The following is a 72,089-nucleotide window of genomic DNA, read 5'->3' as shown; positions in this document are numbered from 1 at the left end:
CGAAAAATAAATGTCATTTTAGTTTGAAGAGCAAAACCAAGTTTCGAATCAGGATTCTATCCCAATGATGATCCAAACAGAATATCAAGAACAATAAACTCTACTTTATATTAACACCTTGCATAAACCAGGCATATTGTTTCAAAATTTTCTCCAGAATCCGGCAAATATTCAGGCGAATTTCGAAACTATTCCATTAAGAAAAGCATAAGAAAATTATATTTTTCTTTTATCGAAAAAATGAGCCAATAAAGAATCAAATTTTGAGCTTTCAAAAATTCGTTCTTGTTTATTCTGACAAATTGATTTAAACAATTTTTTGACGTAAGAAACATAATTTAAATTTTTGTTTTATTTGGCTACTAAAGTGAAAAAATCTACGCAAAATGTGACCAACTGGCAAGCTTAGTTCAACTTTTCGGAGTCTTTTAGACTTTTTGGAGTCTAACTTTTATAATTCAATACTCGGGACAAAATTACTACAAGCTAGTGAAAATTGTTTTGAAAAACAGTCGTAAAATTTGAGACTGGGATGAGATTTTGATTGTTACTCTTGACCTATTTTAGAAGTTCATCAAAATTTGAATAATTATTCAAAATTTTAAGCTTAGCGAAAACATTTCGCTTGGGATTTTTAGCCCCTTATAGGGGGGGGGGGGGGGTCGTTTGGGGGTTCATACGGCCATGTAAACAGCAATTTTAGTCTGTAAATTTTCATTTTAATTTTTTTTAAGTAAGTCTAAAGAAGAAAATATTTTTATTTAATTTTTCATGTTCTTAACCTGCAGAATTAAAAATAGCAGTTCAGAAGTTACAGTTTTGTCGATTAATTCTTTAAATTTTTAATCTTTGACTTATAAACACTTAAATCTAGTGATTTTAGTCAGTAAGGTTCTTAAAAATTAATACAATATGGCCTGGACATTTCGTTCTCATGGTTAATACCTTTATTGATGATAGGTTCGTTATTTCCTGAGAATCATTTCTTTCGCTATCAGTGATCTTCGAATAGGTTCAACCTTAGAAGAAACAAAGGAATGCAATCTCTGGAAAGGTACCACTATATATCAACTAAAGAACCATTGAATGTAGGTACAATAAAATTGCTTATCGTACATCAGCCATTTATTGGAATGGCATCGTTCTTTTGTGCATTTCCTTCGCCAGGTCGTTACATAGATTATTTTCCAGTTCTGAGACGACTGCTCCGCAGAACTATACACATAGCTACTCAAGCCAGGCCATAAACTGCAAAATAACAACGTCGAATTCTTTCACTTGTTTCTCCTGAGGTCTGAGGTCTTGCGATCATTGACGTTTCTCTTCCTTGATTTGATCAGCTTCGTCGTGCCCGTACTCGTATACCCGATGTCTTTCCTAGAAAATACTTTCGACTGGGCTCTACCCAATGCCCATTCGCTCGTAAAGTTCTCGCAACTTTCTAAGAACGTTAAGGTACGCTAGGGATACCTTCTAAACGACCCAGAGATTTTTTACTCGATCAGGTTTTATGTCACAGCACTTTTACATCGTTTGCACAAACCAGCCCCAGCCAATACTTCGTGCAATTGCTGGGGAGCACACCGAGAGCAGGAAAACACTTCCCTAAACCCATCCACGGAGCCACAATCATTCGAGTTTCGATCAACTTTGAGGAGGACTCCCTTCCCCGTTCTTCTCGGACTCCGAGGTCCAGTTTGGCCTATTGCACAAAATTAGTATTCCTTTCAGCAGCGGCGCGGCCAAAGGAGCCCACCTTTTTCGGATACCCACCCCCACTTTCCAACAAACGGCAAAAGCAACAGCAGCAAAAAAAACCTACTTGACGCACTCGCAATCAAAAGCACGATAGAAGGAAAAAAAAATCAGCCCGCACAAACGCCTCAACTCGCCCTCAAAATTGAACAAAAAAAAACACACGCGCAACCAAAAACGCGAAAAAGCGCAACCGATCTGCACCTTACGGACGCTAGTCTGGAACTGATTCGACGACGATCGTGGGGACCCCCCGAACCACTCCGACTTGGACTCGGACTTTGGTTTGGTTTGGTTTGGGCCGTGCGCGAGACTTCTTTCGCGTATCTCGGTCCTCGGTCCTTCTCGGGGACGACGACGCGACGCGCAGCGCAAGGCGGATGGTTGGTTGGTTTGGTCGAACGGTTCAGTTCGGTGTGTTATGAAATTGGACTGCGGAGCGCGAAAAAAAAACCTGACACACTGCTTGTTCGACGAACGACTCCGCTCACAATCTAACTAGTGGGTAGGTAGACAGACATGCATATTGGCGTTCGGGGAGCTCGGGGGAAGTTGCATTTTGGCGACGAGGCAGAGTCTTCTGGCTGTTTCGGAGTCTTTTTACAGCCGGAGTTTGTAGCCTGTAGATCGTGTGTAAGTGAAGCTTTTGCGCGTGGATCAGCGGCGGATGGAGAGTGTACTGTGTATGCACCAGCTCAAATCCATCCACTACACACTAGAGCACGCGCGCAGAAGTAAATGAAAAACAAACTTGGTTTGTTGGGTGGAGGGTCCAGTGCTGTGCTGTGGGTAAGCTTGAGGTACTGCACCAATACTCAACTCCGCCATGCAGATATGCTTGAGGGGCCGTAAACATTAGGACGCGGTATTCCGAGGTCGGATTTGAAAAACAATAGATTGAACGGTATAGCCCACCGACTTGAAGACTTAAGTTAGAATTTTCTTATTTATTATTTGCCACATTTTATATTTTTTTTTTTGCCACGTCCTAGTAGTCAATGGGGAATAAGGAAGGAATGTTAGTTTGATACTCTTTAGGTTCAACTAGCAATTTCTTGCTCCTGCATAATCCAAAAATAATTTTGAAATAGTCAGAACCAGAAATAAGTTAGTGTCACCAGCTATGGAAACCGTCTGTACGTCTGCGAATCTATATTCAAGTATCCAAGGAAGGGGTTGTATTAGTAAGAGAAAGGTAAAGATCAGGATCCATTTTGGTAAATGGCCCCCTTCTCCCTTTATATCTCCCTACTGGAAAGAGGGAGGAGTCTCAAATATTCATAGAAATATTTTTCGTATCCAAATACCCTCCCATGCCAAATTTGGTTCCATTTGCTTTAATAGTTTTTGAGTTATGTAAAAAAATATGAAAGAGGACCCTCCCCCTTTATACTGGAAAGAGCGAGGGGTCTCAAATAATCATTGAAGTATTTTTCGTATCCAAATACCTACCCGTGCCAAATTTGGTTCCAATATCTTGATTAGTTTTCGAGTTATATGAAAAATTGTAAGATAGCCCCTCTCCCCCCTTCCTATCACCCCACTGAGAGGAGGGAGGGATACCTGATATTCATAGAAATATTCCTCGTTCCCAAATACCACCCCATGCCAAATTTGATACCATTTGCTTGATGGGTTCTCGAGTTATGCAAAAAATTGTCTTATGTTTGGGAGGCCCCTCCCCCCCTTCATGAGAGAGGGAGGGGTCTCAAACCATAATAGGAACCTTCCCCTACCTCCAATACCCCCACCTGCCAAGTTTCACGCAAATCGGTTCAGTAGTTTCCGAGTCTATAGGGAACAGACAGACAGACAGAAATTCATTTTTATATACAGACCCCGTTCGATTTTGGCAACACGCCCGTACATTTTGTGTTGCCAAAATCGAATGTTGCCAAAATCGAACGGTTTTTTTTCTCAACTTTTTTTTCAGTTATTTTTACAAAATAGTTGTTATTATTATCAAAAACGATATTCCTAGTCAATTTCCGATCATTTGAAGTCATTTCTAATTTTTTTCATCATGTTTTTGATGCATTTTGCCCTTTTCTTATTTGGTTTAGAATGTTTGTTTTCATTTGTTTTATTTGCAGTTTTCATCATTCTTCATCATTTTTCAGTTGTTTTGTATCATTTTCAGTCTTTTGGTTGAATTTGTTTTTTAACTTTTTAAATTTTTCATCTTTTTGTAATTTTTGAGTACTTTTAAATTTTTTAAAAAAACTTTTGTTTTTGTTGTTGTATTCTATCACCATTTCTGAACGTAAAAACGTATTTTTGGTTTTTATCTAAATTATATTGGTCCTGTTATAGAGAAAACTAAAAGGTCATGTCGTTTCTAAAAACCGTTCGATTTTGGCACATGTGCCAAAATCGGATGTTGCCAATATCGAATGTTGCCAAAATCGAATGTTGCCAAAAACGAACGGGGTCTGTATATAGATTGTGAAATCTGTACAAATGGACATTTTCCATTAAAAACAACAAATTAGAGAAACGAGAAAAAGGTTAGTTATGAAAAATTAAGTCATTGGCACAACAAAAATCGCTCAACTGTTAAAAAAAAATATTGCACCAATAATGAAGTTATTAAATTTAAAAAAATAAAGAACAAAACAATGAGCAAATCACACACACACACACACACACACACACACACACACGCACACACACACACACACACGCACACACACACACACACGCACACACACACACGCACACACACACACACACACACACACACACACACACACAAACACACACACACACACACACACACACACACACACACACACACACACACACACACACACACACACACACAAACACACACACACACACACACACACACACACACACACACACACACACACACACACACACACACACACACACACACACACACACACACACACACACACACACACACACACACACACACACACACACCATTTATCATCTGAAATTAACATTGTTAGTGAATTAATGAAATATGTACTTAGCTTTATAACCCACGGTGCCGACTCCTAGACACGTTTCCATCTTCAAAAAATCATTTCAGTACCTGTCACCAGGGGGATCACATTTTGCATACAATATTGCATTGAATAATATTCACTAACTTCGCAGAAGTAACGCCCGTTACAAACAGTCGGGGCTTTTCACACGTCTTCAAAACAGATCTTCTTAGCGTCGCCATTATTGCAGCAACATTTTCTTCAAGCCCAACATCACAAAATCACACAGGAACAGACTAAAGCTCACAATTTCTTTTGAAATTTCACTTGTTCCTACGAAAACTAATCACTATACTACCGAACAACCAGCCAAAGAACATTAATTCGATACATTACACCAGAAAAAAAGTAAAAATACGACACCGTATCGAAACAACCACTTGAACTTGGCAATGTTGCCAACCTCCTCCCACGATAATTAAAGTTCAATATATTATAACAAAACTGACAAAAATCTTGTTTAAATTTTTAAATTTTTTTGGCTTTATATAACAATCAAATTTCTTCATGCCATGTTTCAATAGCGTATTACCCTCAAACTGCACTGATTAGACACGTTGAATCTCCAACCATATCGCCAATCGGCTCTATGTGCATATTACCCAACATGCGCATTTAGGAACACTTCCCCCTATTGAGTATCTGAATAGAAAATGCCAAAAAAGAATCAATTTTCTTCGATCAATCACTGGTACCTGGTGGGGAGCCCATCCAGAGGATCTTATGAAACTGTACAGATCAACTATTCTTTCAGTGATGGAATCTGGTAGCTTATGTTTTCAGTCAGCTGCCAAACCTCACCTTATCAAACATGAGCGTATCTAATATCGTTGTCTGCGTATCGCTTTGGGATGTATGTCCTCAACGCATACTATGAGTCTTGAAGTTTTGACAGGAATACCTACTCCCTTTGAAAGAACGATTCAATTTACTATCACTCCGGATCATCATCAGGTGTGAGGTCATGAACCCATTAATGATTGTTAATTTCGAAAGGCAGGTAAACCCTTCTTCGTACTCTCCAACTCGAGTTTGCAGCCCTGACCACGATAATTCTTCTGTCCAGTTTGATTTGTCTATAAAGCAGGAAATCCGTGGAATCCCGGACACGCACCGTTCACTTTTGGTTAGACAAATTTTCGAAGCTACAGTACCGTTCATAATTGTATAGAAATTGGAAGCAAGCGCACTGTCACTTCGACTTTGAACTTCCATAACTTTTAACTCTGATGATATTTTTTGATCAAATTTTTTGCGTTAGATAAATCAACTATCACACTATTTTAACACAAAATTCGAGCTTTCTCGAGTTTGTGTTGCCTGAGAAACAGTAATTCTACGAAAATCGGACTTTTTGGACTTTCCCATTCTAACTGCAATATCTCTGAAAGTATGCTACATTTTTTATTGAAATTTTGCACAGTGATTGTTGAAATATGAAGCTAGCATGTCTGAAGTTTTCGAAAAGTTCTATCGAGAAAATCAAAAGTTACGCGAGGTGCAATATTTCAGGCATGAAAATGCGACTTCTATAGAATTTTGGACGAATGTTTCCATAGGAAAATCATATTCTCTGTTTAACAACCAGTAAATCTTTTTCAACCAAAAAATCAAAACAATATCGCGAGATTTTGATTTCAAAAAACAAATGGATCATTTATTCCATTTTATGTTTTCTTCATTGCTTTTGCCAGACATTTTTTGTCTGATTGGTGGAGGAAACGATATTGTTCTCATGAATCGTCCAAAATTCTATAAAAATCGCATTTCAAGTTTCATACCTGAAATATTGCACCTCGCGTAACTTTTGATCTCCTCGATAGAACTTTCCAAAATCTTCAGACATGCTAGCTTCATATTTCAACAATCACTATGCAAAATTTCAATAAAAAATGTAGCATAGTTTCAAAGATATTGCAGTTTGAATGAGAAAAGTCCGAAAAGTTCGGTTTTCGTAGAATTACTGTATTTTAGGCCAAACAAACTCCAGAAAGCTCGAATTTTGTGTTAAAATAGTGTGATAGTTGATTTATCTAACGCAAAAAATTTGATCAAAAAATATCATCAGAGTTAAAAGTTATGGAAGTTCAAAATTTAAGTGACATTGCGCTTGCTTCCAATTTCTATACAATTATGAACGGTACTGTAAATATAGAGACGTCGATGCTGAAAAAATGTTCTTTACCGATGGGTCCTTTATAGAGGAATCGAAGAGATTTGAAGTATTCAATGAAATGTATAGCGCCTCTTACAGCCTACGGTCACCATGCTCTGTGTATATAGCGGGGCCTTGGGCCTTGGATAGTATCGCCACACGACCTGTTGACCACTTTTTTACTATAGCTGATAATCTCAGCTCTGTTGTTTATTGTTTATTGTTTATTGTTTAAAAAAAGACCATCTGACGTAAGCGTCTTAATGGTTTACTTAAATCTAGGTCTATCTAAACTTACATTTTGAGATTTCTCGCTTCTTAACTGGTCACTTATGTTAGATTCGATCAAGCGTTTAAATGTTGCAGTTGAGACATTAAAGTCAAAGAGAGCATAATGGCGTAAGAAGCTAATTTTTGCGGAACGTAAAGGGTCGTTGCTGCCATAGCGTGTATTTCTCGATTCCAGTGAAAGCCAGTCACGGTTTCGCAGAGCTCTTTCTGGGGCATAAATGTTACAGCGGGAGAGTATCCAAGAACAGTCGATTTCGTTTCTGAGAATTTTCGCTACAAATAGTGATTGACCGATGGAATGGCGATCCGACAGCGTGTGAAGGCCAAGCAAAGCGCAACGTTGTGCATAAGGTGGCAGGTTTCGAGGATTATCCCACGGTAGCTTCAAATGGCCACCACACAAGATTTGCAGATTCTAGTATTGAACGGACCAGGCAACAATACAGAGCTCGTAGGCAAATAGGGTCTGTAAATTCTTTACTCAGACGTATGACAAATCCCAGCATTCGGTTAGCCTTTTCAAGTGTAGCACAGTAGTGACGCTTAAATGTCATATGACTATCCAAAACAACGCCAAGGTCCTTAATTTGATCAACACGATGTAGGAATTCGCCCTGGATATTGTAGTTGTACAAAAATGGAAGTTTCTTGCGCCCAAATGTTATGATACAGCACTTAGAGACGCTTAAGGCCAGTAAGTTAACAGCACACCAATTTACAACCGTATCGAGGAATCGCTGTAATATCTGACAATCTGCCAAGCTGTTAATGACCAAAAAAAAATTTCAAATCGTCCGCGTACATGAGTACTCCGCATCCAACAAGCAGCATGTTAATATCATTACAGAACAGGGTGAACAATAAAGGGCCCAAATTACTTCCTTGTGGTACCCCTGAAGTCGGAATGAAATCGGGAGATTCAGAAGATCCGATTTTTACAGCGAGACGACGATTAGTTAAGTAGCTTCTGATCCAGGCGCATAATCTCTCAGATAATCCCAGGCGTTTTAATTTTGAAAGTAAAATCAAGTGATTAACTGAATCAAATGCCGCAGTGATGTCCGTATAAATTGCGTCGACTTGTTTGCCACAATCCATATTGGATATGCAGAATGATGTAAATACTGCCAGGTTTGATGTAACCGAGCGTTTCGGGAAAAAACCGTGTTGATTGTCCGAAATCCAGTTCCGGCAAGCTGAAAACATTACATCGTTGACAATTCTCTCTAAGACCTTCGAGCAGGCAGCTAGCGATGTGACACCTCGATAATTGCGCACCTCTTGCTTATCACCTTTCTTAAAGATTGGGCTCATGAAGGATCTTTTCCAGGAGGCAGGAAACTGCTGTTGTTGTAAGGACTTATTGAAAATACAAGTAAGGGGCTTCACAAGTAAAGTGCAACACTTTTTTAACACACACGCAGGAATTCCATCCTGTCCAGCTGATGTAGAATATTTCAAATTTTTTATAGCATCGATTTTATAGCATGTTGAAGCGATACGCTCTATAAGACCAGGAAATCTCACACCTCATGCCAGATACGAGATATTTTGTTATGAAAAATCAACATCGTTTCTGTTTCTACAGTGGAACCGAATTTGCTTATAGTTTTGGTGCCAATCTAAAAATACTTCAAAGGAAATTTTTCCCTAAACAACTTTGTCGAAGACCGTAACACGGAGAACAGCGTTCGGGCTGGAGCTCAAACCGTGTGTAAGAATACCAACCGCAGTTTCAAATCAAAGTCGTAAGTGGACTAACATCCTTCAGGTGTCGCTACCAGTACAAATATTTTTCTTTTTTTTTCGACACGCTCAGAAATTAATACTCATCGCTCATCTCAAAGTAGGGCAGTATTATATACAACGCAGTTGCATAATTTTTTGTGTTCAAATTTTGGTTTTTTTTCAGATTACAACATGATTGCAAAAAAAATAGAAAATCTTATTTCAACCGTACTTTAAACGCTATCTGTCAGTATAAGCCCCATATTGAATAATAAATATAAACGCTGAATTTAAGGCTACATTTCGATTTTGGCATTTGCAGTTACCCGTACAAGTTTAAACTGGTTTTCTATAGAGGAATTTTAGTATCAGTAAACAGTTTTTCAGATCAGAAAATGTCAACATAAATAAGACAATTGAAAAATGGTGAAAATATTCATAAAAATTGAATTAATCCAAGGGAAAGACAAAAACTCACCCAACTACAAAGTTTTTCTTGTTTTGCCAAGCTCTTTTAAATCGTATATTACACATCCATGTACACACAAAAAAAACTCCTTTTTGAGAAAATAAAAAAAAAACTATTTACTTTTTTTACACGCTTACTTTTTTTAACTGACAAAATCGTGAATAACTGGACTAACATCCAGTAGATGGCGCAATTTTCGAGCAAATTTTAAGGGTATAAAAATGGACGACCGCACACAAAAGTATTTCACCCAAAAAAAATGGCAAAAACTCAAAATTTAAACTTTATTGGTTACTTTTATGTCAATGTTTATTTGATTCTTGAATAAATTTAGCACCATGTACCGATTTTTTTTTGCATCTGATTTGTTTGTAAGTTGTAGCAGCGGTCGAAACTTAATCAGCTAGACTAAGTCAAATCTATGAATAAAACTTTTTTAAGTAATTAAAAACGAAAAGAATTGAAATGAAGAACATCAATAGAGGGAGGTTAATTATTTTAAATTTCTATATATAGACCCTACAGACTCGAAAACTACTGATCCGATTTTCCTGAAACTTGGCAGATGGGTATACTGGAGGCCGGGGAAGTTTCCTATAATAGTTTGGGACTCCTCTCTCTCACTGGAAGGGGGAGGGGGTCTCTCAAATAATAGTAATAAGTCTTCATAACTCGAAAACTGATCATGCAAATGGAGCCTCGCACAATTCGAGTACTAATCAAGCAATCGGAACCAAATTTGGCATGCGAGGGATATGGGAAGGAAGAATATATTAATGATGGTTTAAGGCTCCTCCCTCTTTTCAGTGCGGAGATAGACAAGGGGGAGGGTCTTCCCATACAATTTTTTGAAAGGTTCGAGAACTAATCAAGTAAATGGAACCAAATTTGACATGGGTGGTTATTTGGGTACGTGAAAAGTTTCTATGATTATTTGGGACTCCACCTTCTTTGATTGGGAAGATACAAAGGGTAGGAGGGGGTCTTCCATACCATTTAATACATTGTTCGATAACTAATCATGAAAATGAATCTAAATTTCACATAGGAAGGTATAAGGCTACGAGTCAAGTTTGAGACCCATAACTTAATTGCTATGTAATTTGATTATAAGCTAATCTTAAACAATCAGTCTGTATGACAATACTCAAAGACTACAGAAATAAATAAAAATTTGTCCTTCCACTGGGAGGATAAGAAGAGGGAAGGGGTCTCCCGTTTATGCATTACTCGAGAACTAATCGAATAAAAAACCAAATTTATGACCAAAGTATGACTTCAAAAGCCAAAGTATGGCTTGGAAAGGTACTAGAGTACGAGATATGCTTTTACGATTGTTATAGATCCTTACGCATTACAGTGTGGAGAGGGTATGAAAGGAAGGGATTTCATATAAATTTTGTTGTATATTTATCAAACTTATCAATCATTGTGATTGAATTTTATTTTTATACATATGAAAGGGTTTTTGGGTACGAAAAAAAATGGGAATGATTATCAGAGACCCCGACTTCGTTCCAGCAGTGAGGGATGGAAAGAACACAAGGGCTGCCTTACTATATTTATTTATATAAATCGAGAACATATCAAACAATCGGACTATATTTTATAACATCAAATTATTGGGGTCAAATATGGCATGTGACATTTTTCAGACACTCAAGATATTTCAATGGAATAATTTTTGAGCCCTTCCTGTATTGATGCTGAATTTACATCAATTAATAAATTAATTAATTAATTTAAGAATTTATGAAGCTCATAAAAAGAGATTTGAAATTTCAAATCTTGGAAACACAATAGGATATCAAATTTCAGAAAGTTAGTTTAACTTTTCTTTGTATTGCAATTCGAGACTCCAGCTGCATCTCTCATTCGCGGTTACTTTGGATTTATTTTGTAATTTAATTTAAAATAATTCTCACAGAACAATTAAAATTTGAATGATTTTTTAGAAAATTTCCTTTATTTTTCAGAAGTGTAGCAAACCACACCAGGCCAGCTAGTGTTATATATATTTTCTCTTCAGCAGAAAATTTTCTTTGAACCCCAAAACTACAAGCAAACTCGGTTTCACAGAAAAAACGAAAGCGATCTTGATGTTTATGTTTAAATTCATTCCTTTATTCCTATAATAAAATAACTTTAACTTATTTGTTTTTTAGTTCAGGAACTTCAAGCTTGTGTATACCTACCTGAAAACCCAAAACATTTTTGCATACTGCAAACTTATCTGTGGCCAAAAACTGTTCATGGCGTCCCACAGCTGCCTGTCAACAATTGCTTGTTGTATGTACTAATAATTTAATTTTTTTTTCTTGACTGTTTTTGTCTCTCCTCAACTTTTTGTTTTTTTAAATAACTCATGACCCCCATAGAGAGGCCAATCGAAGTTCAGTGACATCAAATTCAGGTTTGTATGGATGAATTTAGTAAATGGAATCAAACGATGCACGCAAAACGCTAGGGTTTCGGTAAAGTTTCTTTTATTCAGGCATCCCAAAAACTAGCCTCGATTGGCCATTGACAACCGGGACGCCTGCTACTGATAGAAACATTACAATTGCTTAATGCATAAGCTTTCAATTTTTTTAGGAAATTCATATCATAAAACAAGAATCATCGATTTTAGAAGTCAGTAAGGCCGGAACAAATATCAATTCCTTCATAAATGAGTTCAGAATTAATTTATTTTAGAGCCATTCCTAATTTTTTAGATAACTGAAATGTCAAATCTGAATAAAAAACTATGTTCCCTTGATTATCATGACATTTCGATTAAACACATCCGTATTCCTTTTTTTATGTGTTCTAACCGTTCTAATAATCAAGATTTTTCGCTTAGAACAAAAAAAAACAGATCAAAACACAAACGCGACATTCGTTTCGACTGGAAAGCGGAATTAATTCTTGAGTTTTTTTTTGCCAAATCATAAATGTCAAGTGTGTCTTAGATCATCAATCGGACCGAGTGAGCTCAAGGCAGTTTATGCTGTCATTGGCAGGATTTTTTAAAACTTATTTTGATACTCGGTGAACCAGAATGATGCGTCATTCTCAGAATTTCCCCGTGATTACTCGAAACGAACTAAGACGTGAAACATCTCTATCCATCTGACAATTCTGTACCATCGAATGTGAGGTAGTTTTTTTTTCCTGTCACACACAATCTCGAGTAAATATGTGAGACATTCTCCTCGCGTCGTCAATGCGATTGAAAACTTTAAGTTTAATTTTCAGAGAGAATGTCACTGTAGAAGACCGGCTGCTGAAATGTTGAATGTGTGGCTCCTCGCTGCCTTCATAGTCCAATTCCATACGGCCGACGATCTCCTTCGCATTATGGAATTATGGCCGTTAAATGTCAGCTGACAAACTGGTCAGCAGAAACTGTTAACCTTGCCGCTATCTCAGATTACCGAATAATAATCGCGTTTTGCCATTCATCGGGGCCTGTATGCGGGGCTGTTGCGGGACATCACCGAGGGCACCGTTGAAAATTGTGCGTAATTTTTTGTTGCCTCAACTAAGGTAATGAAAATCATTGCGCTGAAAAAAGAATTTGACATTTCAAATATTGTTTAGTTTGTATTAAAAATTTTGGCATCTATACATATGAAACCCAACAAATAATTAATTTGTTTCAACCCTCCACACAACTTTATCATACGTTAAATTAAAGGGTGGTACGGTCAAAATTTGGTCAAGGGAAAACGCGTGTAAATCGGTGAAATCGTTTATTTAAAAAATCAAATTAAATTTCTTTTTCAAGTTTAATTAGTATAAAATTCAGGAAAAATATTCAGTTAGGCTTCCGCTTTTCCAAATCCGAATTGCCGGGCCTTACGCTTAACCCCTGCCATCAGATTTTGTACCACCTTCTTCGCCGCAGAAAGCCAGTTTGCCTTGAACTGCTGCTCGTCCTTAACAGTTTTTTTGGTCTTCTTTAGGTTCCGCTTGACAATAGCCCAGTATTTCTCAATTGGGCGAAGCTCTGGCGTGTTGGGAGAGTTCTTGTCCTTGGGAACCACCTGAACGTTGTTGGCGGCGTACCACTCCATGGCATTTTTACCGTAATGGCAAGATGCCAAATCCGGCCAAAACAGTACGGAACAACCGTGTTTCTTCAGGAAAGGCAGCAGACGTTTATTCAAACACTCCTTCACGTAAATTTCTTGGTTGACAGTCCCGGAAGCTATGAAAATGCTGCTTTTCAAGCCACAGGTACAGATGGCTTGCCCAACCAGATATTTCTTTGCGAACTTTGACAGTTTCATGTGCTTGAAAATATCTGCTACCTTTCCTCTTCCTTTTGCCGTATAAAACTCCTGTCCCGGAAGCTGCTTGTAGTCGGCTTTGACGTAGGTTTCGTCGTCCATCACCACGCAGTCAAACTTTCTCAACATCGTCGTGTACAGCCTCCGGGCCAGTCACGCTTTGGCCGTCGTATTTTGTTTATCATTGCGATTTGGAGTCACTACCTTCTTGTAAGTCGATAGTCCGGCTCGTTTTTTGGCTCGATGCACGGTTGTAGACGATACACTCAGCTTAGTTGCGGCATCTCGGAGAGAGAGGATAGGGTTTCGCTTGAAACTACCGGCAACTCTCTTCGTCGTCTCAGCGGCTTCCGGTTTTCGATTTCCCCCCGATCCAGACTTCCTAGCTGTCGACAAACGTTCCCCAAACATTTTAATTACATTTGAACGGTTGATTTGGCAACTTTTAGCGATTTTGCCAGCTTTGCGTGCGAGTAGTTCGGATTTTCGCGATGCGCGAGAAAAATTTTGATACGCTACTCTTCTTCCTTGGAACAAGGTTATTAGATCACAAGGTTCTCTGACTTTGTCAGTAAGTAGGCGAGGAGAGCACGGTGAGGTTCAGTGAGTTTGTTTGTAAGCATCGGAAAATTTGTTCGAGCTGAGGGCTTTGTTGGTAAACAAACTACACGAACTCCATAGTAGCCAAATCAAAATGGCTGAATCGGGAGTTTCTCATATCGTTACACCTCCTATATATACACACCTTGCCTTGGACGGCATTTTGACAACTGAAGAGTGAATTCCAAAATCAAAATAGGAGCAACATTCTACACACACACACACACCTTCAAATTGAGGTGTGTTTAGGTTTTTTAAATGCAAATTTGGAAGAAATACGTCAAGTTGATATTGACCAAATTTTGACCGTATCACCCTCTATGCACAGATAATCTTTTGAAATAAAGGTTTGAGAGCATTTGAAAACTTTTCCACTGAAAAAAACAGTTCCGTCATCGACGGTCACAGCCGAGTCCTCTCTATTGACCTCTTGCTAAGCAATTCATGCCTAAAACGCAAAATTGTTCTTTCAATTGTTTTTTTTATTGTTTAAATAGTGTAAGTAATGAGATTATTTTGTTTTTCTTTTTTTATTCAAGATATGCTCGATGAATATTTGATGCGTTAAAATTGTTTGATTGTTTTACAGTACACATTAAACTTAAAATGTGAAAAAAAATTTCAAAGACATATAAAGCTTAGTTCATCTAGAAATTGAATACTTTCTTTTGGCTATAAAGCTACGTTCCTTGTGATCAGACATGTTTTTTTTAAAGGTTCTGTTGAATTTTAAAAAGTACTATCCTGCCTTTTATCTTAAATTAAAAATTTACGCGTTTTAAATATTGACGATACACGTGAAGAAACACAAAAAAAATTGCATACTTTCCTTCAAAATCATCAATTAAGAATGTTGTTTTTTTTTTTAAATCTATGACTAGACTGGTGAAAAATCGTAAAATACTGAAAAGAATGTCGTTTAAAATTTGTATTTGCAATAGTTTTGTGGAAGGTATCGTGATTGGTAAGAATTTACTTCTGTGATGAGAATGCCAGAGTTTTCGTGACAAAAACTTTTGTTTTCGTTGATTTCTAAAGTCTAAAAATGTTATTCTCGTTCGTTCAACTAACCGTTTTTAACGTTTATTTCAATTCAATGAGGATCCTATAATGTTTTGGTCAGATTTTGTCAGCTTAGCCGACATCACCAAGAAAACGGGTTTCGGTTTTACAAAAATAACCAACTCCAGTTAATTTCAATGCAGCTAAATTCACCCACCAAATTATCCCTAATTATTCTCAAAAGGGAAATATTGGGTCATAAAAGAGTGGGAATCGAAAAAGAAGGGTAAAGTATCCAAGTATATTGATTAGACAAGGTATTGGTGAAAAAAAACTGACCGATACAATGAAAGCAGAAGTGTGCGTTTACTAAAGGTAGATATGAACATTAAAAAGTAAATATCCGGATAAACTTTTGTCTCTAAGATGTAATTAAAATATTGCATGAGTATAGTAGAGAAAATTTCATTCTTTTTTAAAGAATCTACAGGAAATCTATCAAGTCCACGACTCTTTTTATTTTTAAGAGATAGAATTACTAGTCGAACCTCGACGCTAAAAAATGTATTTTATTAGCTTTGTACCTGTGTCTTTTACAACGTTTCAAATGGTTGTTCTTAATTTTAATTAGTGTCCAAATGTCTAATGACTTTTAATTGAGTGTTTTTCTTAGTAGACTTAAAAAGAAATCAGTTGAGGCCCTGAGATAGCCTATTTTATTTTTATTTACATGGTTTTCCGTCTCTCGACATAACTTGATGAACAACCGTTCTCCAACTTCTCGGGCATCCCACATACCTACAGCAGATCACGCTTCACTTGGTCTAACCGCCTCGCTCGTTGCTCCCCTGTTCGTCTCATTCCTACCTTAGCGAACACCTGTTTTGCAGGACAGTTGCCCGACTTCTTCTGGATACTGGGTTCGCCGTAGAGTCGCGCGAGCTCGTGGTATATCCTTCGTCTCTACACTCCATTCTTCTGTACGCCGTCAAAGAGGTTCTCCCTCGAGCAATATCCACGGCTCGTGCCCGTAGAGGACAACCATTCTAATGAGCGTCGTGTACAAGTTACACTTCGTGAGATGGCTAAGTCTTCTCGACCACAGTTGCTTGAGAAGTCCATAGTAGAAACGTCTTTTGCTGATCATCCGCTATCGGATCTCACGGCTGGTGTCATTGTGACAATTTGCCCCAAGTAAGAAAGCTCTTAATAATATTAAATAAAATTTTTTGGCTTAGTCATACCTACACTCATACAAAATCCCATGTATCGAGTATCATATGCAGATGCTGCTCTCATTAAGGTTTCCAAACCTTTTTTTTCCTTTTTTCAGAAGATTGTGTGTTAATGCAACGGATTTGTTTTAAAGTTTTTTTTTTCCAAATATCTGTACATATAAAAAAATGGCTTACATAATCACGACTTTTTTTGTGCAGTTAAGTTTGACTTTTTTTTATTACTGTTGCCCATACAAATGTGTCAAATTCAATCAAACAGCCTCAATTGACACGAGAGATCATTATTCAAAATCACAGGGATTCGTCCTTCTAATCAACGGCCACCATGGTTTAATTAGAAGCAACTTATTTTTTTCACAGTGCCCACCCATCGTCACCGCAGCGTAAAATTGAAAAGGCAATCGTCGTGGCTAGGTTGGTAGTTTGGTTGGCGATTCGAGTGACCGGCAAGAAGGCTCTAGATATGTGCGATCGCAGTCGGCACGGGGCGGCATGGCATGGCGTCGCCATTGGTGGGGCGTCGTCGTCGCATTTATTTTGAGGTTTTTATACACTAGTTTTTTCGCTCCTTCTGGTGAACCATGAGCGCCGCCGAGCACTCTATGAAACTGATCATCAATGGTCACCAGCAAGAGCTAGCAATAGCTGCCGGGCGTTATTCAACAACCAACATCGAATCTAAATTCTGTACGTGTGATCGATCGACTGGCCTGACTGTTGTTTGCATGTGAATCGAAGCTTCTCGGAGAAGTGGACGCCTAATGTTCCTACAGTCATATGTGAAGTATCTTTCAAATTTCTACTTAGATACTTAGTGGAAGAGCTTCTTGGTAGATGACATGATTGATAATCCATCGATTTTTCTTCGGATGAGGTCGTCAAATTTTGTTAAGGTCGTAGGCTGAGAAAAATGTCAAATGGACCTAATGCGTTGATTAGACTATCGTCGTGTGAAAACGTGCATACCCTTAAATGTCAGAGCTTCTATCCTATCGTTCACCTGCTGATATTTACAGGTTATTGGAATCGTCAATTTTTCCACACTAAAACATTTTATTGAGACAGTGAATCATGAAACTTAGGCTGAGGAATAAAAACAAGTTTATATTACTTTTTTAACGGATTTATTGACTAGCACTCAAGAACTCAACGTCCAGAAAAAGTTTGTCCTAAAAATTCAAACAACTACTGATCCGAATATCACAAACTTCGACTTAATGAATTACTTCATGTTATTTACTTCCTTCTCATATCCTGTATTAATTTTCACAATCCGACAATCCGTGCAGTATACGAGAAAGAAGTTCAAATCCTGCCCTGCAAAAATCTTCCAAATATAAGTTCAATAATTGTAACCAAAAATGATAGGAACAACACAGAAATCGAAAATGATGCCGATCACAAACAGATGAATGACTTCCTTCCTTCAGAGGGACATCGTCTCCAGTCGTAGAATGCAATACATGGGCCACGGAGAGGCGCAAGATGTGGGTTCGAATCCCACTGGGGGACGGAGAATATTTTTTCGCATGATTTTCAATTAATTTTCATTTGTTCGCCTTCCATAAGTTCCAAATAACAATAATAGCTTCATTTTAATACACTTTTTAGGTTGAATTTTATTTCAACTCCCCCCATGAGGGTCCAGGAAAAGCAAGCTTGGTGTTCTACTTTTTTAAATTCTTTATCAAATTTTAATGATTGTGTAAGGTTAATCAAGATTAACAATCTTTACTGATACCAAAACCTCGAAACTAATCCCAGGTTCAGAATTCTGCTACAGATTTCTAAGAAGTTTTCACTTGATGATTAAAATTCATTTCTGAATACTGAATTTCAATATATTAAATTAATTTCAGGGTTCAGATTCCCTATTTCAGTTTTCATAATTCGCATTATCATGGTTGCCACTCAAAATCGATTTATGATTTCCCGCATTTTCCCGTCTTTTTCCCGCATGGTCTCACGAAATTCCCGATTTTGTAAAACAGGAAACCAAGCAAAATTCCGAATATTTTTTTTTTTAATTTTCATTTCTTTCAGTGGTAAATGATCTTTCAATGATTTTTTTATGTTATTTTTACCAATTAAACTACCAATCATTAGATTGATACGCAGGGTTTTTTTCATTTTTAAAACTACGTCATTCGAGGCGAAAATGTTGAACAAATATGATTGTTCATAAAAGAAAAAGGGTGAGGTACACCGGGGTAAGTGTGAACGTGGGGTAAGTGGGGACGACAGATGTTAAAAAAATACTGTGCAGTATTTTTTCAAACTTTGAATGCAGAATGTTACATTTACTTGTAATCTATCCAAAAACTGTAAAAGAAATACGATTCCGAAAATAGCGAATGTTTACAGCGACTTTTTGTTAATTTTCTATTTTTAACTACGGTGTCGAGTTGATGTGCACCTTTTTAAATAGCAAATTTCTCGTAAACAGGCTGGCTCTTGACGAAAAACTCTAAATTGAAACAATCCTTACATTTGAAACAACCAGTTAGGAAAAGAAACAGCGAAAATGAAGAAAAAAGAGTTTATTTACAAAAAACTAAAATTTTGTCCCCACCTGGGGTGTGGGTGGGGAGGGCTTTATATAGACTTGATGTTTACACATTTTTATCAATTTTCTCTCCTTCATTCAATACAATTTAGCTATATTCAGCATTCGGATCATAAAAGTTGGGTAAAGTACTTGTTTGCTCTGGAATAAGTATATATTTTCGATAAAATCGTGTGTTGCAACATAAATTACTCATAATAAAAGTTGAAAGATACCTTACTAATAGTACCATGAACTTCTTTTCAAATTTCTGTAGGTTCGAGCAATAAAGTAACGTATTAAACCAAGAAAACAAAAATTTGTTGAAAATTTCCTAAGAAATCAAAGGGGAAATCTACCGTCTTCACTTACCCCCTAAAGCGAGGTAGAAGACACCAGCAACAATTTACGAGATAACTTTTCTTGCTTTGCATCCACCAAGCTGATCTCTTCAGCATTGGTAAACAACATGTTTTGCATCAAATTGAACGTAATTTTATCAAAAATGAACCACTGCTGATTTTTTAATGGTTTTATCAAGTTGAACTGTACGAAAAATCGTCCACACTTAGATACCCCAGTGGAGCTTATATTAATTAAAATATTGTGTGATAATCGTTTTTTCGCTGTATTTGTTTCTCAGATATTTTTAAGTATCTTAATTTTTTCGTCCATCAAGCTTGCCTCTCTCTGAGCGTCAGATAACACCTTCAATTTTTTTGCCTCCAGTTCCTTTGCCTTATTTTTGACTTGGTAGAATTCATCGAAGTCAATTGGAAAGAGACTGGTGATCAACTGTCAATTCATTTCTGCTTGTTTCGACCTATTTCGACCAACTTCATTCAACAGATTTCACAAAGCCAAAAATTCCCGACTTTTCGAAAGAATTCCCGGCTTTTTCCCGCTTTTTTCCCATTGGATTTCAAATCCCGCCTTTTTCCCGCATTTCCCGCTTTTCCCGAATGTGTGGCCACCCTGCATTATGTATCTAGTTTAGAATTTTTGATTTTTAGTTCTCATCATCATTAGATAACTTCAAAAAGTGTTAAGAAATTGCTATACAAATTTGGTTTTGCATTTCAATCAATATTTAACCTATGAGTTTTGAAACTGTTAATGCATAATTATTTTCCGAAAATGAAAACACAAAAACACTCACACACACACACACACACACACACACACACACACACACACACACACACACACACACACACACACACACACACACACACACACACACACACACACACACACACACACACACACACACACACACACACACACACACACACACACACACACACACACACACACACACACACACACACACACACACACACACACACACACACACACACACACACACACACACACACACACACACACACACACACACACACACACACACACACACACACACACACGACGAATATTCGGCCGAATATTATACTGTTGAGTTACGACTATTTCCAACCAGATGATGTAGGGGAGATGGGGGCATAATGGCCACCTTAAGGAAAACGGTTATTTAACCATAGAAAATAGCTATAATATGGAGGTTACATTATTGTTTCGTGTTCAGACACTTGAAAAGCCTATTCCCTAACGGGCTGAAACGTGAAAAACTATATGAAAACGTTAAAAAATGCATTTTAAAATATTTTGCCAAAAGCTGAAAACCAGCCACTGTGGAGGCATAATGAGAACCCCCCCTGAGGCAGTATGAGCACCATTAATCAGAGCAAGATGTGCGTTTTTGCCGGGGAATCTAGCAGCGAATTCAATTCGATGAAGTCAGGTGAGTCGTAGATTCATCAAACAAAGCAATAACAAAATAATCTAGGTCTGTTTGTAGAATACAAACAATTCACGCACGCTCATACATTATGTGCTTTGTTTGGCGGATGATGCTACTAGCCGTATAATGTAACAATAAAAAAATCGATCATGAATTGTGAATGGAAAAAAATCACCTCGAACAGAAATCTAACTCTAGTCATTTGATTACCTCTCCGACACTCATTATGCCTCGATAATATGGTGCTCTATATGCCCCTAGTCAACAAATTTAAGTAAAAACGTGTTTTAAAATTGATAAAAGTGAAAAATCAAAAATTTTATGATGGTAAAAATTGAGAAACAATGTGTACATCATGTTGCAGTGCGTACATTATAGATCAAGGTTATTTTAAGATCATAAGAGCTTATTTCGTGGTGCTCAAAAGTTATAATATTTTCGTAACTTGAGAACCAAGGTAGTTTTTTTTAAATATCTCTGTAAAGATGATGAGGAGATTTCTTTTTTTGTGAAAAATTAATACTATAGGAAGTACGAAACAAATCCTCATGAAAATTTATTTAAGAAAATACGCACTGTCGTAGAAAAGCGTAGTTCTCATTATGCCTCGGGTGCTCGTTATGCCCTCATCTCCCCTATTACAAGAACTTTTTCAAGTTGGGGTCCCTCTGATTTGAAAAATATCACCAATAACTGAATAAACATCAGATGACTTGTCGCTTGAAGAGCGTTTGCCACCATAGAGATGGGTTCCTGTGAAATCTGGGAAAAACACGTCGAAACTGATGCCAAGCAAATTGCAATTGCTTATTTGATATCGAACTAGATGAAAGTCGAATTTGAGCAAGATATCTTCAAAATAGTTGATCAAAAGTACGATGATTTTTTATCAGTCTGTGCTTTAACCTTAAGCATGACTTACTTTCAACCACAGGGTTGGGCATAATTTTAAGAAAAATGTGTAAAAAAGGCAAATCTGAACAAAATTAAGGAAAAAACATACAATAGAAAGTGAAAGAAAATAACTTAAAATTATATGTTTTCAGTGAATCGCCGGAGCAGTATTAAAATCGTATCTAAGGATTTAACAAAAATTTATGTTCATTTTGGAATTGTTAAAAAATCGTTTTTAAGCACAAAACCTTGAAATTTTCAAAGAGAAATCAGAATTATTTATTTGATTTAGCAAATTATTAGAATAAAGCCGGGCAAATTCTGGAAAGTATTGAACAATATCTGAGCATCCCGGCCAGAATTGACTAATCTTGAATTCTTTTTTATATTTATGGTCATGCCTGGATATTTCAAGAAAATCTGGAATAAACTATAATCAAAGTATAAAGCGATATTTGTCAGCATTCTCCTGTACGATCTACAGTGAAAGATACACAGATACACCTAAAATGCTCAACTGAAACCATAAGTTCTTGATAATTGTGTAGCTTTTCGACATTACTTTTCACTGTTCTATAAATTATCCAAATTTATTTGAAAAAATTTTACAATAATGTTATTTTTTTGATTTGAAAAATAAATTTTCGGCCTATTCGGCCGAATACTTAGCTCAAAATATTCGGTGAACCGAATATTCGGCTTAACGGTTTTTGAGCGGTATTCGGCCAACCGAATATTCGGTACATCTCTAACTTTTACCATGTCCTTTTTCTTCGTATTTTTTTTTCATAAACACGTAAACTTAGACATCTGAAAACATAGGCAAGGTGGTTTTTTTCATTACCAACACAACGCTGTCAAAATTTTGCAAATCCGATCCCTTGGAATGTAGTAATCACCGAAATGAAGTTCCCGGACTATAAATGATCATAGCTTTAGAAATCATCCTAAGTTTTTGTTTCATAATCAGATTCGAAGTTCTTAAACTCAATCCTTTTGCAGAATTCAATACTTCGAGATGGCGATCCAGAATTGAAAACTCAAAATAAGATTTATCATTCGAAATTCATATTTTTATTCAGATTAAAAATAAAATAATAAAATAATGAATTCAGAACCTAAGACATAAAATATAAATTACTAGATTGATGATTGAGCGCTCTGAAATAAATTTCAATTCTTGGCTTATATTGAACTATTGATCTGGAATCAAATTCAGAAAACTTTGCAGTTCAGATATCAGAAATCGTATTGAAACTCGGAAAAAGATTCGAAATTAATGTTTCTTAATTATAAATCTGATAATTTTAACTTATTTATGAGTTGAATTTTAAATATTAATACTGTATCTGAATTCTGAACATGAATTCATATTCAGGTTTTTTCGTTGAGGAATTCAAATTGCCAGAAATCGCAGACTTATTGTTTCAATTTTAAAATTTCAAATTTGTAATAAGTTTTTATTAAAAAAAAAAATATCCACAGGATTCCATTTAAAGAATTAATTTTTACAAACATGTAATATTCCGTAAAAAAAATTAATAAAATTATTATAGCAGTTTTATCAAGAGCCAAATTTTCAAACCAAAAGTTGAATTTGGATCGAGATTGCAAGTACCATGTTTGAACTGCAAAACTTCATTCTATTACTATGAAACAATCAAACTTTTGAATTTTTTTTTATTTTTTAATTAACGGTTAAAATTTTTGAATTTGTTCGAAAATTTGGTAGATTTAGCTTACTTGATTTGAGCGTAGAATAAGTTTTTTTCATCGAATCGATTGCTTTCTTATAAAAACTTATTCTTTGTTCAAATCAATTAAGCTAAATTGACCTGATTTTTGAGAAATTCAAAGATTACAACCATCGATGAAAGTAAGTTCTCTAATTTGTTACTAAAGGATTCCTTATACAAATTTAGTTTACAGTTTTATAGGTTTTCGGATGTATTTTCAAAATTTTCTATGTCATACATAATACCTTTAATATTAAAGAACTTAAAAATGCATTCGTGCATCGTTTGAGTACATAAATCATAGAAAGAAAATGTTTACCAGTTAGACCGGTTTAAAAATAGTCAGGTAGACGAACCAGTTGATAAAAAATATCTTTTTAATTAGTTCCCGTATTAAAATGTTGATGATTTTTTTTGTTCAATCATTTTTATTTTTATTCCAATTTTAGCTTCTTAAACGATTTACCATATACATTTTGCGGGAATACAAAAAATGCACAAAAACATATAAATTTAAACAAATTGCGTGAAAGCTTGTATGCAACAAAATTGCATACTATATCATTGTACAAAACGTATAAATCAAGTAATTTGTTATCGAAAAATTCGATAAAATCAAGAATACAATATGTGAAATAACTCCCATCTTCCACAATTTGATTTTTTGGTCTTGTAATCTCTCGGATATTTGACTTTTTTTTCGAAATTTACCTTCGGGTTTTGAGAAATTTCGAAGGGGAGGGGGGGAGGGGGGTTTAGGTGTTGACAAAAGAAGAAATTGACATTTGTTCCAGCCTTATTTAGCTTTGAGGCCAGGCTTTTGATGACAGAAAATGATTTATCCCAAAACAGTCTGAGGTTATTTGATAATAATAGGCCTGCTTCCATCCTCATAGTCAAAAGAAAACAAAACAAATAGTTGCATGAATGTCTTTTTTCAAGCAACAAATCGAAATGTTCTCATTTATTGTGACAAACTTCTCTTACTCAAAAATGGATAAATCCATCATAAGCGTGTATTCCATTTAAAGAAACATCTAACGGAGCTGTGATTCAAGGTCAATTAAAATTATTTTTAAACTGTTTATTGAAATTGTTTTATTACAACTTTCTAACTGGCATAACACAATTTTAAAACTGTTTTACAACTGCTTTTAGATTTTCAATATTAACTTACTAAACGTCATGTTGATTGTGAAATACAATCGAAATTACTGAATTCATCTTACTGGAAATAATATCATAATACTAAAAACAAGATATTTTCAACCTTTTTGACAATGTTATCGGTACTATTCGTTGTATAGGTAATGAATTCCAATGCAAAACAAAAATTGTATCATTTGAGCCAATTAATATGTTCCTTAAATTATTATTTTTTAATGGAAAAAAATGCTTAAAATGTGGTCAACCTTGATTTTGTTTGAGGCGCGCTTATGTTTTTATGCTATTTCGTATATGTTTTACCAGAAATCTTAGGTTGCAGGAAGTTTCATGCTAAGATATATTCATAATTCAAATGGAATCTTTACCAATCACCCAATGCTTGGGAGAAAAAGTGATAACACGAGAAAAAACACGAAACAGACAGCTCCCAGTAAAATTTCTATCAGATTCCACGGCGTACTTTTAAAAGAGCTGTGGATAGTCTAAATAGAGCTCTGAAGGGTTTCTTAATGATAGGTCAATAAGGTCGAATAAAACTATTCTGTTGTATTTTTTTTTATTATAGATTATAGAATTAGCTTTAAAAACGTTAACAAAAAAGGGCCAACTAAAGGGTGATACGGTCAAAATTTGGTAAATATCAACTTGACGTATTTCTTTCAATGTTGCATTTAAAAAAAACCTGAACACCCCTGATTTTGAAGGTGTGTGTGTGTGTAGAATGTTGCTCCAAATTTGATTTTGGAATTCACTCTTCAGTTGTCAAAATGCCGTCCAAGGAAGGAGAACAGCGTATCAAAATTATGCTCGCGCATTGCGAAAATCCGAGCTACTCGCACGCAAAGCTGGCAAAATCGCTAAAAGTTGCCAAATCAACCGTTACAAATGTAATTAAAGTGTTTGGGGAACGTTTGTCGACAGTCAGGAAGTCTGGAGGGGGGGGGGCGAAATCGAAAACCGGAAGCCGCTGAGACGACAAAGAAAGTTGCCGGTAGTTTCAAGCCAAACCCCAAACCTCTCTCTCCGAGATGTCGCAAATAAGCTGGGTGTATCGTCTTCAACCGTGCATCGAGCCAAAAAACGAGCCGGACTATCGACTTACAAGAAGGAGATGACTCCAAATCGCGATGATAAACAAAATACGACGGCCAAAGCGCGATCCCGGAGGCTGTACACGACGAAGCTGACGAAGTTTGACTGCGTGGTAATGGACGACGAAACCTACGTCAAAGCCGACTACAAGCAGCTTCCGGGAAAGGAGTTTTATACGGCAAAAGGAAGGAGAAAGGTAGCAGATATTTTCAAGCACATGAAACTGTCAAAGTTCGTGAAGAAATATCTGGTTTGGCAAGCCATCTGTACCTGTGGCTTGAAAAGCAGCATTTTCATAGCTTCCGGGACTGTCAACCAAGAAAATTACGTGAAAGAATGTTTGAATAAACGTCTGCTGCCTTTCCTGAAGAAAGGCGGTTGTTCCGTACTGTTTTGGCCGGATTTGTCATCTTGCCATTACGGTAAAAAGGCCATGGAGTGGTACGCCGCCAACAACGTGCAGGTGGTTCCCAAGGACAAGAAACCTCCCAACACGCCAGAGCTTCGCCCAATTGAGAAATACTGGGCTATTGTCAAGCGGAACCTAAAGAAGACCAAACAAACTGCTAAGGACGAGCAGCCGTTCAAGGCAAACTGGATTTCTGCGGCGAAGAAGGTGGACAAGGTGGCTGTACAAAATCTGATGGCAGGGGATAAGCCTAACTGAATATTTTTCCTGAATTTTATACTAATTAAACTTGAAAAAGAAATTTAATTTGATTTTTTAAATAAACGATTTCACCGATTTACACCCGTTTTCCCTTGACCAAATTTTGACCGTATCACCTTTTATTTCGATGCGTGACTTTGAATGTTTTTTATTACCATCTAAAAATGAAAAACACATGCAGGTTCCTAACTCACCGCCTTCAAGCACATGCAGTCGCTAAATAGTAGGTTCACTATTTGAACTGTAATTAGACAAATGCCGGAGCTTCATATCTCACATGGTGAATCATGAATTTGCAGAAGTCCTTCCACACGAAAACCCACCGCAACCACAACAACAACGCAACCACAACAATCAACCGAACAAACAAACGAACGAATCTTCAGGGGCGCATCGATGCAATCGGAACGGCCGGCCGCGGAATCTGCGCCATAGATCGGAATCCAAAGTTTGCAACTGGTCTGTTGGATTAAACCTACTATATGTATTAGGAGTGATGCAAGCTAGCCGGGTGGCTGACGGAGGGTGTAAATTGAAAAATTTGCATATAATGGTCCAGAAGTTGTAACAAGACGAGAAATCGATAACAAACCAACCCCATTCGTCGGGGCCACTCTGCAGCTCTGGTCAGTTCCAACCGCCATGCCAGGGCCCACTCCGATATTGACCGACTAGCTAGCTACACAGCTTTTTAGCAGCCGCCCGCCGTCCCAGCTAACGGTGATGTGCGAAATTAGCATTAGGTACTTTGTTGTCAAATCGGCGGTGCGTGGATTAAATATTAAAGAAAAATATAGGTAGATGTGGATATGCGCTGAATGCTGTTTTTTTCGAAGCCCCAAGGACTCGGTTGCAGCCAAGAATGCAATGGGGTCAAGTCAAAAATCGAATCCAAGACTTTCGAATAATGGGTAGTCAAGGATAGGTGGCAGCTGCAAATTGAGAAACTTGTCTGATCAATGATAGGAGATTTTTAAGAAAGAGATGAATAATAATAACGTGATGATAAAACTTTAACACGTAAGTATTTAATGGAATGATAAATTGTAAAGAAATTCTAAAAACACTTCCATTATATTTTTTTTTAAATTTTTGACCTTAAATTTTGAACTTTCTAGAATCAATAATCGGAAACCGAGATAAATTTGAGAACAAACAGTATGACCCCTGTATAAATATCCGGCAATATCCGGGAAAACTTGGTCAAAAACGCGGAGTTATGTAGAAAAATTTTTTTTTCATCAAACCACATCAGCAGATTTTAAATTGTATATCAAGCTTCCAAACACAAGTCATGATTATTTAAATAAAATAGCCATTAAAAATTTCTTTTTGGACGTGAAAATACAAATTATAATAATTTAATTTTAGTTACATGTTACATTTAAATAAAGAAATGAATAAATCCGGCCTTTTCCCAACGAAATTCTGGCAACCGAGCCGGACCGAACTTTCCTCAAATTATGAGTAAAATGTGCACGAAAGTGTTGCCTAGTTTTGGGCCATTAAAACCTTACTTCAAACAACAAATTTATGCTTGTTTCAAAGCTCGTAAGCTGTATAGCCGTTATGTGACAGATGATATCTGATGCACGACAAAACTTGTGAAAAGCCCTATTTTAAACAAAATCCAGCGGCATTTGAATCCTAGTATAAAGATTTGTCAAGAATCCGCTCCTGAGGAAAAAAAGAAATTTCAAAACGAAAACTTTTTTTTCACTGTTTTTTAAAGCCTAAAAAGATTAATCTTGTAAGTGCCCTTCGCGACCTACGATCTATACTATACTAACCGATTATACTTTTAGTTCAATCTCATGATAAAGGGTGATACGGTCAAAATTTGGTCAATATCAACTTGACGTATTTTTTTTCAATTTTGCATTTAAAAAACCTGAACACCCCTCATTTTGAAGGTGTGTGTGTGTGTAGAATGTTGCTCCTGTTTTGATTCTGGAATTCACTCTCCAGTTGTCAAAATGCCGTCCAAGAAAGAAGAGCAGCGTATCAAAATTTTGCTCGCGCATCGCGAAAATCCGAGCTACTCGCACGCAAAGCTGGCAAAATCGTTAAAAGTTGTAATTAAAGTGTTTGGGGAACGTTTGTCGACAGCCAGGAAGTCTGGATCGGGGGGAAAACAAAATCCGGAAGCCGCTGAGACGACAAAGAGTGTTGCCGGTAGTTTCAAGCGAAAACCTAACCTCTCTCTCCGAGATGCCGCAAATAAACTGGGTGTATCGTCTACAACCGTGCATCGAGCCAAAAAACGAGCCGGACTATCGACTTACAAGAAGGTAGTGACTTCAAATCGCGATGATAAACAAAATACGTCGGACAAAGCGCGATCCCGGAGGCTGTACACGACGATGCTGACGAAGTATGACTGCGTGGTAATGGACGACGAAACCTACGTCAATGCCGACTGCAAGCAGCATCCGGGCCAAGAGTTTTACACGGCAAAAGGAAGGGGAAAGGTAGCAGATATTTTCAAGCACATGAAACTGTCAAAGTTCGCGAAGAAATATCTGGTTTGGCAAGCCATCTGTACCTGTGGCTTGAAAAGCAGCATTTTTATAGCTTCCAGGACTGTCAACCAAGAAATTTTCGTGAAAAAGTGTTTTAACAAACGTCTGCTACCTTTCCTGAAGAAACACGGTTGTTCCGTACTGTTTTGGCCGGATTTGGCATCTTGCCATTACGGTAAAAAGGCCATGGAGTGGTACGCCGCCAACAACGTGCAGGTGGTTCCCGAGGACAATAACCCTCCCAACACGCTAGAGGTCCGCCCAATTGAGAAATACTGGGCTATTGTCAAGTGGAACCTAAAGAAGACCAAAAACTGCTAAAGACGAGCAGCAGTTCAAGGCAAACTGGCTTTCTGCGGCGACGAAGGTGGACAAGGCTGTACAAAATCTGATGGCAGGGGTTAAGCGTAAGGCCCGGCAATTCGGATTTGGAAAAGCGGAAGCCTAACTGAATATTTTTCCTGAATTTTATACTAATTAAATTTGAAAAAGAAATTTAATTTGATTTTTTTTAAATAAACAATTTCACCGATTTACACACGTTTTCCCTTTACCAAATTTTGACCGTATCACCCTCTATGATTCCGCGTTTGTGTCAATACATAAACTATAAGGGCCAGGAAGAAAAGGTGACTTTCAGGCCATTTAGAAACGCTGGTGGTTCGTTAAGCTTCCGCTAATGAGTATCAATGAAGAAAAACGTTCAAAACGTGTGGATGACTCGTAAATTCTTTAAGGAGTTTTTTTTTAAGATGTTTGTTCATTAAATCACGGCTTTTGTAGAAAACACTAAGACGGTGAATCTGAAAATCCCGAAACTGTCGATGGTTCAATTTCAACATCTTTGTTGCCCTCAAATCCCACAGCATTAGTTCAGCCGATGAATCATACATTATTCAGATGATAAAGTTTAATTATCGGTAGAAACTGATGCAAAGTTTTCTGATTCGTCTCAGAGAATTTTTCGAAAGTATTTAGCATGTTATTTAATATCAAAGATGCATTATTTTGGAGGTCTGGTAGATACTTCGACGTTAGGCAGAGCAAAGTTGCTTGCCTTTACAGCAAGTTCACTGGTGTTGGGAAAAAGTGGTAGAAATTTCGAAACTTACGGCTCGTTTTGAAAATTTTGCCATGCAAAAACATTTTCAAAATCTGTGGCCTTCTAGTTTTTTTACAACACGTGTTGTATTTTCGCATGCTGTGATGCAAAAATAGCAATATTTCTATCACATACGGCTGAAATAGAAACAGTGTTGTAAAAAATACAACGCCCCAAGATCTTGAAATCATTTTTGCATGGTAAAATTTTCAAAATGTCAAAATTTTTACCACTTTTTCCCAACACCAGTGAACTTGCTCTTAGTTAAAATATAGTACATGGAAAATAACAGGTAGGCCATTGCGCTTAACCTCACTTGAAAGCTCCGTGTATTTACACAGCATGCTTGCATACCAACAAAAATAGTTATGAAATTTTGGCAGTTTTATATAGAATGGCAATAAAAATTATTTATTTCTCCGTCAAAAGCCATACGATTCTTTTGAAAAGGCTTCATATTAAAGATTGTTTCTTCAAGCTCATAGGGAACTATTTTTGGCATTGGATTTTCGAGCCTGAACCATAAATAATGAGCATTCAAAAAAAACAAAAAATCATCGCCGTCCCTCTTTTTTGAGAGCAAGCAATGTAATATTTTCTTCTGTCCATGTTCAAAATTAGATAAATTATCTAAAATACTTCATATTTCTTTGATATAAAGTCAATTTGATAGAATTTTCATTCAAATCGCACAAGGAAAAAGCAACAAAATTCGAAAATATCACCAAATCTTAATTTTAAATCGACATAAATCCCATTACATATTACTTTTTGCGGTGTTGAAAAGCCAAATATTGTTCGTTGCATTAAAACGCATCAGTGCATATTTTTCTCATAATTTTAATGCTTGTCAATTTTTAGAAAAATGTGATTTTCTGATAAATTTCATACATTTGCCAGTTTTTTCCATAACCATTTTTCGGGGCCTCTTATCAATACGTTGAAAGAGAGCGGAATAGCCTAACTTGTATATTTCAAAGTACTCTGGCCTTTAGAGAAACAATTCTGATTACGGGAATTGCGTAGAAATATTAAAGAGCATTTATGTAACTCCAAAAACAAATACGCTTGGACTGATGCTTTTGTTACATAACTTACATTTACATAACATAAGAAATTTCTTTTTCTTTGGTAGCAATAAAACTTTGTTCCAAACTAGAACAAAATTATTGGTTTTGAATTGATTTTTAACGTAAATAGAATTGAAAAAAAAAACGGATAATCGAATCACGGATGATCGAGACACCGGAAAATCGAGTTTACGTAGAATCGAGTTCGAACTGAAGCAAAATTTTACATTTTTCCGAGGAGCCTCTAGAGACTTGGACGGCAACCCTGAAGATGAATAAAATGAAATAAATTTCTATGGCAACGTTTGTTATTTTAGCAACACTAGGCAAAACAAAGTCAATCATTGATCAATACTTGTGAGCGACAGATCTAACTAAGTGAATCTCACGACAGCGTCATTAATTTTGAAGCTAATTTTGACCAATTTCGGGGAGCTGATTTCAAACTTTAAATTAGTTTCAGCTGTTCTAGTTTTTTAAATAACTTTTGATAATAGATAAGAATTAAATAAACAAATTTGTGTACTTTTTTGGCAGAACTATGAAACATAAAATAATTTTTAAAATAAAAGCTTTGATTCATCGATCAACTTTTCCGAAGATCGCGAGTAATTTTGACTTCTCAGAAAAAAATTTAGAAGTTTCTTTTCGTTTATTTTCCCAAATCTGCAAAATACGGGAATTTTGACAAAGTATTTAAAATGTTTTTCCACAAGTTGAATCTTTGATATTTCTTGAAACATAAGTCAAATCGTTTCGCAGTCTTGATCAAAGTTCTTCAATTAATTAAAATCTTCAATATCAAATACTCAAAAACTTCCTTCAGTGATATCAGAAATAGTTTTAATTTGTCATATATCTTTTTAAATTTCTTTATATTTTAGAATTTTTTTTGAGGCGTTGTATCTCTTAATCTAGAACATCTAGGCAACATCTGAATCCTTGCTTGAACGGAAGTTTACAAAAAGAATCAAAATTTGTATTTGTTTTTCATGTAGGTCATCAGTTCATCAGTAATCAATGATCGATTTTACTCAAAATCGATCAATTCTAAAATGTCCACACTTCATATCACCAAAAGAAGAGCCAAGATATACAAAATCTGAGAAATAATTCGAAAAATCACTTCCAATAACACTTTTTAAAACATAGGCACAAAAAATGCTGCTCCCTAGCGTTATCGTTTATCGTTTAATTATTGATAGAACGAACATTTTTAAATCAACGACAGCCCTCGCAAGAACCCAGAACACCGAGCCCATTAAAGGCAAATGAAAACCCACTTTATATAATTTTCATGTGCACCCTTCATTATGAATAATCTAAAGCCCCGAGCAAAACGTAACAAAATCGAAAGTGATCGATATTTCGCGCTACGATCGAGTTATGGGTAGGTATAGGTAGGTACCTATCGAGTTGCGCTCGAATTCTGGTGCAACGTGTTTGGTGGCTGATTATTTTTATTTATTTTATCCACCACCTCTATCATCCCCTTCTTGAGGACACCCTTTCAGGTTCGAGCTTTCCAGCAGACCAGCAACAGCGAGTGCCCCTGATCGATATATGTCAACATTGTCTATAGGTATTTTAAGCAGAAAAAAAGCATTTCCAACTTACGTGTTTGGTGGTGTGCACATGTGTGTAGGCTGACAGATCGAGCTGGTGCGATTCCAAAACGTCAATCGGTGTCTAATGACGGAAGGCCGGCGGCTAAGTCTCCTCCAAGCAAAGCGAGTGAATAAATAAGTTAGCACCCCCCTCGGATGGTTTCAGCGGGTATTGCCAAAGCTCTCCAAAAGATCCAAAAGATTGTGTGGTCGAATGATTTGAAACTTGGGCACGGCAAAGAAAAAACAAACCCAACTGAGCTGCAACTTCTTGGACCGAATTTGGAACGGTCCGGGGTGAATTCTTCGTTTGTTAATTAAAAACTAATTCCGGATTTGACAGAACTCGAACAGCCCCATTTGGGTGGCGATCGGTGCACTACGTACTTACAGAATAAACAAACATGGATCTGGTACCTGATCACACATACAGACTAACTTATGTCTCGGTAGAAACATATGATCGAGTTTGAAAAGAAACAAACCTTCACAACACAACTTCCATGTGGTGGCTGGTGTTGGTGGAATATCGAAAAGCTTCCCATGAGGAAGCTTGGAAAACTTAATCGCATATCAGAATGATCGTTTTTATCGTTTATGTTGCGCATAAAGCTTGTGATTCGAAGCTCGTATTTCAAAAGCCTGCGTAAATATATTATGGATTCAGCTTCATTATATTATGGAATTTGGGAAATGGACTCGAAAGCTTCTCATGTTGGATATATGCCTAGGTGCTTTTCTCTGAAGAAACAAAATGTTTCATGTCAACTCGCTTGAAATACCTTTAAGATAAGGAACTTTTTAAAGGATTTGATACTTTATTACTATTTTTTGGGATATAAATTTTTTGCGGAAATTTTGCGGAATGTTTGTGTGTGTACTCAAAATCAAGAGCAAGTTGAATTTCATTGTTAGAAAATCTGAAAGATTGCAAATTGACAAAAAGTTAAAAAAACAGCTACCTTTGAAAATTCGTCAAAAATTCTGTGTTTCGTTCTTTTTAAATCTTAAAATGTGTCAAATTACTTTCCAATCCATTTTTCAATATTTATTTACTGTGACTAAAACAGTTTTGACGGTTCATTGGAAGTACGGTACTTACACCACTCTTTTTCTTTTTTTGTGGTCATGGTCTTGAAAAATTTCAAAAAAAATATATCCTTGTGTGCAATGTATAGCTTTAAACTTCAGCTTTCTTGGACACTAACTGAATTTTTTTAGCATTCTGTAGCTAACCTACAGGCTTTTTATCCGAAGTATGTTTTTTCGTGTTTTTTTTCTTAGACTTTGAATAACGGAAACTTGAAGAGTTGTAGCTGAATATTGTCTGAGAAACATAATTGAGTTACATTACAAGGTTTGAAAAACTATAAGTTTTGTATGAATTGGTGAAAGGTATCGTTAACTGGAACGTTTTTCGTTTCCATAAAAAATCTATTCGTTCTAGGTCAAAATTCAAGAAAGGTTTATTGGCAGGACTTGCAGAATAAGATCGACATAAAAGCTTTCCTGATGAAAACGAATTAAAATCAAGGAGAAAAAATAATATCTGCTTGATTATTTAAATATTAATTTTCAATCAAGTTTAGCTTATAAAAAATAATTCATATCATTTTACAGAAATTAAAAATACATAACCTGGTTCTCTTTAAATTTTGATCGCAGAATTCTAAAATCACGCAAATGTTAGTTCAGACTCAAAAATTATTTACCATCATAAATGTCTAACTCCCACATTACGGAATAATTGTTTTTATTTTAAGCTTAGCTTAGCTTAGCTTAGCTTAGCTTGGTTGACTACTCATATCCTCCTTAAATCATTGAACTCGAAATGCTTCATGACCTTTTGCATAGACACATGTATTCTATTGTAATTTTTTCATATATTTATTTTCATAGGGATTGTAAGTATTTGAAAATTTATATTTTTAATATTTTTTTCAATCTGTGCATTTCGAATTCCATGATCGCTGGCGTGGCTAAGCGGAACGAATTCTGCATCGCCAATGGTTGCTACTCCGTGATTAATCGAGGCCATCAATTTTGTACAAAGTCCAAAAGAATGGTGCTTGGGATTAGCACTACATTCTCAATGTACAAAACTCATGCTCTCCTATTCTATAAATGATTAATAACGGCGCCGGCCACGTCCTAGTAGTCAATGAGGATAAAGGAAGGAATGTTAGTATGATACTCTTTAGGTTCAACTAGCAACCTCTCGGTCCTGCATACTCCAAAAATAAATTTGAAATAGTCAGAATTAGAGATAAGTCAGTATTACCAGCTATGGAAACCGTCTGTACGTCTGCGAACCTATATTCAAGTATCAAAGGATGGGGTTGTGTTAGTAAAAGAAAGGTAGAGATCAGGATCCATTTTGGTAAATGGTGCGATCATGTTTTTCCTACACCTCCTACTCCTAGATATTTCCTAAGGAAATTCCTTTTTTATGCGGCATCTGATTAAAGTCTAATAATGATACCTCGAGTGAAGTATGAAAGAAAAAATATTATTATCCACATTTTTTCCTAGACAAACTAGCTATTTTTCCTTATCTCGATCCCTGTCTAAGCAAAGAATTTGCAAAACAGCGTTTATGGTAGAAGAATGAAATTAAATTGAATCAATAATATTTCCATTTTTCAAAAGGCAGACACAAATTTTCAAGACTATTTATATTATTATCATTGCCGTTTTGAAAACTCTTTTATTCTTTGTTTTCCTTCGCCTCATATACTGAAGAAGTCCTGCAATTTAAGCTTCAATGTATGAACTGCACGAAGTATTTTTTTTTTAACTTATTGCTTAAACAAGATTCAGAAAAAATTATTATTAATATTACAGTTTGTGAAGCTCCTGAATTGTCCGCGTCGTACATCGCACAAACACGTCCTGCTCCGCCGATGGTCCGATGAACAAAAGAGATTGATGCGGGTGAGTTGGCTGTCTCGCGGCCTGCTTGATTCTTGGCAGTTGTTGTGCTGTCATGGTTGGTAGCACTGCGGTCTGTCACGACTAACGTTACAGCGTGGGCACATAATGCAAAGGAATATTTCATGGCCGTCACATCTTTCCTCTACTTAAAAAGAAAAACATTAAAAAAATGAAAATTTATTGCCCCAACGATTCAAGACCTAGAAATTTAACCCTGAAAATAAAAATATTTAGCTCAGAATTTTACACGTTATTAAAGTTTTCTTTAACAAGTTCAACCGATATCTTGCTATTTTTTTCACGACAGAGTTCGTGAGACACTTCATTGGAAGATTCAGCAGCTATTTTAAATGTTCTTATCTGTTACAGATGTTTAACAGAAGTCGTTTTACAAGCTAACAGATAACTGGCATATCGAATTTTTGATGCAGACAATGTTCACTTCATTTATACTTACCAGTATAAATATTTAATCTCCAAGCTTCTTTTCCAGTTGTCAACTTGTTATAAAATCTCAATCCTTGTTCAGTGGGATGTCCCGTTGCAACTGGAATGGCCTTTGATTGAATGTTCCATCTCAATCTTTTCTCAGTTGGATGTCCCGTCGCAACTGGAATGGCCTTTGATTGAATGTCCCATCGCAATCCTTCCTCAGTTGGATGTCCCGTCACAACTGGCATAACTTGGATTGGATGTCCCATCTCAATCTTTGCTCAGTTGGATGTCCCGTCGCAACTGGAATGGCCTTTGATTGAATGTCCCATCGCAATCCTTCCTCAGTTGGATGTCCCGTCACAACTGGCATAACTTGGATTGGATGTCCCATCTCAATCTTTTCTCAGTTGGATGTCCCGTCGCAACTGGAATGACTTTTAATTGAATGTCCCATCGCAACCCTTCCTCAGTTGGATGTCCCATCACAACTGGCATAACTTGGATTGGATGTCCCATCTCAATCTTTCTTCAGTTGGATGTCCCGTCGCAACTGGAATGGCCTTTGATTGAATGTCCCATCGCAATCCTTCCTCAGTTGGATGTCCCGTCACAACTGGCATAATTTGGATTGGATGTCCCATCTCAATCTTTTCTCAGTTGGATGTCCCGTCGCAACGTGAATGGCCTTTGATTGAATGTCCCATCGCAATCCTTCCTCAGTTGGATGTCCCGTCACAACTGGCATAACTTGGATTGGATGTCCCATCTCAATCTTTTCTCAGTTGGATGTCCCGTCGCAACTGGAATGGCCTTTGATTGAATGTCCCATCGCAATCCTTCCTCAGTTGGATGTCCCGTCACAACTGGCATAACTTGGATTGGATGTCCCATCTCAATCTTTTCTCAGTTGGATGTCCCGTCGCAACTGGAATGGCCTTTGATTGAATGTCCCATCGCAATCCTTCCTCAGTTGGATGTCCCGTCACAACTGGCATAACTTGGATTGGATGTCCCATCTCAATCTTTTCTCAGTTGGATGTCCCGTCGCAACTGGAATGACCTTTAATTGAATGTCCCATCGCAATCCTTCCTCAGTTGGATGTCCCATCACAACTGGCATAACTTGGATTGGATGTCCCATCTCAATCTTTGTTCAGTTGGATGTCCCGTCGCAACTGGAATGGCCTTTAATTGAATGTTCCATCGCAATCCTTCCTCAGTTGGATGTCCCGTCACAACTGGCATAACTTGGGATTGGATGGGAGTCCATCTTCAGTTGGATGTCCCGTCACAACTGTAAAATCAACCATTTAGTTGAAGATGACATCTTAAACGATTTTCCAATCGATAGCCTGTCTTTTCATTTAATGATCGAAAAAGCAGACATTGAAAAATGTAACATATCATTTTATTGTTTCAATATTTCCAAACGGTCGAATCAAGTTGATTGAACTACTTGCATTTATGTAAATATACGATTTCAAAGTAACTGTAGCTATATTTAATTTTTCTTCAAGCGTTTCGATTAAAATTAAACCTCAATAATTTTTAAATTAGGAAATATTCAATAGCACATCTAAAGAAAAGAAGAGATTTATGAAATACTTATGTTGCCATTTTTGATTATACATATTTTCCACATAAAATAGTTCAACGAAGTTGTTGATAATTTTTCGAAATTCCTTAAAATCGACATGGCAATTAAGGGGAAAATTGCTACACGTTGTAATGAAACTTTTTGTTAATATCAAGCGAACAGAACCGAGTACAGAATGTACAGTAAGTTATCAAAAGAGAGGTGCATTTAAATATTGCGCTCTTTCTCACGCACAACAACGTATGAGTTGCCCATTACTCAGTTGAATGAAAATATTACACTGTCGGTGGTGTGGTTAAAAATATGTCTCTAACAATTGTTCAATAAATCATGAGAATCTCTAGGAAAATCTACAGTCATCATTTTAACACTTCCGCTTTGTATATGGATGAGTTGAGAAAAGCAAAACACTTGCTGTCTTTTTTATGTACTTAGGTGGCCCACTATGCTTGCAGACACATACATTTTGTTTCAAGCCGCAGTGCATAGCCATAAAAAAGCAATTTATTGACCATCATTCACTTTAGAAAACTTTTAAGGATATGTCAATGAACAATGATTAAAGCTGTGAGAATATGCCTTGATTTATTTTACAATTTTAAATTAGCCTTATTTCAACATGGCCGCCACAATTCACCATCGTTGCAAAACTAAGACTCAATACTGCTGATCACGCAACATACGAAAATAAAACTTACCGGTGCTCTTCTTTTAATTTTTCGCTGCATATTTTCCCAAGATACCGTAAAGTATAGAGCGAGGCACCACATCCTTCAACAGTAAAATACACAGAAAACACAAATACAAAGGAAAATACACGTAGCCGCCATATTTCCGTGTGTGGCTTACCGAAAATCTGCAGTCCCACATACTTTTGTGTCTGAAATTTTCGTTCAGACCATTTCAAATTCAGATTTATATTACTTTCCACTTTCACCACACTAATTTTCGGAGAAGACAGTTTTCCCTGTTCTAAAAAGAACAGCCTGTCACTAGGTCGCCACTGTGAAGCTCCTGAATTGTCCGCGTCGTACATCGCACAAACACGTCCTGCTCCGCCGATGGTCCGATGAACAAAAGAGATTGATGCGGGTGAGTTGGCTGTCTCGCGGCCTGCTTGATTCTTGGCAGTTGTTGTGCTGTCATGGTTGGTAGCACTGCGGTCTGTCACGACTAACGTTACAGCGTGGGCACATAATGCAAAGGAATATTTCATGGCCGTCACACAGTTATATATGATTAGTTGTATATTTATTTTTATATTTTATCAAATATTGATCAAAACGTCCGATTCGATTCAAAAGCATTAGATTGAACTAGAGAGTTTTTAAATCCTTAAAGATCACTATATTCATCATCTGAAGCAATCGTCTCGAGATATGCTTTTCTTGAGTTCTTATTCTGTGGTATTTCATATAGTTTTATACAGGTTATGGAACAAACTGGTTTATTTGAGAAAGATTTTCTCTGCGTCTTTAATTAAACTTTACCTAAGCCTCAATTGGTTAAAATTCATTTTTTTTTTAAATATTTACCTAAATAAATGGCCGAATTGTTTTGTTAGAAAATAAACTAAAATTACCCCAAAAACTACTCTTATCCCGTTACACTTGGAATGGTCAGTTGATTTTTACAGTCTCCTAATTCTTCCAATACTCGATACAAGCTTCATGAAACGCCTGAATGATGACACAAAATGTGCAGGAATCTGTAAGTACTACGTACCAACTTCAGCGTAATTTTCACATCACAATTGCATCAAAATTAAATTAAAAAATCATCAGTAGGTGTCCCGGTATGCATCAAAGAATTGAATTTACTTAGTTTAATCATTTTAAAGAGATAATATTTACGTTCACAATGAATATCACTAGGCAAATGCCTTCTCCCTGAAATATTATTTTAATACAAAGTCTCGTTCATTTGAGAACCTTATAGATGGCTTGGAATTTTCTGCAATTGATCTAAATAAGCAAGGGTAAACTTCCAGTACTAAGAATAAATCTTAAGAAATTAATGTTTCATCACAACATACATCGCGATAAATTAAAAAAAAAAATTAAAAAAAAATTGAAGAGGAATTTCAACACCTGAATCATCTCAGAAAATTAAATTTAAACTATTTGGACAAGACTTGAATAATATATAGCAGTGCGAATTGATCCGCGAGAACCGGCATACAGCTGTTTCTTGTAATATTCAAATCCTCCCTATACTACTTTCTAGACCTGAGCACTCCGTAAACGCCTGAATGACGGCTATTTCTTGCGCCTACCAATTAGGATATACTTAGAAAACAAACTGACGTGGTAAAGCAGATTGTATTTCAAGAGATGAAACACATAATCTTGAGATAAAATTTGAATGCTGTAAATGTCGATCCAAAAGATAAAAACACAAAAAATCAATTACAAATAACCCAAACACTAATCAAAACTTTAAAAAGATCCTTAAAAATTATATTAAATACAAATGTCAATATTGAACAAACAAAAAAAAAATCTACCTGTCTCTATGAGATTTGCTATCTTCAATCGCGAAACTTCAGGGCTCGAATTTAAAATGGGAATACTTGGTTGGTGTCTATGGTTATTGTTTGCTTGACAAATTTTCCGATGAAAAGGATTTTTTGAAAACTACCTTTAATTTTCTTTCGATGACTCATAGCACTGTTGACTGGAACATAAAAGGAAAAATCTTACCAAATCCTTTGATTTATGGTGATGCAAAAACACTTCTATAACGCATTTTTTCTGCTTTACAAGCCTCACACATTTTCACAAATTAAACAAAACTTTTAGACACAATTTATCCTAAAATAAAAACCTTATCTCAAAACACGTCAGCCAATCTCTCTCCTTCCTGAGGTTAAAATCCTCCTGACCAAAAACTTGATTTCACAATCCTAATCTATGCAAAATCTATACAACTTGCCTGCTGTTACTGGATACTTTGCGGATCATCAGATGAAAATCCTTAAGGAAAAGTACTCGAACATTCGTATGCTCAAGAAAATTTAAACATATTATGTTTTTTTTGTTTTGATTCCAATGGTAAGCATATTTCACATAACCTAAGACAGTAGTGCACTCAAAATTTTAAATTTATAATCAATTTATGACAATAGAGCAAAGATATTTAAGAGTAACCATCTAGACTGAAAACTAACGCCAAAACCTCATAAACCCATCCCAAGTTTAAAATTCTGCTATAGTTTTTCAAAATTTTTTCACTTGTTCATAAAATATGGTTATTAAAAAATTTTCAGCAAGTATCCGGGCTGTTTTATTTAAAACCCGGCAAAATCCGGGTATTTAATTTCAAAATTTTTGACTAAAATCCAGGTAATACCGGGCAATTTCGATTAAAACTTAGGAATTTCTCATCAAAAATCAAGAAAGAATTTGAAAAAACCTTTCATAATTATTTTTTTGAAACTTGTTCCAAAAATTTTGGATGCATAATTTATAAAAAAAAATGAAACACAATTTGTTTTATTAGTTTGATTTAAGAATGAGAAAGAGAACAAACCCGGGCATAATTCGAACTTTTCCAATGAAATCAAATCAGGGCAGACGCGTCGGACCGGATTTTTCTCAAATTTAATGTTAAATATACGGTCCCACCCGGTTAAAACCGGGCAATCTGCTAACCTTATCATAGAAATTCAGGTGTGAATATAAAATTTTAAATTAAACCCATTTTGGAGGTTCTGGTTTCATATTCCCATAATCAAAATTTTATTCCTACATATTCTCTTATTTCTGATTCTGTATCAAGTTTAGGATTCTTGATTTTCAGTTCGAATAATCATAAAAAAGTCGGAATGAAAAGCTGCTTTGAAATCCTGGTTCAAATTCGGCTTTGCATTTAATATCAAATTTTAATCATGTTTATCGAAAACCATTTTCATGCATTTTCAATATTTTGATAATAGTTTTCCGAATATAAAGAAAAGAAGAATTTGGTTTTATAATCAAATTCGAAGTTCTAAAACTTCAAATTTAAACATTTAAAGCTTCTAAGCAACGATCCAAAATTGAAAACTCTGATTCAGATTCATCATTTGAAATTCAAATATCAATTCATATTCACAATACAGATTAAAAATAAATAATTGAAAAAAATAATTAAGATTAAATCAGCACAACAGATTTTAAATAATAGATTTCAGAAATCGTTTAGATTAACATTATTAATATTGCAGTTTTTTTAAGCCAAATTTCAAACTTCAATCATAAATTTAGTTCAAGTTCGCATCAAGCAAATTTGATCCGAAAAATGTTTTGTGTCCTTTTGTTTTTTTGAAAGATTTTATTTATTTTCATTAAAGGTTAGAATCTTGGAATTTGCAAAAGAGGTTGGAGGATTGGGCTTATTAGATTTGACCTTAGAATAAATTTTTTTTAAGAAATTGAAGGCTACCATAAGAAGAACTTAATTTATGCTCAAATCAAAAATCTTTTATCTAGCATACTCTTAAACAGATTCAAAAATTTTAACCGTCGATGAAAGAAAATTCCAGTTTTTTTTTCTAAAGGTTGAAATAAAAAATTTAGCTCACCCTTTAGGCAAAGGACGATTTAATACGAAAACTATATATGAGTACTTAGTAACAAATATAATTTGTTTTAATTTTTTATATTCGTGCATTGTTGGGCAAAAAATCATAGGTAAAAATCAGTCCCCAAATCCCCCCCCCCCCTTCCCCGGAGACGGTTCTTCCTACGGCCCTGATAAGAGTCATTTGGATTTATACCTCTAAATGACTCTTATTTAAATAAGCTTCGATAAAAGGCTGATATATTATTAAAAATCGATATTATTTCGAGAGTGTTTTTGTGCATTCATTTCACCCATCGATGCTATCTGTCCTTAGAAAAAAGATTCAGTTATACAATTTTATACAAATTCTTGTAATACATCAATTCAAATTTAGGATATAATAACAATTTATCAGATTTCTTTTTCAAATTTTACCACGATTAGAAAAGACGATTGGAAAATAAGTGGTAAGGAGATTTATATTTCGATTCAACATTGACTAAAAAAATTATAATAATACGAATATGGAAGAATCCATAGCTGTTGTTACTCTCTTGAAAATAATAATCCTGAGATGAGGCAAACTTTGTAATAGTTTTCTAGATTAACGTGAAAAACTTTTAAATTTTACAAAAATTTAGTTCTCAAGTTCTCAGAGCAACTTAAATTTTAAATCTGTGTGATTAAGCTTATAAAGAATGATAGTGGAAAGAAATTTTACCGTTCGTTTCATATATTTAGTAACAAATTTGCCACACATAAAGAATGGAAAAAGCAAAAAATTGTATTTTGAGATTTTCTTTTCTTTGTGTTAAAATCAATCCAGCCGTTCAGAATAATTTTTGAGAATTTGTAAAAATCATAAAAAAAAAGTTTACTGGCTATTGAAAGAGATAAAAAATCTCAAAACACACCTAACTAAAAATTTACTTTTTGACATTAAAAATGAAAATTCAGAGGGCTTCATAAATATCAAATTGAGAATTTCAAATCAAGAACTTAAAAGACATTTAAAAATAGAGAAACATGTCAAAAATGTACTTATCGAAAATAAATGCTCAGTTTGAACATTTAAAAGACTAGTAGACTTATAAATTAATGAAATTAATCACAACTCAATACTTTTTTCTAGGTAATGTGCAACTTTTATAGTTGTAAAACGGTTGTAATATTTATTTTATTGGAAAAGTCTTATAACAAACTCCATCTCCATGTTCAATTGATATGTCTTAAGCAAACCGAAAAAAGGGCACATTGAGGATACTTGACAAATTTGGAAAAATTTGTTGTTCGAGCTATTGAACTTTGTTTGACAAATGTTACAAAATGTGATTTGAAGATCATTTTTGATCACTTTAAAATGTTTCTCACATGAAAAAATTACAATAAAAGTATTTATTCTAATATGTCAATCGTTAGAGTATAATATGAACTTCATGATGCCATTTTTTCACAGCAATAGTAATTTCTCAATTTTTTTAAGAAGGAGTTTTCCAAAATGTATGTTATGGGTATAATTGATCCCTATAGTTCAAAACGATATATTTTTCATCTGAAAGGATCGTGGTCATTGGTTATCATGAAATTCCTACTATCTGTCCAATAACTAATGATTTACAAGTAATTATCTGTTCAAAAAGACTAAAAATACTGTTTTATCTATAAACTATATAATTACGCATGCAATGACTATAGGGTAGTAGACAAACTTTTAGAATTCTCTTTGTCTGATACTTACAAAATAATATGGCAAAAAATAGGCAATGGACCTTTTATCTTCAGATTTTACTAAATTTTTAACTAGAATCAGGGCACCATGAATTAAGGATCAAGTCTCCTGTAACTTAAAAAAAATCACAATTTTTTTTAGTCTCACGAAAATGATTCTAAATCATATACGAGTTCATGTATCATGCTTACTTTTGGACCATATAAACTTGGAATTACACGCTATGAAAAAGACGGCGAGTTTCTAAATTTTCCCAAAAAAAATGTTGAAAATAATAAAGGGGGTTCAAGTTCCCCATTCTTTCCTATATACTTAGTACTTATTTATAAAAATCTTTAAACTAGAATTCAAAACTGATCATAAATTCAGAAAAAAAATTTAAATCTTTTAATAGTTTCTTCATACATAATTAATTATGAAATTAAAAGATCACTTACAGAACTGTTCTATTTTTTCCAATACAATCATATCGTTAAAAAATATTAATAAGTATTAAATGAAAGTCATACATTTTTAATTTCCCACAGTTTATAAAATTCATGAAATATTTTCTCGAATAAATAAAACTCAATACCTGATAACGTTATAATAGTACTATTTTTATTGTTATTATAGATATTTACATATATCGATCCATTAAGATATATTCTTCAACTACAAACACAAAAATCTCATATTTCTCCCTCGCTTCTGCAGCTCACACTGGATAGGAAGAAAATTTGCTAAACGATTATCACTCTTACATACTCTCATCGGGTTGGGTTGATCACTGGTGGATTATCTTGTGTTAGTCATCGATCAGTGTTTTGTCACAAAGTCCCTGTCGCATTTAGTTGGTTCACAATTGGTAGTCCTTCGGTTCTAAAACGAGTACAAATCTGTAGTTTAGTAACAGTTTGCAGCACCTATCAAGACGGTAACAACTGCAGTTAGGCTGAGGTTCCCCGCTATCCAACAATCAGATTTCCCTCGAAATCCTTGTAGAGGTCTTCGTTGTTGCTGTACAGCGCATCCGATGCAGGACAATCCACATTCGTCCACCAGTCGCAAACTCGGAATGCCTAAAATGCAAAAAAAAAATTAAGTAACTTCCATTTTGTTACATAATTCAAAAGTCGATCATTGGTTCAAAGAGGCCGGTCGATAATACTTGATTGAAAACGGTTCCATTGGGACAGAGGAAGGAGAACATGTAGCCAGTAGGGAGGCACCAGTGCCATATTTGGCAGCGAGTATCCGGATCCGCGTAGTATCCTGGCACTTTGCCGTCGCATCGGAATTTTAGCCCGGATGGTATCCGATCGTACGCCGGGTAGTCCGTATCCGCCGTATAGCCGAACACTTGCTGCGAAAAGAGTATTGAAAAATTTATATTGAGTATTGATTATTTCCAACAATAGAAATTGAAACGATTACGTTTCCTGTAACCCTGTAAACCCTAAAAAACTAAATTTAGAAAATCGCAAACCTTTTAGCTCAACTTGATGAACTTATACTACCATAAAAGCCATGCAGTTTGTATAAAATTAAATGCAGAACAAATGAGAATTTCACATTACTTATAAACAACCTTATAATTTGTTGCACTGTATCAAACAACTCATGTCTTGAGACTCTGATTGAGGGTATGGATACAAATTATTCAATAATTTAAAAAAAAAAAATCCGATAGGACTGTGAGCATAGAACTCAATACAATCCTCGAAACAATCTTGTGCGGCTTGCGAAGCGTTTCCAAAATAATTTATTTTTTTGACTTTTTCGGACAATAAATTGTTGTTTTTGTGAAAACTAGTCCATGCTTTTTCAAATATGCACTTCAATCGTTTGTATTTGCATTTAGCACAGAATCATTCAGTTCGTTGATATTCGTCTAGGATTTTAAGCACTTGTAGCACAGATGAACAGATGTTTAAGCTATGCCTTGAAATATGTGTAGAGTTTTGAATCAATTTTATGTTTATTGGTTGAGCCACCAGATGTCTCAAAGGACACCAGAGAGAGCTGTCAAAAAGAAATTGCAATGTTAACATAACAAAATAACAAACTATCAGTCAGTTATGAAAAGGTCGTCTTACTATTTGACGAGTTTCGAGCAAATTGATGATGAAGATTCGTAACACATTCGTGATTAGCGTAATCAAAACTTTAAGCATGAAGCGGTTTTTCTAATTGCTTTAAACTAGCATAAAGCACTTGATAGAAACAGATATGATACGTGAAAATACTCGCTCAGAGAAGCCTGGGATCAGTATCGCTTCGTTGGATTGTTAATTTTAAGCTCAACTGGATAAAATAACTGGTTCGTCTGGCTTGTTCAAAGTTATTAGTTAGTCTCTTTATTTAAAAAAAAATCAAGGTAAAATGAACCAGATGAATTCACCTTCTTGTTAATATATTGAAAACGTCCATTCTACTACGATGTTAGTTTATTTATTTTTGAGATCATAGGTACATATATCATTGCGCTCTTCTAAGAATGAGATACCGTAACAGGGGCGGTCCTAGAGTTGGTTCTTGGGGGGGGTGATTTTCCAATTTTCAAAAATCAGTCAATATAAAGGAACGTGAAATATCTGGTAAAAAAACGATCATTTGAGTGATCGAAATAAGGGGGAGGGGTTGTGAGGGAGGGGGGAATGGTCAGTTTCAAATGAGTCTACAATATAAGCTGCACAATGCTCCTCCTTCCCCCATGAATCACTGAACTGAAAAAAAGTATAAAACAAAAGATGAATAGTGAAAACTTTATCAACCAGCGAATCTATAATATCCTCTGCGAAAAAATGTTGATATTTTTTTTATAATACGTACGTTGCTGAGAGATGAAATTTCAAGCTATCTTAATTTTTTCCTGAGCTTCTAAATATTTGCGCTCTGATATTTTATAATTTTTCGGAAGTATTTAACTTTTCACCGATAAGCCGATAAACTAATTAACAAACATAACTAACGAGCATTGAATTCTAACTAACGAGCAATGAATGTAGAATATCCGATTATCGAAATCAGTTTCTGAATATAAAGCTTCTGGAACCTTATTTAATTTCATTTGCTCTTGAATTTAAGTTTATCATTCAAAATTTTCAATTTTAATCGTACTACAACAAATAAATTATTAAAAAAAATGTAATTAGTCTTTTTTATTGTTCATGTACATAGGAACCTACACATAATTCTTATTTTTTAAAAAATTTTGAATTATAATAAAAAAATGAGAGAAGAGTCTCAATCATTTACATTTGAAATAGCCAAGCTTTCAGATTCAGAATATCAAACCTTAAGCTAAATTTTAACTTAAAACTTCAATTTTATTGTGTAGATGAGCTGAAACCAGAATCGGTGACATAATTGCTGTAGATCTTTAAATCCAGGAGTGTCACTAAATCTCCTGACTATTTAGTATGATAGAATGCCTTGTTGCCGAAAAAATAGTGAAATGATAAGGGGATAATTTTAATTTACAAGGGAAAAATAAAAACCGAGATAAACTGATTTTGGAAGATTTTTGCGTCTCAAATTCGATTTTTTTGTCAGATTTTTTCTCTCTTCTTATTTTCTGGCATTTAGTAATTTTAAAACTAAGCAGTTCAGAGTGAAATCGATCAGTGAATTTATGAAGTAACTAACCTACATGAACAAAAAAAATTGAATCTTTTCATTATCCTTTATTCATTCAACGATACAGATTAGAAGGAAGAATGCCAAAAAGTGACAAATTCCCGCAAAAAAAAACAATACGTCTAGATAATCTTTGTATTTTACAAAATGGGGAAACATACTTACTTCTATAATTTTTTCTCATGGTAAATTACTCACAGGCCTCATGAAAATTGATCATTAAGCCAAAACCTTTTTTTTTCAACTATTTGATTTTTAACACTTTTGCTATAAAATGCACAAACAAGAAACAAGAACTGATAAAAAATACAAATTTGTATTAAAAAAGTCAAAATCAGTTTTCAAATTCTTTGCACCTCGGAAAATGTGAATTTTGTCTCCTTGTGTTATAGTTTTGAATACAGATTTTGGGTACTGGAGATGAATTTGAATCTCAATCGCCAATTCCTTCATATTAAAACAGCTTTTATAAATACTTTTTGTTCCTTTTTGGCTCTAAAAACTCATAGGAAACGCCAAACTCATAACAAGTAATCTCTTTTTTCGATTTATTGTTGCTGAAATCTCTTGAGAAGATTTTTTTTCAATTTAAACTCTTACTATAAATATTTCATATTCGATTTCTGTTTGGCTGTGCTTGTATTTTTTCATGGTCACCCATAATATGAATGTTTGATGTGATGCATTTCAAACAGAATTTAATAAAATCAGATCTGAAATTTAAATTTGATTCATCAATCGAAAACGTTCACTGAAGAAGGTAGTAAGTTGCTATCGAAATACTGATATATGAACTTTTCATTTACCGTGGTTGAATTAAAAGGAATCTTTAGATTGCTTTGATTCAGTTGAATCATTCAACCAAGTAGGCTCATACCACAACAGAATGAATTTCTTGCAAACGCAAAAGAAAATAGCACTACTTTAAATTTTAAAATTAGGTTAGCATGAGACATCTGATATGACTTCATAAAGTTTACAAATTCTCAATGATCCAGCTGTAAACAAAAGAAAAAAATACAGAATTTAAATTCAAATTTATATTTAAATTTCAGATATGTATTAGCTTTTTATTCTTAAAGTAAAGTTTTATTAGAATCATTTTTCCTGATGCAAAATTGATAATTTTCAATCGATTTAAAAAATATTTTGAAATATAATCCTTATGGGAAGCTATTCGCTACTCAAAACTTCATCAAAAATGAATTTTATGCGGCATCAACACTTGTTGTTTATAACGATTAAATTTGTTTAGTGAAATATTGGTGACTAAAACACAAAATAAAAGATTAGAAAGTTAGACGGTCAATTGAAGTCATACGTTTCTTAAACGCCTAAAAAACTGATGGATAATTTGCCTAAAATTTTAATTTCTTAAATACAATAAAGGTAATTTAACACTTGAAGGCCAAAGGTTTTTTGTACTTCTTAGAATGACCAAGATCTGTTAGTCCATTAAACATGGTAGAAATTTCTAAAAATTAAGAAAATTGAAAATCACATAATTCCGTACGTTTATAGTTTAATGATTTTTTTTTTACTGTTTCCTTCTAAATTTGAGCAAATAATAAAGAAACTGCATATTGTAGGCAATAAATGTATGACGACAGCAGAACAAATATTTTAAGTATTTTAGTGTTACAACGATATTCACCCTCCTATGTGACATTTTCCATTTTGTCATTTCATTAAAATTCAAAACAAAATCTAGAATTTAGAAGCTCTGAATTTGCTTCAGACAAATATAAAATTTATTACGATTTGCTCGCATTAACTTAGGCATATCAGGGAAATAAGTGACAGTTTTAAAAAAATTGTCCTTACATTTCATTAATAGCCAATTAGAAATCAACACTTAAAACCACACCTTTGTTGAGTTACTTATCAACAAATGTTATTTGGCGGCATCCATAAATTACGTAACGCAAAAAATGCACTTTTTTGACCCCTCCCCCCCGTATGTCACAAATCGTAACGCTTCAACGTACCCCCCTATGAAAATTACGTAACGCTGATAATTACCCCCCCCCCCCCCCCTCCATCTTCTCATATTTTCAAATACTGATTTTCAAAGGTGAAAAAAGATTTTAACATACAATTTTTTAACGTTCTTCAAAACGGAATAATAATCTATCCAAATTGCTTCTTAGTACTCATTGATGATAAGTCACTGATAAAAGAAATTAATTGTCTTATTACGAGTTGCTCTGTGCTTGTTAACTGATGATCTACCTCGTTAACTTTTCTTTGTTCAAGGAGCATAACTTGTTATGCAAAATATACTCCACTTAGCAATATTCGTCGGAATAATCAAAATAGATTTTTTTCTAATCAATTGAGAGAAAATAATAAAATTTCCGTGTTAAGATTGGATCGAGTTCTTGGGGATAAATGTACCAAATATTCGGTTTTCCAACGGTTATTTCACGGATATCCAATACACATTTTCAGAAGTCTATCTAAGAATCTTTAAAGAAGAAAGTTTACAAACCAGATTGAATCTTGTTGAAGCTTACAAATTTATAGCTGATTTTGGTTTGCTTATCATTCTGCAAAAATTGCATGGCATTAAAAAAGCTGCGATTAATCTGAATTTTTCAAGGAAAAATCGTTACGTAACGATGAGCGTACCTCCCCCCCTCCCCTATGTCACAATTCGTAACGCTCGAGCTTACTCCCTCCCCCCCCCTAGGTGCGTTACGTAATTTATGGATGGCCCCTTTGGCATAATTTAGTCCAGTTAATCGCAAGTTACAGCTGCTTGAGTTTGGTGGACCGACTTTTTTCAATATTGAGCCTTTTGTGATAAATTATCTTTTCTGTAGAACAATCACCCCCACGGGGTGAAAATTGTGAAAATTCAAATGCACATTTACTAAGAAAAGTTCCAACTTTTAATAGAAATTCGAGCTTTTGAGAGTTTTTTATAACGGTTTTTTGCCGCTTGGGGGGGGTGATCACCCCGATCACCCCCCCCCCCCCCCCATAGGACCGCGCCTGTACCGTAATCCGCGATAATATTGATCACTTTTTCCAATATTTTTCGGTTATTTTTCCTGTAAAGGGAATATATTTTTAAAACCAGTACTGGACTCTTATGAACATAAAACATGGTTGCAGAAATTTTTCGGACTACTTTAAATTTGATTAAAAAATCGATTTCGTCGCTGTTCAGGAATTGATGCTTTGGGGTTACATTGATCAGTCTTCATTTTGAAGGTTTTAACGAAATTTTTTTTATCATGAAGGATACAAAACACTTTCAGAATTGTTTACAAATTCAAATTTATCAATTTTACTTTGCTTTTTAACGTTTTCTTTTGAAAACATTTATAATCGAGAAAAACCAATGATGTTGCATACATCTAGGGGCAAAAAATTATAATAATTGCTAAATAGTTTAAGCTTCAAAATACAAATTTAATTTTACATTCACACATTCCTCTTTACCCTCCAACTATTTCCATTTTCATTTTTTCTTCAAAGTAAATCATTTGATAGGATTCCTATCCATTTGTCCAATCAGGGCTTACTCTTAGAAAATGTCCTTATTTTTTAAATATCAAGAATTGATCATTAAATGATGATAAAAATAGCACTATATCTGTACATATACACAGAATAAAAGCTGTTCTTTCACATTCAACCACACGTTTGCTTCTCAATACTTTTTGGCATCATCAGGCAAGCTGTTTGTTTGCGAGCCTTGGAAAAAATAGATATTTTAAGATTTTGAAATTACATTTTTTCTAACAGAAAACAATTTCTAATGCAAACAAACTTAATTTTGTCTATTTGATACTCAATTCATAGGCTTTCCAACGTAGAAAAAGTTTTCAAAAATTCAAACTATAGACTAAGTTATTGATGATAATGTCGAAAAACTTATTGATGGTCAAAGTTACCCCGGTGATCAAAGTTACACCGTTTTACGGTACTTCAAAAATTGATTCGGCTTGTGTAAATGCAGCATTTGAAATTTTTCACTGATTTATGGAATTTTGTATTTTAAACTAGTGTATTTGTTTGTTGTTTCATTAGTCTCTCTAGTGAAAAAATTATGATGATGCTATTTTTCTCAGCTTGAGATTATTTACGGTTACTCTAATTATATAGAGCAATTCATCTAATTGTATTTAAATTCATTTATTTATGAGTTCGAATACCATTGCGCCCTTTTGAAAAATTGTTACTTTCAAAAGAGCCATCTAGAAACAGTGCCATCTATTGTGCCGTTCAAAAGTTATAAATCAAGCAATAGATGGCACAGATTTTCGTCTTCTTTTAACGGCTTCTTCAAACGAGAGCACTGGAAATTATACATAAGTTTCTGAAGTTTTTTTTTCGAGCTTGTACATCTGTTCATCTGTGCTTATAGTCAGGGTTGGTAAATTTCGCCCGTCACGCTTGACCCGACAAGTTTTGTTTCATCAAACGACTGGCACTGTTCTCAATTGACGGAGCCTCACTACTCGCATGACGGATAAAGCACGACAACAAATTTCTAAGTCCAGTGGCAAAGTGATTATTTTTAAGTCTCAAGATGATAAAATAACACATATGAAACATTTTCTAAGCTGAATATTATATTTGATTGATTGAATTGCGTTTATTTGGGAGGGTGCCGTGCGCTTAGCGATTAAGCACCCTTAAATTATATTTGATGATTTAATTAATTAGCAGCTAAATGCAAAACATTGTTAATGGGAAACCGCGCTTCACATTACCAATATCAAAAGATTTTCATTAATCGACTGCAGAAATATTGTCACGGATGTACTTAAAATTAATTAAGAAAATCTTTGAAATCTGTAAAAAATTCTAGGATCAATAACGTAAACTGTTACCTATGCTTTTGACGAAATTTGCAAAAAAAGGATTTAATTATTGATTTTTCTGTGAAACGACAACCTAGAATTTGAAAATTTTTTCGCCGTTCGTGGAAAAATTAAAAGTTTTTTTTTTTTTAAATCAAATAACAATTCAGCGTACAACCCTGCAATAAATTGCTAATGTGGATTTATTCAGCATGTTATGTATATTTATCCAACGAAGTTTGCCAAGCTGGATAACAACGTCAAGTGCTGAAAAATCGAGTTTCACAACGATAACCATACACATTTTTTTGCAATTTCAAAAATTTCTTTAAAGTAAACGAATTTTATCGTCAAGAAGCGCAACTTAAGGAAAAATTTCATATGCGGACTACCATTCATACAACCATATATTTATGATTAGTAAGCTATGAAATGTAACTGTCATATTTTTTTCATTCGAATCTGTGGTTTCAAATCATGTTGATTCGAGTTAGGTAAGCTGCTAATAGAGGAGAAGCGGGCTATATGCGCGTATTAAGCAGAATAAAGATTTAATCAAACATTTCATCGAATATGTGTACAAAAACTCTATAAACATAAGCAGACATCTGTTATCTATACATTGGAGTAATTTTTATGTTGAAATCTCTTCAGTTTTTGAGAAATCGATTTAATTATAACTGTTGACAAAATTGACGAATTTCAAACCGTGCGGGCAAAATGCGCCTATTTATGTTTTAAACAAAATTTCTGTTTTTCTGGCAATATTTCCGTGTAATTTCATTGGAAATGCTTAAAATTGATAACTGTCATACGCCAATGCTGAAGTTTTATAATAATCTATTTTCTATTTTTTTTATAATTTTAATGAATAAAACAAAAGTTAGGGTTGCCATATTATGGAGGCAGTTTATCCATAAGAAAAACTTTATCAAATCTGTTTTGTGATCTTCAATTCCCTTGAAAGGTGTTAAATGGAGCTTAAATTCAAAGTTTTTATGATAAAAATCATATATTTATTCTATTTAGCCTGTAATTTTAGGATAGCGGCATTTTACAAACATGATTAGGACATCATGAAGAAAAGCTTAAATTTGTTTTAAAAATATTACATCAAAAAGTAACTCCCTCTTTCCACCACATTGGATGACTAGATCGGAACAAATGTCCAATTTTTCCGTCTTTACATCAATCATAGACTCTTGTTTATTTGATTAAACATATTTGTTATAGGTCTTTAACAATTTTAATTGGTTTGCTCTCAAAATATTCCTCAAGATTATTTCTGACAGTTTCAATGATAAAAAGTGTCCATTAGACCACCGTAAACTTTGTATGGAAATTTCAATTTAACATGTACAAAAACCAATAAAATATTTGGTAGTGCCTCATTCAGTTCTGAATTAGCGAAACGTATTTTAGTTTTATATAAAAATTTGTAAGGAAAGATAAATTTTTTCTTCAGAAAATCAGCAGAGATGTACCGAAAGTTCAATAAATATATATACACTTGCGTTCACAAAAGAATGAAATCGCGTGAAGCTGCGCCCTCTCTTCCAACTTCGACAAGCTGCAATATCTATCTTGGTAGCTATTTTTTCATGAAATTTACACACAATTTAGTTCAACTGTTCAACTAACGCAAAATAATGACTGGAAACAAGATTCAGCTATTCTCGTAAAAAAGGGAAATTTGGAATTGCTTCACCAAATTTGCTGTACAGTGAGCGAAATAAGAATAGGGTAAATGTACCCGACCTTGGCACCTAAGGCATGGTGTACCCTTTTTTTCAACATTCCAACCTTCCTGTTGAGTGCACCATAGAACATCCTTTGAAGAATTTACTTGCTAACATGCTTAGAATTCAACAAAATTATGTTTTCTCTATAGAACTTTCATTATTGTGAGCAAAATGCATGCAAAGTACTCACTGCGGTGCTCCAATTACTTGGCCGCCGTGCCAATTGTTTGCAGTTTCGATGATCCGATTCTTGGCCACCAGCAATGTGCAATAGATCTTTACCAACAAAGCTCAATTGACAGTTAACAGAATCGTTGGCAATTCTGAATATAAGGCCACTGACAGAATGACGTCAGCTGAGCGTAATGTTCTATGCGACGATGGAACACCGGGCGCCACTCATACAACAAAAAGGCTTTTGAAAACATTGATGAAATTCGGTTGGAAAGGAAGCACAAAAAAAGCTTTCATTTCAAAAAGTTGGAAGTCCAGAATTTCCACAATTTTTATATTTTAATTTTTGAAACTTTAAACTTTTTGCTCAAATAAACAAAGTGATGATTATAAACACCTCAAGTTGTTTCAGAATATTTGTAGAATCATTGGTTTATGAATGACAACCAAACCTTCATCAGGGGGACAGATTCAGAAACGAATTATGTTCGCGAGTGGTTTGAAATTTCTCTTTTTTATGAACATCAAATCCCTTTGATGAAATCTAAACTAACATATTATGTAAGAAAACTTTTTAAACTGAGCACTTCAAAAATTTCTCCAATATGTATATAGTACGTTACTTATGAAGGACTGATAAAATCTGAATAAAGCCAATCAATCTAGGAAAAGCATTTCAGATGGCATGGGCTTATCAAGACTAGCCCAGGTTTTCAACGTAGAGTTTTAAAAAAAAGTTGATGTGGGCCAGCTGCCAGAATATTGAGGTAAAATATCCGTTTCTGGCCCCGATTGATTCACATTCCTCGGAATTTTTTAAAGCGATTTCACAGTTCATCACTTTTGCGAAGTTTTTTGAGACAATTTCATCAAAATAAAAATCAAATGCGACTTGAAAGGAAGTAATACTGAAAGATTTGAGCCGTGTCAAATAAACTAATTATTACAAAAAAATGACTTGAACGTGGTAGTTGTGAAAGTGGTATTGTAACGTTGATTTGAAATATCTTATTTTGAACTATTCTCATCGATTAGATTTTTCCAAATATTGGAAAATTGCTTGGATTTTCTAAGTGTTTTTTTAATTTCCTGACTTGAATGCTAACTGGACAAATTCAGGAATGCTAAGCCTAACGACAGATTTATTTACGAAATTTCTATCGTTCTGTGCATTATGATGTGTTGTCATTTATAAATCATTGTTTAAATTTTTCCTTTTGAGTGTTTATAGACCATAAGTTGATAGTGAAATACTCTAAGAGACTTGCGATTGCAACACATAGGGTTATTTTCACTACGAAACAACTATCTTGATATTGTGGAGTTTGGCTTCATGAAATAAAAAATGGTATTTTAAAATTTTGCCCTTTTGAATTTGTTAGCTGAGATTATGAGCTTCTAGCAAGAGCCATCTCGAATGCCCGGGGCGTTGCGCAGTGGTTTGACACGCCAAAAAAATGTTAGAATGTAAACCTTGCTAAAACATTTTTTTTAATCCGACTCACATGTTATAAGGAATAATTGGTAAGAAAACGATATTCTCCTGAACTTCCAACTTATGTTTACAAGAAAAAAATCCGAACAAAAATCAAAAAAATTAAATCTGAGTATTTATATGGTTCCCAAGCAATAGAAAACGATTCCAAAACTCAATGAATTATATATTTTATATACTAAAGTCATAAATTGCCATTGATCTAACAGTTTTTAGATAAGAAAAATATCTCAAGTCTTATGAGTTGCTTAATTTTACTTAATTTTTTTTAATTTCGAACCACTGTGTTCTGTAGGAGACCACGTGGCATTTGCTCGGCAGACTGCAATGCAAATGCTGTTCGCACGCACACCAATGTACCTTCGATTCATGGTTCCCAAATAGCGATTTTTTCATTTTCCATGCTTGGATATGACTATTAGTTAGTCGAATCTTTTATGTTCTCCAACTTATTTCGAAGCTTAAGTTGATAGAAAAGGTCTTATCATACAACCCAATTAGTATGAAAACATTTGTGCGTAGTTTTAAACGAATTTTTAGGGAAAACATCAGCCCAAAAATACCTCTTTAATGAACATGTATTTTTTCCAGCTTCCAACACTGGTGGTGTATTTCGATTGAAGTTGCATGTCAAGAAAAGGAACAAAATTAATTTAAAATTTTTATTCAATACCTAAATAAATATTCATTCTTTTGTCTTTCTAGTATTTTTAGATTTTTTGCCGTGTTTAACTGTAGGCATGAGTATTTATTGCAAATTTTTCAAATGAATATCCGCGTTTGAAATCGCATGGGAATTTAACAGTTGCACTAGAAAGGTGAGTTCATCTGATTTTCATACGGTGATTTCCAACATAATTGCCTCGGATGCAGATCGAAAAAAATTAACTACTTCAATAAAGTACAAACTATCAAAAAATTAGATATGCACAGATTTGAAACAAATTATTCTCTTCGCAATGAGAATATATTCAAAATTTTTAGCTCAATTTGGACCTAAAAAGAAATGAAAAGACATGTTGGCATGCCAAGAAAAGGACCATGCCAAAATAGGGCTCACTTACCCTAGTACCACATGAGTATTTCAACAGAAACAAGATTATTTCTTGAAATTAACTGTGTAAAAGTTAATAATATTGCTCCTACGAATAATTTGAATAAATAACAGCATTTTAAGGAGTTTTCATGATTTCCAAAGGTTTTCAAAGGTATTAAAAGGGTGTTTTAAGAGATGCTCCTCTAGCGTTAAGGAATTTGATATTTGAGCTATAATGCTTTATCAAACTGCTTAATTTCTTCGTTAACATGAGTATGTTGCAAAATGATGAAACATAGATTTGAGGCTGAATTTGAATCCAAAACACAGCTTGAAATTCAAAAATACTAATGTTTTTAATAGTCAAACACTATTTCTCTTGTTTTAGATCATTGATGGCCGCACTATCTTGCAATTTAACCAAATTTATGCCCATTTTCGAACATTCGGCATTAATTAAGGTGTGCTGGATAATTTTAGTCAAAAAATAAGTATCTACATGGTACCGTGTGAACGCCTTGGAAATTCTAAGATCACTAAATCAAAAAAAATTGAATTGTATCAAGGTCACTAAAAGTAATTTTTTTGGATCGGTAATCAGAATAAAGTTGTATTGGTATGATTTGCAATTGAATTGGAAGTTGAGATGAGCAGGAATTCTGGCGGTTGTACATTCTTGTTCTGATGATTCTTTTGCAAATCCGGAAAAGCTTTCTGCACCGTGAACTTCCACAAAACTGTGATGAAAAATTACCTCAAAATGATGAATATGGGCCTAAATAAACCTGTAAAATCAATATTGAGACTTAATTTGGTTTTAACTGCAAGATAGTGCAGCCATTCTTCGACTTGAAACTGGAATGCGTGTGGTTTACTGAAAAAAATCTAAGTTTTTGAATTCCAACCTGTTTTTTTCTGATTCAAAATAAACCCAGAATGTTTGTTTCATCTTTTCACTTCATTTGAATGAAGAAAGTAAGTAGTTTGGTGAAGCTCAAATATCAAATTCCTTAACGCTAGAGGAGCATCTCTTAAACTCCCCTTTTAAAACCTTTGGAAACCTTTGCCATTCTAGAAATCTCCTTAAAATGCATTTATCTATTCAAATAATTCGTAGAAGCGTTTTTATTCACTTTTTCACAGTAAATTTCTAGAAATAATCATGTTTTTTTTAAAGTCAAGTGGAATTATTCTTATTTCGCACCCCTTTTTCACATTTGTGGTCCTCAACGCCAATTGCTTCGTCCAAAAAAAGTAAACTTATGCTTGATTTAGCCGTTAAACTATTCAGAACAAACTGTAGAAGAAAATTTTCGTGATTTTCAATCATTCATATTTTAACAAGCACAAGCACAAACACATTGTGGTACTATTCTTATTTCACTCAGTGTATCTTTGACAATTTTTTATTGAAAAATCTTGAAATTTGGTCCAAAGATGTAAAAATGTATGAAAAAAGCGCCGGTTAGAAAATGACCCAACAGACGATTTCATTCTTTATTGGACGGATGTTTGTATGGAATACAGAGTTCAAAATAAGAAAAACCGTTTAACCGTATGGCGAAGAGATGAGATGAGATTATGATGATGATGAGATTATATAAACATTGGCAAAATATTTCATGAAACTATTGAAAGCTCTAGAAAGCCAAACCTGCCATTCTTAAATACCGTAAACTGGGGGAACATTGATCACTTTTTCAATTCATTTTCGAATATTTTTGAAGGAGTTGTTTTTTTGGAACACTAAACAGTTTGCAAATACTTACTGAGGTAAAGAGTATAAAACATGATCATTGATAGCAGAATATTCAAACGACATTAGTGCCTATAACCAAATGTTTGTTACAAAACCAGATTTCATGTTTCGGGGTAACTTTGATCACTATGGTTTTAACGTATCTCAACATCTTCAAAATCATTGTTTGATGACAATAAGCACAGAAGGCTTAAAACATCAATAACAATAATTTTTTTGCACTCAATTGTTTTTTTTTTTCATTTTCTTTCAGAAACAAATATATTCAAAAGATGGACTATGTTGCTGCATACATTTGGGGGCAAAAATTATAAACATTTCTCAATATTTTTTGGTCTCAAGAACAAATTAAATTTTATCATTATGCAATTCCCTAGGTCCTCCCCCTGCACTGTTTCTATATTCTTTTTTTTTATTGAAACTTAACCTATCAAATGGGGTTTTAAGTCATTTGTTCTATACAGGCTTCTCATAGAAAATGTCCGTTTTTTAAATATCCAAAAATTATCATAGAATGACCATAACAATAACTCTAAGACTATACCCATACAAATGAAAAATTTAAACTTTCATATAAAAAACCCATTTGCTTCTGTATGCTATCACTTTATCAGGAGATGTGTTTGTTTGTGAGTCTTCGAAAAAACGATATTTTAAAAATTTAAAATCACTTTTAAGTAATTTAAAAATATCTCCAACTGCAACCAAATTAAGCCTATTTAAACTCAATTTATAGGCTTCCAAACGTAGAAAACAGTTTTCAGAAATTTTAACTTGAGTTTTAGTTAATGATGATAATCTGCAAAAAATTCATGTTGATCAAAGATACCCCGGTGATCAAAACTTCCCCAGTTTACGGTATTTTTTTTTTTTCATTGGGTGATAATTTATATATTTATAGGTAATTTTCAAATCATTATAACTTTTCTATTATAACTCCAACCGAAGTTTTTGGTAAAATATTTGTCATGATATGAGCTTTAACAAAGCTCACTTTGAAAACAAATCGATAACAATTGAAATAAGTTATTAATGGAAAATCATTTCTACCTTTTTTGTTGCTTCAAATCAGGAGCAAAACCCTGTTGCAAAAAAATAATGGGTGATGTAACGCAACGAATGTAGATCGCTCGTAAAATTACAAAACGCACTAAAAAATTGACAATCAAACTACAAACACAATTCATAATAAATGACAGGGCCGTAGGAAGAACCGACTCATGGGGGGGGTTTTGGTGACTCATTTTTACCTATGACTTTTTGTCTAACAACACACAAATAAAAAAAAACCCAAATAATGTTTGTAACTGTATGACTATTTATTTTTAAATACTCATTAATAGCTTTCGTATGAAATTGTAACTTAAGAGAAGACACGAATGCCACAAGGATGCTAAATAAAGTGTCATTAATAAAACCTTAAAAAAAAGTAACGTTGGTCCTTTGCCTAAAGGGTGAGCTAAAATTTTTTTTATGAAACCTTTTTTCATATTTTGATTCTAGAAACAAAATATAAAATTTGTTTTCATCGATGGTTGAAATTTATGAATTTGTTTAAAAGTCTGGTAGATCAAAGTTATTTGATTTGAGCATAAAATAAATTTTTTTAAGGGGAGGTTTTAATTTCTTAAAAAAAGTTTATTCTATTTTCAAATCAAACAAGCCCTATCTTATAAACTCTTTTACAAATGCCAAGATTCTAACCTTTGATGAAAATAAATAAAATTTAAAAAAAGAGTAAGAGATAAAAAAAATTTCGAATCAAATTTGGTTGATGCAAACTTGAACTAAATTTATGATTTTAGTTTTGAAATATAGCTCAGTTGGCAAGTCTGTTGCCTCCTGAGCCGATGTCCGCGAGTTCAAGCCCAAGAGTAAACATCGAATGCAGTTGTACCGGATAGTTTTTCAATAACGATCCGCCAACTGCAACGTTGATAAAGTCGCGAATGCCATAATGATGGTAAAACGACTATAATCGAAACAAAAAAAAACAAAAAAAAAGTTTTGAAATTTGGCTTCAAAAAAGCTGCGATATTAATAACGTTAAATAATACACCGAAAAAATAAAAAAAAATGAGCAGATTTTTAGGTGAAATTCAGGTATATGTTTCCTAACAGGAAATATTTTTCATAAAGAATCAATTTCATACTAAAAATCTTGTGGATGATTTTTTTAAAAATAATTTGGGATATTTTGCCTGAATCAAAACTTAGAAATTTAACTCAAATTCTACTTTATATTTGTGATTTTCAGCTGAACTGTGTACAAACTTATTCTGATTAAAAACTTTGAAATCTGGAAATTGAACTGACAAGCAAACTTTTAAGTTTGTGTTCTCTTGAATTTCTCAACAATTTTTTGTTGATTGAAAAACTCATTTACAAGATAAATCTTTTTATGAATTTAAATCTGAATTCTTATCCTGAATTCAAAAATTGAACATTGAATCTGTTTCCAAATTTCTATACGATTTCCGAAATGTACAAAAATACGATTCCCGAATCTTAATTCCAGATCAGAATTTCATGAGCAAAATCTCGATCACAAGCCCTCATTCATGAATCTATTATTCAAATTCTGTAGTGCTGGTTTCATCTTAATTTATATTTCAATTATTTATTTTCAATCTGTTTTGTGAATCTGATTTAAAATGTGAATTGATGATGAATCAGAATCTGGTTTTCAATTTTGAATCGCCACTAAGAAGCTTTTAATGTTTAAATTGTGTGTTAGAGTAAAGTTTAAGAACTTCGAATTTGAATATAAAATGAATTTCTTCTTTTTTCATATTTGGAAAACTATTATCAAAATATTGAAAATGCATTTGATTTTCGAAACCCATGATTCAAATTTGATATAAAATGCAAAACCGAATTCGAACAAGGATTTTAAAGCATCTTTTCATTCCTAATTTCTTCTGATTATTCGAACTAAAAATAAAGAATCCTAAACTTGATACAAAATCAGAAATACGAAAATATGTAGAAATACAATTTTGGTTTTGTTTATAGGAATATGGAACCAGCACTTCCATAATGGGTTTAATTTAACATTGAATATTCAGATCTGAATTTCTATGATGAGGTTGCCCAATTTTCCGGTTTTAACCGGATTGGCCAGGATATTTAATATCAAATTTGGGAAAAGTCCGGCCCGATCCAAAGTGTACAAAGATATGACTATACCTTCTACATATGCCGGGCTTCTATATCTTCACCGATACCATCGCGGAGTATCCGATTAGACAATACCTTCCTCACAGTCGAACTCGTAGGGGGAAGAGTTAAAAATAATTTTTGTATGGAAACACGTAAAACATATCAAATATATGCTTGTTGTGTTCGAATATGAGCGCGTGGAGACAAATGGCGCCAACACCAATTTGTTGCACTAAGTTCAAGCTTCAATGTGGTTTATTTGTTTTGAAAATCCACTTGCACGTTTTGGCAATAAACGCTCGTGAAATTGAGTAAAAATAAAACCTAAAAATGCAATAAGTTGGCTAGGAAACGTCGTAAAATGTTGCAATCTTGTGCAAAACGTGGAATTTGAATGTCTCAACAAATGTTTAGAACATTTTATTCATGTAAATCCTCATCTAACTATAGTTAAGTTTAAAAAACTAACTTTTAAATAACTTTTAAAATAAAACCTTTATAACTCTGCTCTGAAAAGAGATAGAGTTTTGATGTATTGAACAAAGTTTCATATTTTCTTGTATTCTACAACTTTGTAGTATAAAGTAATGCTCTATGTATTGAACTAAAAAAGTTAGAATTTTTAATTTTTTATAGTAGGCTGGAAAAGCCCGGTTTTTGCCCGGGTTTGTTCTCATTTTCATTCTAAATTTAATCAAACTTTAAAAAAAATGTGTTGTAATTTTTTATTTATGCGTCAACAATTTTCGCAGCAAGTTTCAAAAAATTATCATGAAAGGTTTTTTAAGTTTTTTTTAGATTTTTGATGAGCCAATTTTGAAAAACTGGAGCAGAATTTTCAACTTGAAAGGGTTTTTCAGGTTTTTGTTTGATACAAAGCAATCGAAAGATTCCTTTTAATTAAACCACGGTAAATGAAAAGTTCAGATACCGGTATTTCGATAGCAACTTACGATCTTCTTCAGTGAGCGTTTTCGATTGATAAATGTGTAAGTTTTTGTATTAGTTTTTAGTTCAGATAGTTACTCTAGAATATATTTGCTCTATTATCATAATTTGATTATAAATTTAAAGTTTTGAGTGTAGAGTAGAATAACTCGCTTACTTTTTTGGACCCTCATGGGGGGGGGTTTAACTCCCAAAACCCCCCCCCCCGTTCCTACGGCCATGATAAATGATGTCACATAAATTCGTTGAAATTCCGTCGTTAAACAGAGCAAATATTAGCAAAATTACATACAGACAATATAAGGTACCAAAATGCTAGGTTGCGACCCAGTTTGTGAATAATCTTTCTTTTTGCTGGCGAATAAGTTTTATGACTAAATTGTTACCAAGCCAGAGAACAAGAAAAATGAGCTTATTTCCGGTTCCGCTAACAGGAAACCACTGATTGGTGTCATTATTTTTTCTCATAAGAAGAACTAAGTGTCAAACAATAATCAATTGATCGTGTAGTTTGAATTGAATTCTTTCCCTCCTCTTAAGCTCCTTGAGATTCACTCGTAAGTATCCATTAGCATTCGTCCTGTTTCAGTCACAATATCGAGCATATTGGTAAATAATTTACACTACCAGTCCATTGTTTCATTCCAATGTTGCTTTTTTTCATCAATATTAATTTTCATTGATATATAACTATTCATGAGTTTTTTCTCACATTACCCCACTAATTTGATGATTTTTCAGCAGGTACACTGCAAATACTGATAGGATGATGATGTACTTCCACATGATGGCGAAGAACTTCGTTGTGCAGATTGAGACCAAGACTGCAAAGATGAGGTAGCTTCCGATGCTTAGCTCAATCCACCGCTTAATTGTACCGCTTCTTTTTGCGCCCTTTTGCGTCACCCCATCCAGCTGCTGATCGTGGGGGGATGTATCATAGCATTCGTGCCCGGAATGTTTCCAAAACAAAGCCAAAATAATCAGTTCACTAAGCCACTAAGCTGCTACACTTCTCACTGACTGACAGGGCCTGTTTGGTTCAATTTTTAATTTCAAATCTGTAGGAAGCTGTAATAAGCAGCAGATTCACACAATTTGCACTCTTTAAGCCCTTTTGATGGTTTTATTTTTCGTTGCGTTTTCTTCGTTCTTTATTACTTTATATACATTCAGGTTCGTCGCTTATTTATGCTTGAATAGAGCTCAAGTCTTTTTGGATTGGAGCAAACTATACTGTTACAGATTTTTCCACTGATTATGTTTTTATGGTTTTCAATCAAATTTTGAACATACACTGATATCTGTCTTCCTTATTATCACTTCCACCTGAAGAGTACTTGTAAGGAACTTCAATCAATCAGCATTCCATAATGTTGATTGACAACTAATTTTCAGCTGAACACCTTAGATCCCCATGAATCACTTTTAGTAAATAACCGCCAATTCTTCCGCTGGTCGAAATCTGTTTTCAGAATTGTCTTCTAATCAATAATCGATTATTTATTGTGACAGTAATCTAATTTCGATAACCGAACCAGGATCAATCGAACACAATTGACATCGCGATAGAAAAACCAAACCGAGGGGGAGGAAAATGTACGTTAAATATGTGCCATGACGCGCCGAGATTACAAGATTGAATGAACGGGCCGCATGGTTTGGTGAATGATTTTATACATTAACACCCCCCACCGGCAATGATGATGATGATGATGATGGTGGGTGGCTGGCTGGGCAGAGGGTCGGGTCTTTGGGCGGATCAAGATGCTGTGCTTCCCACGATCAAACCGAAAACGACCGAAAGACCGACCAGCTAAAACGACCCGGCAAATGGCTGTGGCACACGATCCGATCCGTTGGGGGCGATAGGCTCCCCGACTTGCGGTGGCGCTAGTATAAGTAAGCGCGAGGTTCTAGATCCATCAGCGCCTAATTGAATCTTAATGGTTTGATCTGAACATCAATTAGATGAAAGCTTTTCACCAATTATGGAAGCACGGAACGATTTAGATAGCAATCGTGTCTTCTTCCTTTTAGGCATTCAACAATGTTTAATTTTTTATGTTGGGAGATTACTCTTTTTGACCGTTCTAAGCATTTTTGTACTCTTTAAGTTAAACGTATCTCTTTTTTAGATTAAACTTGTTGAACGAATTGAGATGATGAGCACACAGTTGGATAACTATCTACAAGTCAAATTAATGGAAATGACATGTCAACACATTAAAATAGATTTTATAGAATTTAATCTTGTACTGCTCGAAGAGAATGTTATGTTTTTTGAAGTGGATTATGATTTCTACTATCTCAAAAACTTTCAGCGACACCAAACAGTATAACTCACTGTCGCTTGTCACTTCAAATGTAACTTTTTCAGGTTTAAAGGGAATTGTCTATTTCATATGTTACGAAAAACAAGAAAATATAATTGAAAACATTTTTTTTTCATGAAAATTCATCGACAGATTTTAAATTGATTTTAAGGCTTCCAAAAAACCTTCCATGATTTTTTTTTTGCTTATTTCGTTTTGGAGGCATGAAATTACAGCACTTTTTTTGTTTGATTTGCCCAATAAGTTGAATAAATCCGGGCATTTTTCAATAAAATTCGGGCATCCAGACCGGGCCGGACTGTTAAATATCCGGGCAATCTGACATCCTTAACCATGAATCTATGTGCAATTTTTATTTCAAATTTTGTCACGAAAAAATCGTAAAACTAAGAATTAGTAAATCCTTATTTGCCTTTGATTCAAAAATAATGTCAAGGGACAATTGATAGTCTCATTAAACCCTTTTGCCGACCCCGTATTTAAGATTCGATACCGAAAATCAACTGTCCTTCGATAAAAATATGCAATTTTTTATCCCAATTCGATGCCCAATCACGTCAATACCACAAAAACAATTGACAATCAATATGGACGAGCCCTTTTGCTGACCTTTTACCTACGATTTGCTATTGGAAATCAATTGAATATCTTTAAACTCTCATGTCAATAATAGGATTGTAAGTAAATTGTCACAGGAACTTCGCGTATCGCCAGTCGTTAAATTCATTCATTCAAAGAATCGCAACAAACTTTTGCTTATATTGTGGCGCTACTGGTGGATGGATTTTGAAGATCTGGGCGCCCAAGTGTCGGATTTTTTTACATTCCGCAAATCGACTGTACTTGGTAACAATCAACATGGAAGCCGAAAGAAGGGAAAAAATTGTGCCAAGTTATTTAGAAAAAAAATGCATTGTGGTCTACATCAAGACAAAATCGGTGAAAAGGGTATCAGGAAAAATTGACGACGATTCGGAAGCCTCAAGCCAATCGTCGGAGTGGAACTGTCAACCGGAAACTGCGTGGTAAGATTTTGAAGACGATTAAGAGGAATTCCAATATGTAGGACCGTGATTTGGTAAAAAAAATCGATGCTACCCAGAGTACCGTGAGGAGAATTCGACTCCGGGAAGAAACCAAGTCGTATCGAGCTAGCAAACGGACCATAAAACAGAATAGTATGGCAAAAATCCGTGCTCGGGAGTAATACGACCAGGTGCCGACACAGTTCGACGGGTGTCTTCTGATGAACGATGAAACCTATGTCAAGGCTAACTTCTGGCAAATCCCTAGTCAAATATTTTACTTGGCAACGGCTTGGCGGGATGTTCCACACAAATTTATACAGTGAGCGAAATAAGAATAGCACCACTATGTATTTTGCTTGTAAAAATATGAATGATTGGAAATCACGAAATTTTCTTCTACAGTTTGTTCTGAATTGCTTAACGGATAAATCAAGCATAAGTTTACTTTTTTTGGACGTAGCAATTGGCGTTGAGGACCAAAAATGTGAAAAAAGGGTGCGAAATAAGAATAGCACCACTTGAGTTTTTCAACAAAAACAAGATTATTTTTAAAAGTTTACTGTGTAAAAGTGAATATTAATGCTTCTACGAATTATTTGAATAGATAACTGCATTTTAAGGAGTTTTCTAGAATTTCAAAGGTTTTCAAAGGTATTAAAAGGGGGTTTTAAGAGATGCTTCTCTGGTGTTAAGAAATTTGATATTCGAGCTGTAATTCTTTATCAAACTACTTACTTTCTTCATTAAAATTATGTGAAATGATATAACAAACATTCGGAATTTATTTTGAATCAGAAAAAAATAGGTTGGAAATCAAAAACTTAGATTTTTTTTCAGTAAACAACACTTTTTCCAGTTTCAAGTCGTAGATGGCAGCACTATCTTGCAGTTAAAACCAAATTAAGTCTCAATATTGATTTTCCAGGTTTATTTAGGCCCATATTCATCATTTTGAGGTATTTTCCCATCACAGCTTTATGGAAGTTCACGCTGCAGTAAGCTTTTCCGGATTTGCAAAAGAATCACCAGCACAAGAATGTACAACCGCCAAAATTACTGCTCGTCTCAACTTCCGATTCAATTGCAAATCATACCAATTATACTGCTAGCCGTCTGGTACATCAAGCTCCATCGCAAAGTAAAACTTTTTCTGATAATCGGTACAAAAAATTCAATTGTAGTGACCTTGATGCAATTCTAATTTTTTTGATTTAGTGATCTTAGAATTTCCAAAGCGTTTACACGGTACCATGTATTTATTTCTTGACCAAAATCATCCAGCACACCCTAATTAATCCCGGATATTCGAAAAAGAGCATGAATTTGGTTAAATTGCAAGATAGTGCTGCCATCTATGACTTAAAACTAGAGAAATAGTGTTTGACTATTAAAAAACATTAGTATTTTTAAATTTCAACCTGTTTTTTGGATTCAAACTCAGTCTCAAACCTATGTTTCATCATTTTGAATCATACTTATGAATGTTAATGAAGCAATCAAGTAGTTTGATACAGTTTTATAGCTCAAATATCAAATTCCTTAACGCTAGAGGAGCATCTCTTAAAACCCCCTTTTAATACATTTGAAAACCTTTGGAATTCTAGAAAACTCCTTAAAATGCAGTTATCTATTCAAATAATTCGTAGAAGCATTAATATTCACTTTTACACAGTAAACTTTTTAAAATAATCTTGTTTTTGTTGAAAAACTCAAGTGGTGCTATTCTTATTTCGCACCCTTTTTTCACATTTTTGGTCCTCAAAGCCAATTGCTACGTCCGAAAAAAGTAAACTTATGCTTGATTTATCCGTTAAGCAATTCAGAACAAACTGTAGAAGAAAATTTTCGTGATTTCCAATCATTCATATTTTTACAAGCAAAATGCATAGTGGTGCTATTCTTATTTCGCTCACTGTATTTGTTTTTATAGATGAATTTGCACGAAAATTTATGATAAGCTGTGGCAACAAAACGAAAGTTTTCATTGCAAATAAGATAATGACGTCGGAACTATAAACGCTCCGTTTTTGGTACTCAAAATTTGGTTCAACCGTGGTTCAAAACATAGTTCGATTGTATGAACTTTAAGTTGAGTTCTATTTTTCCTTTGTGCGATGGTTAAAAACGGATTTCAAACTGCGAACTCAAAACTAATCCCATTTGTGCCATTTTTGCCGAACTGCATTTTGGGTAGCTATGAATAAAGACATGAAAAAAGTTTAAATTGGAATTCGATTGTCGAGCTTAGTTTTGCGATTGCCCAGTCAAACTCAAAGTTGAGGGCTGCCACTAAAGTGCTGTTTTGACCGTGGTCAAAACATAATTCGTTTGTATGAACTAAAGTAGAGTTCCTTTTTTCCTCCTTGAGATGGTTCAAAACGGAGTTTGAACTGTGAACTAAAACTTATCCCATTTTTCCTTCGACGAAAGAGCAAAACTGAGATCGGTCTAATGAGCTAAAAATTGAACCATCATTGTGTGTATGTTGAACTGAAAGCGCTTAGCGAGTTCGGCAGCCGAAATGCATTTTGAATAGCTACGTTTAAAGGCATGAAAAAAGTTCAACTTAGTTTTGAGTATGCCAGTCAGAACATAGTTTTGCAATTGCTCAGTCGAACTCAAAATTTAGAGCTGCCACTGAAGTGCTGTTTTGAGAAAAAACAACTCAACTTTAGATTTGAAAAAAGAGAGTGTAACGGAAAGAGTATCTTCAAAAACGAATTTTGCTAATGTGTTGGACAGATTTGGCATGTTGTCTTTATAGCAAAGTCTATAAAGATCTCAATCTCAATCGCCTATTGAGAAATACAGGGCTCATGATTGCTCATGGAGACTTACGGCAAAGGGAAAGGTTGTCAAAAACATCAATCAGATGAAGACCTGGTGGAATAATATAAACGATGGACGAGGAAGGCGTACGTATCGATCAAAAATGAAATGAAAAAAAATACCTCGAACAGGAATCGAACTCGAGTCTTCTGATTACCTCTCCAACACCTTTCCAATTGACTAAATCGTCAGACGAACCTAGAATCTTGGTGATCGGTGGGATTCGTCCAGTTCCCACCTCCGCTGATAACGTCGACGAGGCCATATCTTTCTGCCGATTAATTCGTGACGGTTCATCGATTCCGTATAATGCTTCTTGGGTTTCTCCACTGGGACGCAACGAACTCCGCACAAAGCCACTCGACTCAGTCACGCTGTTTCCAGCCAGCGTCATCAGCCGTCCCAGCCCTGAGTTCGATTCTGGCAATGAGGTCCTCCAGCCTACTTATCCAGGCAAGTATTCATCCCTTTCAAGAACTGTATCTCTCTGTGACAATCTTTCACCCAAACACAGGCGCTACGCGAACTATCGCTCATTCCCGCCCGCCAGTTCCTCTTCTCTGCAAAATCATCCATACTCCGTTATATCAACTGGGCCTTCAGCACCGGGAGGCAACGCATCAAGAACTACGGAGACTCCTGAGCCCTTCGACTCAGTCGCGCTGTTTCCTGCCAGCGACAACTGCCAGGGCCGGGACGACCCTGAGTTCGTCTGTGGTGAAGGGGTTTTCCAGTCTGCGCTTTCAAGCAAGTACGCTGTTATCGACTGTTCTTCGCCGAGTGATGGAATTTGCATTTCCAGGGTTCTTCGTTCTTATTCTGCACCCGACACATCTGAGCCTATCAACGTTCACTACCAGAACGTCGGTGGTGTCAATTCCTGTCTGGTTGAATACCTCCTTGCCACGCTAAGTTCCTGCTACGAAATCATCGCCTTTACAGAAACATGGCTAAACGACCGCCCTTATCCAGTCAAATTATCGGCCCAGACTATGTAGTATTCCGTTGCGATCGAAGCCCCCTGAACAGCAAAAAATCAACTGGAGGCGGAGTTTTACTTGCCGTAAAGTCCAGACTCTGCTGAGCTGATCGAAGACAGTTCCTGGAACGATTTGGAACTTCTTTGGGCCCGCATTGATCTCGGTGATCGGAAATTGTACTTATGCGTAGTGAACGTGCCTCCTGATCGCTCTAGTGACCCGCTTGTAGCTGAGTCTTTCTCGCGGTGCCTATCCAAAGTAAGCTCAATCTGCTCTCCCGAAGATGACATTCTTTTTTTTTTTTTTTATTTAACACCAAAACTTATTTTCTAAAAGGCACACTCGGCCATAAACCATAAAAGCGCCGCGTATCACTTAAATCTAAAACAAAAAATACATTTCAAACTTTTGGCAACAAGTTAACAAAGAGCGGCCGGGTTTCGATAAGCTTAGCGAGGATTGCACACCAAACGGGTTTCAATTGCAGCAGCATTTCTGTCCATTGTTCGTCTAAACTGAATACTAGGGTAACTAGAATTATGAGGTCCGTAATCATCTTTTCGTGGTTATTGAGCGGCGACATCGACGGCTTCGGTTTGGGCGTAGGCTTTGGAACTGGTACTCTGGTAGGTAATGTGCTGCTTGACGTTTGTGCTTGAGCAAAGTTTTTCTGGCTGGCTGTAGATTCGACGATCGTCGGCCAACTCTTGCTCTCCCTAGTCCGCTTCGTAGCAATACTTACAGGAAGAGAAGATGATTTTGGTCGCTTTCGATGTGTGTTCGGCTGTGGGGTGTCATTCCTATTAGGTGTTTCTTCGTCGTCATTGGCATCGCTCAGAACAGCAAATCGGTTGGGTCCCTGGAGATCTGGCAAAGATGAGCGAATAATTTCTGCGTAGCTGATGTTCGATCGTCGGATGAGATTTGCTTTCGATGCTTGTGCCCGTTTTTTATATTCCGGACATTCTCGAATAGATGAGTGCGTACCTTTACAATGTAGGCAAGCATCTATTTGGGAAGGGCAGCTGAAAGCCTCGTGTGGTAAACCGCATTTTTGACACTTAGCTTTGTTACCACAAAAGCGAATTGTGTGTCCATATTTTTGGCATTTTTTGCAAACCATGGGCTTAGGAGTGTACATGCGCACAGGGATAAGCACTTTTCCTACCTCTAGGAAGTCTGGCAAGATAGTACCAGCAAAGGTAACTCGCGTTGAGAACGACGGCACGTAAACTTTTCGCCCATCGTTGTACCGTGACTCGACTAGCTGGTGGCATTCGAGAACATTTACATGGACAATTCTTGGATCTTTAAAAACTCCCTTGCCTTGAAGCACCACTGTTTCGAGATCAAGGTCAGCCTGCTTTATAACGCCAGAGATTTCCACATTCAAACTGGGTATATAAACACGATATAATTTGTTCAATTTTTCGTTGTGCACCACACTATTAGCATCATTTCGATTTCCAAAAAGCAACCGAAGTTTGCTAAAATTAACTTGTTTTGTTTCAAGAAGGGTATCGTAGGTTTCATGAAGCTCCCTGGCTACAAGAAGCACGTTTATAGGCTTATCAATTTGGCGGACAAACACTGCGAATGGCCCCTTAGCTGAGCTTGGGTAGCTTCGGATACGGTTTACAATTTCTTCGGGTACTTCCTCTTGTCGGTCTTCTTCCGGATGTTGATTTCCTTCATCCGTTTGCATTCGTGGATCACTTGACGCCGAGGATTGGCTTTCGCCAGCCATGGCGCGACGGGTGCTTGAAAATCAAAGCTAAAAATCGGTTTGATTTTTCCCGCGGTTCAAGAGCAACGATGAACACGACCGTCCTCATGAAGAGACACGAGCGAACTCAAGATGACATTCTTGTTATCGGTGATTTCAACATGCCTGGCTTGAAATGGTGCCCTTCTCACGGTGCCTTTTTGTTCCCAGATCCTATACGCTCCTATTTCTCGGCTCCTTCCTACATCTTCCTGGACTCTTTGAGCACCGCGACTCTTCGCCAGATCAACAGATTCGAAAACGAAAACGGTCGTATGCTAGACCTCTGCTTCGTAAACGAAGGCTTCAGGAATCCGACAATTGATTTAGCACCTGCTCCTCTCGTCATAGTTTTTTCTCATCATCCAGTTTTAGTGGTCTCACTCGATGTCACTAACATTACCGCTCCCTTAGAGGAA

General features: G+C 35.1%; 1 protein-coding gene across 2 annotated transcripts; it reads right to left on the bottom strand.

Annotated features, from left to right (window-relative positions):
* Window positions 1-44,621: 44,621 nt before the first annotated feature.
* LOC129758550 (U-scoloptoxin(01)-Cw1a) lies at window positions 44,622-64,342 on the bottom strand. Of its 2 annotated transcripts, XM_055756076.1 has the most exons (4): window positions 63,450-64,342; window positions 45,129-45,323; window positions 44,903-45,039; window positions 44,622-44,839 (listed from the first exon to the last, which is right to left on the bottom strand). In XM_055756076.1, exons 1-3 carry the CDS (start codon window positions 63,516-63,518, stop codon window positions 44,926-44,928), a joined length of 378 nt encoding a protein of 125 aa, XP_055612051.1. In that variant the 5' UTR covers window positions 63,519-64,342; the 3' UTR covers window positions 44,622-44,839; window positions 44,903-44,925. The 2 variants fall into 2 exon arrangements, with proteins under 2 accessions (XP_055612051.1, XP_055612050.1); XM_055756075.1 differs by having other exon boundaries at window positions 44,622-45,039.
* Window positions 64,343-72,089: the final 7,747 nt, after the last annotated feature.

This window comes from Uranotaenia lowii, chromosome 3 (genome assembly GCF_029784155.1).
Source record: "Uranotaenia lowii strain MFRU-FL chromosome 3, ASM2978415v1, whole genome shotgun sequence".
NCBI lineage: Eukaryota > Metazoa > Arthropoda > Insecta > Diptera > Culicidae > Uranotaenia > Uranotaenia lowii.
Note: the sequence above shows the minus strand (reverse complement) of the source record. Positions and strands in the feature narration are given on the sequence as shown.

What these genes read in the sequence shown, in the direction of transcription:
- LOC129758550 (XM_055756075.1), bottom strand. Translation starts at nt 63,518, where the DNA reads ATGTGGAAGTACATCATCATCCTATCAGTATTTGCAGTGTACCTGCTG. An exon ending in AAAATCATCAAATTAGTGGG is followed by an intron (nt 45,324 to 63,449) that starts GTAATGTGAGAA and finishes CTCTTTTCGCAG; the next exon opens with CAAGTGTTCGGCTATACGGC. An exon ending in ATGGAACCGTTTTCAATCAA is followed by an intron (nt 45,040 to 45,128) that starts GTATTATCGACC and finishes TTTGCATTTTAG; the next exon opens with GCATTCCGAGTTTGCGACTG.